The sequence below is a fragment of the Impatiens glandulifera genome, chromosome 3, assembly GCF_907164915.1.
Source record: "Impatiens glandulifera chromosome 3, dImpGla2.1, whole genome shotgun sequence".
Taxonomy (NCBI): Eukaryota; Viridiplantae; Streptophyta; class Magnoliopsida; order Ericales; family Balsaminaceae; genus Impatiens; species Impatiens glandulifera.
The window spans coordinates 3265510-3337598 of NC_061864.1; the positions used below are offsets into that span (position 1 = coordinate 3265510).

The 72089-nt window shown below is 30.1% G+C and overlaps 9 protein-coding genes across 9 annotated transcripts; 5 read left to right on the forward strand and 4 right to left on the reverse strand.

Annotated features, from left to right (window-relative positions):
- Positions 1 to 904: 904 nt before the first annotated feature.
- Positions 905 to 3102, forward strand: LOC124929689 (omega-amidase, chloroplastic). The gene is made up of 10 exons (XM_047470088.1): positions 905 to 1191; positions 1276 to 1392; positions 1569 to 1787; positions 1912 to 2005; positions 2077 to 2151; positions 2267 to 2345; positions 2431 to 2446; positions 2536 to 2616; positions 2705 to 2787; positions 2853 to 3102. Exons 1-10 carry the CDS (start codon positions 925 to 927, stop codon positions 2932 to 2934), a joined length of 1113 nt encoding a protein of 370 aa, XP_047326044.1. The 5' UTR covers positions 905 to 924; the 3' UTR covers positions 2935 to 3102.
- An 8994-nt stretch (positions 3103 to 12096) lies between these two features.
- Positions 12097 to 13461, forward strand: LOC124932109 (protein BIG GRAIN 1-like B). The gene has a single exon (XM_047472712.1). The coding sequence runs from the start codon at positions 12208 to 12210 to the stop codon at positions 13321 to 13323; it is 1116 nt and encodes a 371-aa protein (XP_047328668.1). The 5' UTR covers positions 12097 to 12207; the 3' UTR covers positions 13324 to 13461.
- A 3058-nt stretch (positions 13462 to 16519) lies between these two features.
- LOC124932208 (mechanosensitive ion channel protein 10-like) lies at positions 16520 to 19979 on the forward strand. Its single transcript, XM_047472826.1, has 5 exons — positions 16520 to 18276; positions 18349 to 18469; positions 18704 to 18997; positions 19074 to 19276; positions 19410 to 19979. The coding sequence occupies exons 1-5, from the start codon at positions 16859 to 16861 to the stop codon at positions 19675 to 19677; spliced, it is 2304 nt and encodes a 767-aa protein (XP_047328782.1). The 5' UTR covers positions 16520 to 16858; the 3' UTR covers positions 19678 to 19979.
- A 560-nt stretch (positions 19980 to 20539) lies between these two features.
- Positions 20540 to 22315, reverse strand: LOC124932230 (40S ribosomal protein S3-2-like). Its single transcript, XM_047472848.1, has 6 exons — positions 22174 to 22315; positions 21903 to 22050; positions 21362 to 21533; positions 21224 to 21278; positions 21010 to 21141; positions 20540 to 20895 (listed from the first exon to the last, which is right to left on the reverse strand). Exons 1-6 carry the CDS (start codon positions 22201 to 22203, stop codon positions 20725 to 20727), a joined length of 708 nt encoding a protein of 235 aa, XP_047328804.1. The 5' UTR covers positions 22204 to 22315; the 3' UTR covers positions 20540 to 20724.
- A 5052-nt stretch (positions 22316 to 27367) lies between these two features.
- LOC124931874 (lysine histidine transporter-like 8) lies at positions 27368 to 30600 on the forward strand. The gene is made up of 4 exons (XM_047472450.1): positions 27368 to 28007; positions 29083 to 29216; positions 29301 to 29728; positions 29805 to 30600. Exons 1-4 carry the CDS (start codon positions 27628 to 27630, stop codon positions 30420 to 30422), a joined length of 1560 nt encoding a protein of 519 aa, XP_047328406.1. The 5' UTR covers positions 27368 to 27627; the 3' UTR covers positions 30423 to 30600.
- Positions 30601 to 34257: 3657 nt separating this feature from the next.
- On the reverse strand, positions 34258 to 35480 carry LOC124931324 (dof zinc finger protein DOF3.4-like). Its single transcript, XM_047471763.1, has one exon. The coding sequence runs from the start codon at positions 35420 to 35422 to the stop codon at positions 34664 to 34666; it is 759 nt and encodes a 252-aa protein (XP_047327719.1). The 5' UTR covers positions 35423 to 35480; the 3' UTR covers positions 34258 to 34663.
- An 8958-nt stretch (positions 35481 to 44438) lies between these two features.
- LOC124928896 (ent-kaurene oxidase-like) lies at positions 44439 to 46716 on the reverse strand. The gene is made up of 8 exons (XM_047469143.1): positions 46563 to 46716; positions 46322 to 46482; positions 46012 to 46173; positions 45790 to 45930; positions 45450 to 45704; positions 45206 to 45367; positions 44910 to 45104; positions 44439 to 44823 (listed from the first exon to the last, which is right to left on the reverse strand). The coding sequence occupies exons 1-8, from the start codon at positions 46714 to 46716 to the stop codon at positions 44503 to 44505; spliced, it is 1551 nt and encodes a 516-aa protein (XP_047325099.1). The 3' UTR covers positions 44439 to 44502.
- An 8385-nt stretch (positions 46717 to 55101) lies between these two features.
- LOC124932519 (ent-kaurene oxidase-like) lies at positions 55102 to 58163 on the reverse strand. Its single transcript, XM_047473167.1, has 8 exons — positions 58010 to 58163; positions 57768 to 57928; positions 56561 to 56722; positions 56340 to 56480; positions 56019 to 56273; positions 55774 to 55935; positions 55497 to 55691; positions 55102 to 55416 (listed from the first exon to the last, which is right to left on the reverse strand). The coding sequence occupies exons 1-8, from the start codon at positions 58161 to 58163 to the stop codon at positions 55102 to 55104; spliced, it is 1545 nt and encodes a 514-aa protein (XP_047329123.1).
- An 8946-nt stretch (positions 58164 to 67109) lies between these two features.
- Positions 67110 to 70803, forward strand: LOC124928969. The gene is made up of 2 exons (XM_047469224.1): positions 67110 to 67542; positions 67667 to 70803. Exon 2 carries the CDS (start codon positions 67855 to 67857, stop codon positions 70507 to 70509), a length of 2655 nt encoding a protein of 884 aa, XP_047325180.1. The 5' UTR covers positions 67110 to 67542; positions 67667 to 67854; the 3' UTR covers positions 70510 to 70803.
- The last annotated feature ends 1286 nt before the right edge of the window (positions 70804 to 72089 follow it).

Consider the following 72089-nt stretch of genomic DNA (forward strand, 5'->3'; position numbering starts at 1 on the left):
CTTTCATCAACAAAACTGGAACGTCTTCAACATTCAGGTTAGACGCTACCTACCTTCGTCGTTTTAGGGTTTTGTCGTTTAGAGTCTAGAATGTAGGTTAGGTCATGGAATAATGGTTTTAGAGTTTGGCTGATTTGTTTTACAGTGAAATATACATCTGACGAAGGTGACGAAGGCGACAGTGCATCTGTCGCAGACGACGATGCATCTGCCTTTAGTTCTGATCTTGTCAAAATGCTTCTGAAACGTGGTCTTGGTGTATGCACGAGAAGTATATTCTGTCTGCGACAGATGCACCGTCGCCTGCGACAGATGCACCGTCGCCTGCGACAGATGCACCGTCGCCATCGACAGCCTGCAACAGCCTTCGACAGAAGCATTTTAAACCCAAAACTAAACCTAAACAATAAACCTAAACAATAAACCCTACCTAAACCTAAACCCATACTTAAACCTAAACAATACCCTAAACCATTCCTCCATTATAGCATGCATGAATATAAAACGGAGAACTAGGATAGAAACGGGGAAGATAAACTCACCTTCGTCGTTCTGGAGTTGAGATTCTCGTCGGGGGCTCTTGTTTGTCGTCGGGGCTCGTCGGGGTTCGAGGGAGGGTTCGAGGGAGAGGACGTCGTCGATGTTTCGGGGGCTTTTCGTCGTCGTCGTCTTCGGGGTTGATCGGTCGTCTTCGGGAAGTTGGAAACGAGAGAGGGAGTGAAAGGAGAAGTGGGGAAAGGAAACGACGGGGGAGAGGGAAAATCAAATTTTTTTTATTTTTTTATTTAAGGATAAAAATGTGGCAAAAGTTCAAAAATGAAAAAATTATAAAGTTCTTGTTAAAAGTGGTAATAATACTTCTTACGAGGGTTATTCCCATTATAAAAGTAAAAGGGTTAATTGATGAAACAGAAATGAATTGAAATGTTAATTGCTGCTGCTGCTTCGTCCTCTAGTCTTCTTCGTCCCCTTCACTACTGCGGGAATAGTACAAGATTTGGTCTCCTTTCTTGCATCCGCTCATCATCATCATCATCATCATCGTCTATATTCACCAATCCTTTCTTAAACTGCAATTCCAACCCTCTTCGTCCACTCTTTTCCCTCTCCGCTTCAATGTCTCCTTCTTACAAGCCGGAGCAAGCTAGGGCTCCACCCGCCCTCCAATTGCCCACTCCTCCTATCACCAAGGCAATCTCTTTACATCGACCTCTAACCCATGTCCGCGATCTGCTCTTTTCCCAGATAATCTAACCTTGGTTTTTTAGTTTTCAGTTCAAGATTGGATTGTGCCAACTACTGGTGACATCTGACAAAGAGAGAAACATTGCTCATGCTCGAGAAGCTATCCAGGAGGCTGCCGGAAAGGGTGCTCGGCTAGTTCTCTTGCCTGTCAGTTGCTTATTTCTTTTGAAAAATTACTTAATCTACTTTTGTTTGCCTTATATGATGAATTGATGATGATATATGCTCAACTTTGGAACCCACTATTTTTATATTAGTTTTGCTAGGCTCGAATAAACAGTTCAATGTAGACTTTCTAAAATGTCATTTGAGTCTTTATGCAGGAAATATGGAATAGTCCATATTCTAATGATAGCTTCCCAGTTTATGCGGAGGACATTGATGCTGGATCATCTCCTTCAACTGCAATGTTGTCTGAAGTCGCCAGCCAACTTAAGATCATAATCGTCGGTGGCTCTATACCAGAACGATGCGGAGATAGATTGTACAACACGTGCTGCGTCTTTGATGCTGATGGAAAGCTAATAGCTAAACACAGGAAGGTAATGCCTTATATTCTGTACACATGCTGCGTCTTTGATGCTTATAGAAATCTGTTGGAAAATTATATGATCTGCAAATGGATTGATCAATATTTCAAATTTGATAAGTTCTTGCACATGACAGATACACCTTTTTGATATTGACATACCTGGGAAGATTACCTTCATCGAATCCAAGACTCTTACAGCAGGGGAAACTCCTACTATTGTGGATACAGGTTTCTTCAAGTGGATTACATTGAAAACATTTGCTTTCACTATTAAACAACAAAATCATTTTGGTTTGCAGAGGTTGGACGCATTGGCATTGGAATCTGTTACGACATCAGGTTTCAGGAACTAGCCATGATATATGCAGCTAGAGGTTCCCTTGTTTTTCAATGCATTTTGCAAGTTTTTTAGTGCTTCTGCCCCTTTTAAGTATATCTTTGTGAAAACATTATCAAAAGAGACTGAGAACTAGTATTTCTTCACATTAGGAGCTCACTTGATTTGCTATCCGGGGGCATTTAACATGACAACTGGACCATTGCATTGGGAACTGTTGCAGAGAGCAAGGTCACAATTTTCTTTTGTAATTTGAACATTTGGAAACACTTTATTTATGTTTTTGCTGATATATGTGTTGATTTACAATGTGCAGGGCAGTAGATAATCAGGTTGGTTCCTGCTGTTGCTGTTGCTGTTCCTTAGTGTTGTAGTGGTTTTAAACTATATTGTTCAAATCTCACAATCTTTGGAATGACAGTTATATGTGGCAACTTGTTCTCCTGCACGTGATGCTAGTGCTGGATACGTGGCTTGGGGTCATTCCACTCTTGTTGGACCCGTAAGTTATATATGTCCACTCTTGTTGGGTTTATTTCACTCTTGAGTCTTGATGGACTAGTTGCCTTATTGTTGATAATCGTGATCAGTTTGGAGAAGTATTGGCTACTACTGAACATGAAGAGGCCATCATCATATCAGAGATTGACTATTCCCAAATTGATCTCAGAAGGTGATGTTTTTATTTTTCATTGAAGTATCAGCTCAAATGTTGATTATCTGTCTTTAATTTTTCAGGACAAATCTCCCACTGCTAAACCAACGTCGTGGAGATCTTTACCAGTTGGTGGATGTTGAAAGAACATCGGCTGCATCCTAATGAAGTTGAGTACTCAATGGTTAATTTATTTTCTTGCAATTGAATATCATGAAGGTTATGCTTGCCATCTTTTTAGTGGATTAAATAATGGTTGCAAATTGTTATTTCCTTGATCCTTTCCTGCATATTAAAATAAAATAGATAATATGGCCTTTGGTCTTGGAATGATCTTGATTTCTGAACATTTATACATTTACTTTTTGTGTGTGAAATCATATAAGGAAAATATTTGAAGCTACATTCTATGTTTAGAAGAAGAGATAGTATCGAGAAGTTAAAAGGGCTAGAAACCTATCGTGGTAGAAAGTCAAACAATAGGGCAAAACAAGTCAAACATGCAGTATTTAAAATAAGCAAAACCTTCATAGAGGAGAAGAAGAACCAAATGAAGGAGCCTAGAAATCTCATGGTGGGGAAGATGGTCGTGTGAGAGGAGTCTGCAAATGTCATAAATAAGTTAAGTGATTAAGACAAGGGGTTAGTTTGATCATGTTTATCCGGTTCATCTTATTCTCTAATTGCTCTCGTGCTCTCTTAAAGCGTAAAACGTATTCACATTGTTGATAAGTGTGTTTGATACGTTTATTTCACAAAAATGATTGAAGCAGTTTATTGGCAATAGTGGAATAAGCTTTAATCAAATGAGCACAAAAGCAGTTCTCTTGACTGTCTCTTAACATGCTTACAATACATAGGGAAGGACATCCATCCATAAACCCTAATTATCTTAAGCCATGAGTTAGTAGAGTTGAGGACTCGAGGCTCAATATATGCATGTAGTATGGTTGCTTCGTCTTGAGCCGCGATACCATCTCAAGCAACATTTGAAAGTCTTTCGTTGTTCAATCATTATCTCAACTTGGTCTCATAATGAGTTGGGCTGCTGCAGTACCAGTAACCCGATTTCATTAACCTTTAAAATTCATATTTTTTAGATTATGAAAGTTTTATATATTTTTTTGTATGAGTTTCGCTAATTTGTTATGATCTATCCTATTAATTAAAGAATAAAACAAGATTTTATTGTTAGTAAGGAGACTAGGAGGTATATTAATAATGATTTTATTGTTTAAAATTATTTTGTATCAATTAAATTATGACTTTGGCCAAAAATTTAAATTTAAATTTTAGTCTTTTATCTATTTATTTATTTAGAATGACCACTTCCAACTTAAGGCTGTGATCTTATTTGTTAAGAAATATTGTCACCATTTTGTTGTAAACATGTCAAAATTAAATTCCAATTTGTAATTTTTGTTGTGTGTTATATAAGATTTTTTTTTGTAGATTATGATAAAATTATTTTTGATTTTTAGATTGTTTATATCAATATATGTATATATATATATATATATATTGTATTATATATTCTAAATCATAATCATAATTATTTTCTAAGTTATTGACAAACATATATAAAAAATGAAATTTTGGAATATAATTCAGACTAAAAATGCATACCAAAACATGGTATAATTTAGATGAAAAATGTTGATTTTTTTTACCTTTTTATTTATGCATTATTTTATAATTTTATCAAATTTATTGTGTTAGTTAAAGTAGTATTAACTCCTTGAATAGAAGTATTATTAAGTGAAACAAGTTTTTATTAAATGAAGCTAATTTAAATGTTAGATGGACCACCTACAATTACAAGAAAGACCACAGTTAAGAATTCTATAGAGATACACTTTTTTTTTTAAATATACATACATATTGTTGACTTGCCTAACAAAACACAAAAAAGGTAAGAATAAAAAAAGATACACTTTTTTTTCAAATTACATTTTTTTTAATTCAGATTTTAAGTTTGATTGTGTTGATTTTAATTTGTTTGATTTTTTTTTTTTGAGTTTTATAAATTTTAATATGGTCAATTTCAAAATTTTCATTTAATTAAGGATTATATAATTTTAGAATTAATTTATGTCTAACCTTATTAGTTAGTAAAAATTGTATGTTTATATAATATTTTTTGATAGAATAATAATACAACATCTTACAAAAATAAATGTAAATGTTATTTAATAGTTATGTTTATAAATATTATTATTTTGTTATTAGTATATTATATGAATATAATGAATTCAGTAATAATAGCCTAAAAAGAGTAATAAATATATATATATATATATATATATATATATATATATATATATATATATATATATATATATATATTTAAACTATTTTTTTTAAAGTTATTTATATCTCATCAAATTACATTTTTTTTTATAATAAATATTAAAAAACATAATGCATAAATTATTTCTCAATTTCTTAACTTCTCACCAAACTCAAATTCAGTTTTAAATTGGAGAAAATATATTTTTGGGGTTTTATTAGGTTTTTTCTTAAGAATCATATTTGACAAAATAAATAAATAGAGTTTTTGAAGGTTAATATATCAAAATAATAATTTGATATTTTAATAAATAAGAAAAAAGGTAATTAGATTGATAAAATAATGGTTACGACTTAGTTTTAAGTAAAATTTATTAAAAATATCCAAAACCCCTCAATTTTAATGACAAAGACAATAGCAATATATTAAAAAAACATATTTAGATATTTAATATTTTTGAAGTTGTGTCAATGTAAAAATAAAAATTGTGTGGTATAATTTATTAAATAATAAAAATAAATACTAATTTAAAAAGAGTAATAGAAAATCATATGCATAAATATAAACTAAAAAAACATTTTAAAAAGCATTTATATCTTATCTAATTACATTTCTAACTACACTATTCATACTAAACCAATCATAAACATATCTAAAAATTAGACCAACTTCAGTTCCAGGACTCAAAGGTTCAATTATGTATGTATGTTGGGCTTAGAGGTTTTAAGCCTCTTAAAAATAAAATTACTGTTTGTGTTAAAAATAATAGTAATATATATATATATATATATATATATATATATATATTAATAAATAAAAAACCGTAAAAATTTCTTACAATTATGTGATAATTAATTATAATATGTATAGAGAGGAGGTGATGATTGTGGGAGATTGAGACGAAGATTGTGTTGATAAGTATGAAGTGGAGTGGGATCAGGGTGCGCACGTGTCAGGGATGGACAAGTGATTTAGATCACGTGGCACGAGGTCCCTACTTTGTCGGACAGCATGCATAGTTGTATGGTTCCACGTGGGCTTTTACCCAGCTGTTATCACCTTACGCTGTCTCCTCATTCGCATTAAAGACGCGTGTTTTTCACATGCGCCATTATTTATTTATTTTAATCCAAAATCAAACAAGCTCTTATGAGTTATGATACAGGAATTTGGGAAGAGAATAATAGATTACGAACTCTACGAATTGAGACGAAAAAGAAATAAATTATTTAATTTTTTTCAATGAACTCATTTCTCTCCCTCCAATTCAATTCTCTATTATTTTAATATAATATTTATTTGTGATTATTTAATAATGAAGAGAAAATGAGAAAGAATTTAGGAGAGAAAATAAGAAAAAATAATATCTCACCATATTAATGCCTACAAAAATGATAAAAGGTGAAAAAAAAAGAGAAAAAAAATTATTCCTTTAAAATTCCATAATTAATTTATCTTTAATAACTAATGCTTTGTTTGGGTTGTTAACTAGTAATTCCAGCACGTATGCAAACGTAAAGAACGTGCGCGTAATAATTTGCAAAGTAGAAGAGAAGAGCGTGCACACGTGGGCCCATCCCAACTACTTTTTTGGTCTCAAACCGTATGGCTTCCGTCTAAAACCCGTCATTTTTTACATGGGTTATTTTATAATAAATGAATGCACTTAAATACTTCTTATTTGATTTTTTAAACTTTTATAAAACATCTCATACTCATTTCGCTTCAATTTATTTTATGCATTCCATAATTCAGTTTATCAATACTTTAATCATTCCAAGTTATTTTTCTGATTTGTTCAGAATATTTATCCAATTTATTTATGCAAAAATGTTTAATTTTATTTATAATAATTTATTGATTATTACTATAGTAATTTATTTCAGAATCACAATCACAGTTTAATTTATAATTTGAATCAGACATAATCTTAATATTTTATTAATGGGGGCAGCGAACGACGTGTAGTGCTGATTAGATTTGATGACTCGGTATTTATTTATTTTTCTTTTTTATATTCATTAATAATTGTCTCTCTCTTCTCATTACATACATTTTTCCCTTTATCTTAAATATAACGCATTCAATAAAAAAACAATTTTTATTATTAAAAAACACTTAATAATTTATCTCTTTAATTTTTTACTATTATAAATATATTTTTTTCAAATTATTGTACATGTCCATTTTAAACCTATAAACCATCATTTTAATTATTTCTCCCCTATAAACTGTATTTTAATTATTTCTCTCTTTCAATAATTTATTTTCTTTTAATTATTAAAAAAATAAATTTTATTTTCAATAATAAAAATGTCTCAAATTAAAATAACTAATAATTAATTAGAAGAATAATAATATGATGGGCTAGTTGAATGTTGTTATAGTTGATTAACTTTATGTAGTTGACATTAAAAGAAAGAGATTTTTAAGGAGAGAAATGAGAGATAAACAACACTTAAAGTTTAAAAAAGAGAATCAATTAGTTCAGTAAAATAATTAATAATTAAAATTTTTTGTTTTTATTATTATTAATATATATATTATTAAATTAATAGAGGATATAATTAATTAATTGAATTAAAAAATATTTTTTTTATTCTCTTATATATAAATTTTAATTAACATAATTAATTATTATTTATTTTAATTTGAATCATTTTTTATTATTAAAAAATAAAATTTATTTTTTATAATAAAAATTAAATTTTATATTGAATGCATCATATTTAAGATAAAGAAACGCGTCATATTTAAAATAAAAAGAGAAAATTTAAGTAATGAGAAAAGAGAGAAAATTATTAATGAATATAAAAAAGAAAAATAAATAAATACCTAGTCATCAAGTCTAATCAGCACGTCGTTAGCTGCCCCATTCGCTACAAATCTTTAGATTCCCTATCATTTTATATATATATATATATATATATATATATATATATATATATATATATATATATATATTTGGTACTCACTATTTGTGTTGACATTCTTTAATAAAATTGATATATTTTTTAAATAAAAAAATGGCAACTTAATTCATTTATTCAGTTAAATACAAAAATTACACTATGGTCTAGCTACTATATTTTCTTTATAAGATTCAAAATAAAAAACAATTTGAATATGATCAAAAAGCAAATGCATATAGTAATAATTTATATAGTTAAAATAAGGAAGGGAAAGAAGAAGACAAGTGGGTCCATGAATCTAGTTAATGTCTTCTCTTGAAGGTTGGGAAGTGATGCGATGATCATGTGAAAACATGGATCAAGTCAAGGCCCATGACCATGAGAATTTAATTCGAAATTGAAGTGTATTAATCCACCCACCCACCCACCCACTTGCCCCCGAAGAACATTTTACATTATTATATTATTAAAGGGGGAAAACGAGATCTCTATGGCTAGGAATCGTATAAACTAGATGAAATGGATGGATCATGGAGAATGGAATGGAATGGAGGAGGAACCCATTATATATTGAATTAATGAAGAAGAAGAAGGAGAAGAAACAGTGATGATGATGATATCTTCACATGAACGTGCCACATTAAGGGAATGAAACCCATGTGACATTGCCAAATGGGTAAACCTTAATGGGGGGCATGCACCTGGCAAAACCCATGCACAGGTAGATATTTATACATTTACAATTGGACATAAATTTCTTTTTAGACCATCAAATATTTCAATCATCATCAGTAGTAACAGAATAAATATTTTCTTTTTAAATTAATCATTTATAAGGTATAATTAATGAAAAATAATAAGATTCATCCTCGCAATTATGCATACAATTCTTTTTAGACCATTTTTCCATCAAATTCAATCATGAATAACATATTAAATATATATATATGTATAATGAAAAATGATAAGAATCATTTATGAAAAGAAAACATGTAAAATAATAAATGCATTTTTTATATTAAAAATAAATAAATAAATCGTTTAAGCACAACGACAAAGAATAACATTAAAATAAAAAATAATAAAAACAATACTTAATGAGTTATCGAACTCGTAAATCCTCGAGAATGTCGATTAACTCCCCCGACAGACTCTCTTACTTTTATTGGACGAATCTCAGAAAACATAATAATAATAGTATTATGAATTATACGCAATGGACGACTACGATCATTGAAAGTTTGACGATTTCTCTCCAACCAAAGAATAATTGAGATGATAACCAAAATATGTAGATTTTTCATATTAATTGCATCAATCTAAACTTTCCAGCAACTACCTAAAAATTTGGGCATCATCCAATGAATCCTAGTAATACTCTACTAAAGACTTCAAATATTAGTCACCATTCGACAATACAAAATAAGTCATAAGTTATCGATTACATCTTTTCTTGACAGATACGACAACTAGACATAATACAAATTTTTTCATGCACATATCATCCGTTAAAAATAATAAAAGCACTTATTCAAGATAAATATAGACCGACTATGTGGCAATTAATTGATTCATCTGAGTGATTATAACAAATTAATTGGTTTTGTTGTTTATAATTACTTTAATTATATATATAATTTAAATGGTTCTTTCAATCAATCATGTGTGACAAATAGACAATTATATAAGAAAAAAACACAATGTTTCATTAATAATCTATTGAACTATTTTTAAAAATAATTCATAACTTTAATTATGAATGAGGTAGTAATTGAGTTCAAATACCAATTTAACTCTTAAAACTTTATGTATTTTAAAGAAATTTAACAATTCTGATTTAAGTATTAAACTCTTACGATTTTAAATTCAGGATTTTAAGATTTACGATTTTATAATTTATTTTGATTTTACATTAAAAAAAAATGAACTCATTTAATTAATTGATTTTGTAATTATAACTTATTTCAGTGTCATTTATTTATTAATACTATTATTTAATTAATTTATATATATATATATATATTAAAATAAACTCTTCCTCTTTCAAATAATTTTTTAATTTTACAAATTTAAAAACTTGATTTTAAGTAAATTCTAAATTTTAACACAATTTTTACTTATCCATTTTATAATCTAGCTAGGTCTCCTCGCCTAATTTTCAGGTAACTAATTAGCAATGTTTCTACAAACTCTGCACATGCATATGCTTTTATTTGAGTATACATTTCAGTACTTTTTTTGTACAACAATTAGGTGAGTGTCATTGGAACCAGGTGAGTTTGCCTATTAGGCTTTCATGTGCAATTAAAGTTGTTGAAAAGATCTTTTAACTTTAGGCTTGTCATTGAAATAGACATTTATATCTTAATAATATGAAGATTCTTAATTAATTAAGCCTAGCTAGTCTAGAGTCTAGACATCAAGTCATATCCTTGTTTGCATCAAGTTCTTTAATTTGCTATCACAATCAAGACCCATTGCCAATTGCCAACCATTTACAATCTTGTTTTTAATCGTGTACTTCTGCTAAATGAATTCACATGCAGATGTTTTAATCATTAAACTAGGTTCATAGATATAGCACTATTAAGTTAATAGTATCTTTAATCAGGTATTATATTTGAAAAATGAATAAATATTTACCTCTTACCCCCACCAAAGTAGAGTTGGCTTAAGAGACCAAAAAGTCATGGAGTTTAATTAAGTGAGTTGTCATGTTAGTTCTCCTTTAATTCAAAAAAATATATATATTTACCTATTAAACTATCCTCGCTATATTAGGGGAGATATAACACCGAAAAGGTTTGACCCATAGGTCACTATGTTTTAACAAGCATCTAGCTACTAAACTATTTTAGTTTTGTTAAGAATAATGTAAACTTATTATACTTATTTAATAAAACTCAAAATATATCTACTAAACTAAAAATAATAATAAAGGGTAACCAATCTTTAACGCTCTTACTGGAAGATACATAATGGCGTAATAGCGTAATAGAGAGGTATATAAGAGTTCAATTTGAATTTTATGGTCTAACCACCTTCCATTTGCAAATGGTTTGTTTCATCTAATCTTATAATATTACATACTAAGCATATATAATATATATTCTATGTACCAACAACACATATTCTCTATATTAGGTGAAATTATATATTGCATAAACACACAATTATTTATACAATAATTGATTAGTTTAAAATAATATATATATTAAAGATCAAAATCATTTTGAAAAAAAAAAAAAACAAACTTGTAATTGGCTCAAATAAGTCATCAAACTTAGGAGAAATACTCAAATAGCCTATAATAATAATAATAATAATAATAATAAATTTAATTTATCTCTAGATATTAGCCTCCATGGGCGTGGGTGGCCAACATATAATTATAATAATAATTATTATTATAATAATAAAATTAGAAAGAAAAATAAAAGCATCTCAAGATCATTTCCTTCAAAATAATGCAAGAATATAGTAATATATGTTTTTGTCTTCTACTTCTAATTATTATTATTATTATTATTATGAAATGAATAAATAATTAGAAAATGAAAAGATAGCTGGGTTCTAGTTATTTATGGTTTCAATGGAACCCATGCAATGCAAAGACAAAATTGGAAGAGAAATGAATGGCTTAGATTTAGGAGACATAGAGTTGCTATCGATCCCACCCCAAAAATAATAATAATATTAAAAATAAATCATGTGAAAATGCATGGAATCTACACAAAATTCAATATCCAAGTATAAGTAATTACTAATTACTAATTACTAATTACTGTTAGTTCATTTCATCTGTTCACATTGATTTCATCATCTCCCTAGATAGGTACCTATATTTCTCTTCACTCTATGATTTATATATATATATCAAATCTTATTGTAATTTAATGATTTAAGGTTATGTTTTCTACATATTAAATGAATTATTTTAATTATATATATATGGGTTGAAATTGATTTAGTGAAAAGGGCATTTTGGGCATAAACAATTACATTACCGCCACGTCACTCAATGCCAAGCTGGCATTCCTTAACTGCGGCATCGTGCTCAATCTTCTCTTATTATTTAAGCCATGGCTTATTGCTCTCATGATCTCATCATTCAGAATACTCACTCTCTCTCCTCCATTGCAACATTTATTCACAGTTCTTCTGTTTCAGCTTTCTTCATCATTTACTATTCAATTGAATAGTAAATTATTCTCATACCCAGAAAAAAAAAAAAAAATGTTTTCTTGGGAGAAATCAGTAAGGGGAGACAAATCTAAAAAACATCAGGCGAACCCACCATTGTCATCCACCCTTCCGTCCTTTTCTTCCACCCTTCTCGACGAAATTTACCACTCAATCGACGCCGGCACCGTTAAACGCGACGGGCTGAAGCTTCCCAGGGACAGATTAACGACGAGAGAACAGATCAATGACGGCACCGTGACCACCACGACGAAGATCAAGAAGCCCGTCAGCGTTAAAGATGAAGAGACTGACAATCGCCGGCGAGCATATCGGGTCGAAAAATGGATGGAGAATAAAGTACATCATGATAAGATCTCCACTCGCCGCCGACAATCACTGCCTGATTATGATCGTACGTTTTTCACCTCTTCATGGAGCTCGTCGGATTCTAGCTCCGGCGGAGAAACAGAGTCTCCGGCAATGTATAAACCAAGAAGTTCTTGTTTCACGGGAGCTCCAATATCGGTGAGGACATCTACAAATCCTACCCATTCGGAAAAAACACCCAAATACTCCAAACACACATCAAACAAATCCTACCCGTTCGATTCAAGGAATGAGGACATTGAAACAAAATCAAAGCTCAGTGCTTTGAAGATGTACAACAATTTAAAGAAGGTGAAGCAGCCAATCTCTCCTGGGATTCGGCTTACAAGTTTCTTGAATTCTCTCTTCAGCCATGGAAATGGAAAGAAGACAAAACAGAGGAACGAAGACGACGTCGTATATGTCGAGAGACGATCAAAACCAGCTGCAAAACAAACCTCGACGTCATCAATATCGGCATGTTCATCGTCTTCTTCATACTACCGGTCATGCCTAACAAATAAAACCGGATCCTCTGTTAAAGAAAAGAAACCCGTTAATAATAATAATAATAATAATAATAATAATATCCCCGGGGCGAAAAGAACGGTTAGATTTGACCCGGTTAGTGTGATCGTTGATGAGGACGATGCGGGTAGTGATGCAAGTTCGGATCTTTTCGAGCTTGATCATTTGGCATTCATGGGATCCTATGACAACATCAGAGATTATAACCAAGAACTTCCTGTTTACGAAACAACTCGGGTTGGATCCATATACGGGCGGCGGATTCATTCTTAAAATTTATTTGTTTTTGTATTTAATTTGTTGTCTGTTCTAAGCCAGATTCAGATGTCTTTGCTCATTCCCTTTCTCTTTCGCATTTATTCCCGTTTTTTTGTCCATATCATTAAATCATCCCCTAAAGTCCTTTCATATCTACATATCAAACCCAAACCTTTGAATTCTCAAACAAAATAACCTACAATATAACAATCAATTTGCACAACAATGAAAAAACTCATAATTCATTATTTTTACTTGATCACTTAACATAGATAAGAGGTCTTCGTTTAATTAAATTGTAAAAAATATAGTGAATTTGTCCCATAACAACTCATAACTCATTAGACAAACATTATCAAATGAATTGATATTACTAAAATACATAATTATCATTATTGTGTAATGGATATTGATGATATGTGGACCTTGAAGTGATGAGATGAGATGAGATAATGTGGGTCGATTAATAATCCAATAATGGTGAATACATATATATAATTAATTTGGAAGGTTTGTGCAATTGTGGGGTACAATTAAGAAGGTCATTAGTAGTTAGTACTAATGATTAATGTGTGATTAAGTAATGCTAATTAAGCATTAGTCTTTAAGCAATGAGCATATTGCAAGTATGCAACCAACAACCCTAAGATTAGCTAGCCACCGTACTACTAGTCTACTATACCTAACCCTAATGAGTAATATATATAACCTTTTAATTAATATTCTCTAGCTACCTAGTGATCAAAAGCTAGCTAGCTAGCTAGCGTTATTATAATATTATTATTTAGCAAGCTAGCTTCTAGGCATAATAATAATAATAATAATAATAATAATAATAATAATAATAGTTGGTTTGCTGGATCATGAAGATATAGATGAATTTAATTAATTAATTATAATTGGATTGTTCTTATAACCTTCCTTCCCCTTAACCATTACCCTACAATGGACGTTTCCTTACAACCATCGATCAAACATTATTATTATTATTATTCCAAGTGTTGCCAACTATCATATCCATTATCATATCCCATGTTTTATATATACTAGAAGTGAGCATTCGATGGCCCGGCATTACATGACACGATTATAAATGAATAATATTGTGTAAGGGTTTTGTTTGTGATCGCATGAAACAGCTAACACCACAATTACAAATGTGTTGGACCAACATGACACATTGAGATAGCTGGTTGATGTCCCCAACCTCTAATAAAAACAAGAAAATACATAATATATGTATATAAAGTTCTCATCAAACTCAAGTTATATATTCTTTTAAAATATGAAATTTGTATTAAGTGATGCAAAACAATTTAAATGGGAATTTCAGTTTTGTACCAAAAGAAATCTAAACTATTTTTTTTTAAATGAGAATAAAAAATAGTAATAATCATCATAAAAAAAATTATTTTCTTATAAATCTTTTAAAACTTGATTTCATTCATGGCCTTACCAAACGGCATAAAGCCCATCTAGTATAATTTTACTATAGCCTGGGCTAATTCTTATTATAGCTACAATTGGGCTTATTGAATTAAATGATTATTTGGATAATATTTACAATTCAATATTAATTTAACAAGTTAAACTTATATATATACTATTCTAAAGTTAACTATTTGAGGTGTTTATTATTATTTTGATTAAAAAATTATCTAAATATAGTGAATTTATAAATAGTTATCATTTAAATAAGAACTGTGTGTATAATTTATATGTGGGCCTTAATTTTTTGAATGAAGTGTATTTCATAGAGAATTATGATAGGCCTATAGACTTAAAGTATGTATGCTCAATTAAAAGATGTCATTTATTAACATGGGTTTGAAGAAAGTAATGAACATCTCATTTATTTTATATATTTATTTTTTTAATATTGAATGATAAATCAAATAAGTGATATTTGATATTTTTAAAATCATTTTTTAATCCTTTCATTTAGTATGTAAATGTGTCCTTTATTCTTTCAATTGCCTTTTGTGAGTAATATATTTTGACTACTATGAAACTTTTTATCCCGGGTGGATCATAACAGTATTGTTCGGATCTCGTGGATTAGATTATTCAAGATTATCTCAATTTGAAAAAACACTTTTTTTTTTTTTTTTTTGTGAAATGTGTGATTTAAAATTAATGAAGAAGTTTTGAAAATAAATCAAGTATACCATTCACAGCTAGAGATCTGAACAATTGTTTGTTGAGTTTGACTTATTGTTTGGGTAGAGGAAAAATAAGTGTGAATCCTAATTTTTAATACTTATATTCTATCTTACCTAAATTTGTGTTTTAGGTATGAGTTGTTTAAACAATATTATTGAACAAAAATGAAATTAATTTATAAAAGAAAAGAAAAGAAAAGAAAAAATCATGTATAATGATTTTTGTAACTAATAAACTTTATTTGTATAAAAAAAAATGAATACAAATGTAAACAAAATTGCCCTTTCCTGCAGTGCCCCTATACCCTAAATCTATTTAGATTTTTATTTTTCTTGTAAAGTTTTTATTGTTTTCTAATAAGAAATTGCAGTAAAAACAAAAAGAGTAAAATCTCAGTAAAATAAAGGCCAAATAGAAAACATTATGCTTATAATCTTATCTCAAGTACTTTTTTTTTACTCTAAAAGATAGGAACCCAGCAATTAAAATAAAAATAAAATACTTGAGAAGATTAGAAAGCATCTTATTCTCTCTTATGTTAACTATTTTTACATTCATTCATTATGTTGGAAATCTTTATAATTAGTTATATATTTATTTAACACACTTGATGTATTATAAATTAGAGTGCGTTGCAGTGATCATGCTAATTTTATAATTTTTTAAAATAATTTATATAAAATAAAAAATAATTAACTTCATTTACTATATGACAGAACATATAACTAACTTTACAGTGAAAGTTTAGATTTTAGAAGAAATCATAATATAATTACAAGTTAATCCCTCAAATATATATATATATATATATATACATTTTTAACGAAGGAGATCTAACATCACACTACACCCACTTAAACTGAATAAACAGTAAATCTTAGTTAAGCTTTTTCTAATTTATATTTGTCTGGTTAATTAATTGTTATTAATTTATAACCTACACGGCGGCACATGTTTTCCACGTGTATGATGATTTGCAGCAAATTTTATATTTTCCCTCTTCTTTTCTTTTCTTTTCTTTGTCAATCTCCTCTCTCTTCCACAAATACCAACGCATAAGTCCACTGATAATCTCTAAAGCTGGGCTGGTGGTGGTGTCGAGAAAAAGTAGGGTTTTGAATTTTGGGCTGTAGTAATGGGTATCTACTAAGTACCTTTTTAGACTTCTCTTTTCCATTTCCATTTCCATCCTTAACTTTTTTTTTTAAGTGTTTTCGGCTTGTTCCCCACTTGGGATTCTTCTTACGCCAACCACTACTACCCTAGAAATTGTCGGCTTTTTACTTTGAATCCCCTTGGATATTCCACATTACATATTTATACGATGAATATGCTTTCACTTGATTCTGTCAAATGTGTTTGATTAGAAGATACGATTTTTGGTACGATGGATTCCAATGCTAAGTCATCATCCCCTATGAACATACCAAGTCAAGATCACGGGAATGGAGTTTCAAATCCAGTTTTCGGTGAGGATGATTTCAAGGCTGTCAAGGGTGCTGAGGAGCAGCCACAGCCACCACCACCTATTACAAAATGCCCTTCACCGGAAATTGTCGGTGGTTTCAGTCCAAGTGCAAACAGACCCCCCAGAATCCCCACTACAGATTCTCTTACCAGAAGAAAGACATTCGTAAGGTCAGTTCTTTCGAAACCCAAGACTAGATTCGGTGAACAGCAACTTCCTGTTGATTCAAATCTCATGGATGAAATCGGCACAACCTTACAAGAAAATGCTCAAGAGAATGCATTCTCCCCAACCGTAAGTTTGTCCAACCGTGCTTCTCCTCTGAACAATTTAATGCCTTCTAGGAGTAACAGTCTGAGGGAAGCCATTAGATCACTTTCCTTGACTCCCAAAGCAGCGGGCCTGGTTGGAGAGGATGAAGCTGAGATAATCTACAAGAAAGTCGATAGCCAGCGTAAATTGAAGATCCAAAGAGTGAAAAAGAAAGTTTTAGTGGAATGGGTTGTCTTCTTGCTCATCACTGGTAGCCTGATTGCTAGTTTAACACTCCATAAACTGAAGAATTGTGTAGTTTGGGGTTTGGAAATCTGGAAATGGTGTTTGCTAGTTCTCGTGACGTTTTCTGGGATGTTAGTTACCAAATGGTTCATTAACATTATCGTCTTCTTAATTGAGAAAAACTTTCTGTTTAAAAGGAAAGTCTTATACTTTGTTCATGGTATGAAGCATAGTGTCCAGGTCTTTATATGGCTCAGTTTGATCCTCATTTGCTGGATTTCCTTTTTCAAATACGAAGTCCAAAGATCGGCGCAAACGTCTAAATTTCTAGATTTCATCACTTGGACGCTTGTGACCCTGCTCATCGGTTCTGTCTTGTGGATGTTGAAAACGTTTCTTCTCAAGATATTGGCATCGTCTTTCCATGTCAGAACCTTCTTCGACAGGATTCAAGAAGCACTGTTCAACCAATACATTCTCAGGACGCTTTCGGGGCCTCCGGTTATGGAGTTGGCTCGAATGGTGGGGAGATCGAACAGTGCCGATAGTCAATTGAACCTTCAACGTAAGAAGAAGAAAACCGAAGCTAAGGTGAAAGAGGTGGTTGATATGAACAAACTATATCAAATGAAACAGGAAAAGGTATCGGCCTGGACAATGAAGGTTCTTGTCGATGCCATTTCGAAATATGGGTTGTCCACGATTTCCTTTTCCAATGCCCTCGATGAAAATTATTTTGACGGAGAAGGAGAACAGGCGGATAATGAGATCACAAACGAGATGGAAGCGATTGCTGCTGCTTATCATATTTTCGTTAATGTAGCAAAGCCAGGCAGCAAGTGAGGAATTCTATTGTTCTGTTTTGGCATTTTAGGTTGGACCATTTGCTTATAATGTTTTTTTTTTTGTAGGGTTATTGATGATGAAGATCTGAGAAGATTCATGATTAAGGAAGAGGTTGAAGTTGTGTTTCCACTAATGGAAACATCTGACGCTGGACAAATTGATAAGAAATCTTTGACAGATTGGGTGGTAAGTTCTTCATCAAACAAGATCTAAATGATTTGATTGTTGAAGATTTGTTGAAATGATTGAAGACGAGATAAGGGTTTGTTTGGATTAATACCCTTCATCAAACAAGGCCTAAATGATCTAACTGATCATGTTAATAATCCTTAATCTCACAATGCCTTAAATGTTCTAAGAAGTTGCAGTTACTGATTTCAAAATTGATTTTTTTTCTTTCTTTTCTGGTTGTATGAGCAGGTGAAAGCATATCAAAGCCGAAAAGCTTTAGGACATGCTCTTTCAGACACTAAAACAGCCGTGAAACAACTAAACAAACTTCTAACCGCAATTCTTCTCATAATCATCTTCATCATATGGATTAACATGACGGAGATTGCCTCAACCAAAGCACTTGTATTCCTCTCGTCGCAGATTTTAGTGGCAGCCTTCATTTTCAAGAACATGTGCAAGACCATCTTCGAGGCTCTCATTTTTGTATTCGTTATGCATCCTTTTGACGTGGGGGATCGTTGTGTCATCGATGGAATCCAGGTAAATAATCTCCAAACGCTCGTAGCCTCGTCTTATATTGTGGGCGTCGTCTAAGTTGTCATATTTTTTTGGACAGATGACAGTTGAAGAGATGAATATCTTGAGCACGGTTTTCTTGAGATTTGATAATGAAATGATTTATTACCCAAATGCTGTTCTGGCTATGAAACCCATCAGTAATTTCTATAGAAGCCCGGATATGGGCGATTCGATGGAGTTCTCGATTGATTTCTTCACGCCATTGGAGAAAATCGGAGCGATGAAGGAGAAAATAAAGATGTAAGTGGAGACTCTGCGTTTTATTTGTTTGTTTAATGACGTTTGAAGATTCATTTCCTTCGGATTTGCAATTCAATTATAATTCTTATAACCAGGCATAAGCTTAGTGTTTTATATTGTGTTGTTTTGGCAGACATTTGGAGAAGAACTCCCACCATTGGCATCCTAACCACAACTTGGTGGTGAAAGAGATTGAGAATGTGAATAAGCTAAAGATGGCATTGTTTTTCAACCATACAATGAATTTTCAGTTGTATGGGGAGAAGACGAGACGAAAGACTGAATTGATACTTGAGATGAAGAAAATCTTTGAGGAATTGGAGATCAAATATCATCTTTTGCCGCAACAAGTTCATCTTCTTGGCTCAGCTCAAACTAGTAGTAATGTCGCTGCCACCTGATATTCTCGTAATTCTTGCCTCGGGAGACAATTGTTTTTTCTAATGAATTGAATTTAGCTAAGTTTGATTTATTTTTTCTTGCTTTAGATTATTTACCTAAGATTCTGTTCTACTAGTTCTTCTTCCCTTGTCTTTCATGCATGTAAGTTGTGAGATTTTCTTGGTCTAAATACCATGTCACCTGTTTAATATTATTGCCATGATTTGGCTGAAACTTGCCAATTGATGAATACTCTAGCTGATTATCATCCTGGTATGCTTTTATATATTTATATTAAAGTTTGTAAAACATTTATAATTCACCTAATAGACACAAGAAAACAATATATATGCTTTTACTATATATTTTCACCTAATATATATGCTTTTACTATATATTTTCACCTAATATATATGCTTTTACTATATATTTTCTCTATATGGTAAAAGAATTCTGTTTGAAAAACATAAGAGAAAAAAATTTGAATTATAATTCCAAACTAAAAATTAGTGGAATTCAGAATTTTAAAAATAGACTAGTTTGAATTAACTATAATTAAAAACACACTATTTTGAATTAACTCTAATTCTTAATTTTAAATGCTTTATCAAACTTATGAATTGAAATGATTGAGAAATGGATGTTGAACTTGTCTCAGTCTTGGTTATCTTCCTGTGTAACATTTTATTTGAAAGGAACATGAGATGCTTTTAAAAAATAGGCATATACTTCAAGATCAAAGATGTGGTTGTAAACTACAATTTAGGAAATACCTGAGAATATTTCTCTAGGATACTGTATGCCTATAGGGTGTATTGAATAATTTCTGTAACATGATAGCCAAACAAAAAACATTCTTTAACCAGAAAAATATGGGGGACATGAAAGATCATCATAACTATCGAAATCTAAAACAATAATTCTTTAGACAAACAAAACTGAACAGTCAACATAAATAGCAGAAATCACAAAAGAAATCCCTTAAAAAGGTTTTATAACTTCCTCATAAAGAAACCAAATAAATGGAAAAGGTATCACAAGAAAAAGACTATTGTTGTTGTAGAGACTTAGGCAACTGGTTCAACAACTGGTGGAGGTGCTACTACGGATGGAGTGAAACTGATTTCTTCATCCTTAGGATTGTGAATTACAACCTGATCAGGAAGTGGAGTAGTTGGCCCTTGCTTACCCTTAGGGTCCCATTCAAGCATGATTTTCACCTTAATACCAAGGACTCCCTATTGTACATACATACACAATATAAGTTTTAACACATAAAAATCAGAAAGTGTACCCTTTAATTTCTAATTTCCAAAAAACTATTCACAATTTTTCTTCATAAAAATACCCACCTGTCTAAGAAGAACATGCCTAACTGCAGAATCAATGTACTCTTTGACAGGTTGACCAGATGAAATCATATAACCATCCTTGAATTTCATCGATTTAGCACGCTGGGCACGGAGCTTTCCACTCACAATCACCTACATTGATTGTATGAATGAAGAGAATTCAGAAATAGTTTATTGTGCTTTTGATAGAAAAAGGGAAGAGTTAGTAACTAACCTCGCAACCCTTTGCCCCACTCTCCATAACAAATCTCAGCACACCATAACAAGCCCTAAACAAAGATTTCAAATATAAAAATGAGTTTAAAAGTTCTTTTATTAGCATATATATGTATACAAGACAAAAATTACACACCTGCGAACAGCGAGCCCTCCGAGAAGCTTGTAACGAAGAGACTCTGCTTGAGCAATAGCACAAAGACCCCTGTTGTTCACCTTCTCAGCATAAAGCTCAACACTTCCCTCTGGGAACTTGAATCGCTTTTGCACAACTGATGTCAACTCCCTAATTCTTCTTCCCTTCTCACCTGTGAGAACAGCATAGTTAAAACCAACAGCAAAATCCTTAAGCTTTATAGTGGCAACTTTCTAGACAATTCCTTTAACAAAATCGTTGAATTCGATTCAATTCCTAAAGAATCATATATACTAATGTTAAACAGAAGGATATAAACTGATCATATAATAATACATTCAAAGTCAAACATATAAGGTAGAAAAAAGTGACGAAATTTAGGTGGAAGTCTAGCAAAACGCATATCTAGAACAAAGCATGTTTATCAAATCAACAGAATTCAGATAAACAAATAATCGTATCAACAATAAATCCAGGGGGTGATCTCAGATCTCAATGATTTGTATTCATCTCAATCTTATAAAATGCCGTACTTACGCACCAAGAACATTCTGAGTACGGGTGGCCCTGATGATAATTTCTGTACGCATCGGCGTGACTCTAACCTCAACACCAGAGTAACCATCCTCGGCCAACTCTCTGGTCAGAACCTCATTGAGCTCAGCAAAGAAAACTCCATCAGCGACAAACTATCAAAAAATAAGAATAGAGCATGGCCATTGTTAGATCAATGAAATCAACACGTCAAAATAGATCATCATAAAATAAAAAAATAATTTCGCAAAATTGAGTACAATAACAAAAGAACGAACCTTTCGCTTCTTGCTCATCTGGGACGCCATGCTTGCGAGATTTGATAGCTAAAGCTTAGTGCTTTTTCGCCGTAGTTCTCAAGAGACTTAGAAACCCTAATTTTTCTGCTAAAGAGATGTTGAGAATCAAGGCGTTTTATTTTATATGTGCAGCTTTGATAATCTGATCCTAGGGTCATGTAAGCCCATTTAATAAAATATCCTTCAATAAATGTGTTATCGAAGCCCAACTATTAGTTATTAAAAAAGCCCAACTATCGAAAAATATAATACACTTATTTCATGAAAAATGTAATGATTTTTTTTTTTATTTTTTTTTTAAAATTATTGCATTAAAGGCGAATATCTAAAATAGTTGAAGAACATATAACTATATTAACGTCATATTTTAGAGATATTTATTCACGAACAGATTCTTATTGGCTATATGAGAATACATCGTTACTGTTACAAAAAACAGTTACAATTAAGAAAATAATATTTTTGTGCTAACAATACTGTTACCACTTCTTCCTATTACGAGAAAGCAACTGAATATCATCAATAAATTTAGAATCGCCCACGAGGAATTCCACAGTCTGAAAAAGAGAAAAAATTGATCATGGATTTTAGCGATTCAAATTGCCATCCACCTCTTCTTTGAGTTAGATTTTATTAACCCAAGAATAATCCCGTTATTTAAAAAATTAAGGATGGATTATAATTTTTAAAACAGGAAGAGAAAATAAATAAATAAATGTTACTCAATAGGTTATTGAGATAGTAAGATTTCGAGAAGAACGATTAACTCCCCGACGGTCTCTACCGACTTTCCAGAATGAATATCAGAAACATCATAATAATAACATTATAAATGATACGAATCGGACGATTACTATCGGTGAAAGTTCGACGATTTACTTTTAACCGGATAGTCCGTCAAAATATAATTGGGATGGTAACTCAATTATGTACCCTATTATATTAAAAAAAATATTAATGAATGGAGAAATTTGATAAATAAATTAAAAGAGAGTGAAATTATATTTTTTAATTTTAGTTATTCAAATAACCCAATCCAATCCGACAAGGCCAATTAATTGTTCTCAAGAAATTATTGGTGGAAACTAATCAACTGGACTTAAAAGAGGAAACAAAGAAGATAAAAATTTAGCTAAGATTCTCTCTAAATTCCCATAACTCTATTTCTAATAGCTACTTCTCTTCTTAAACTGAATTCTCTTTTATTTATTACTTTGTTTCAACGATATTTAAAATATTAAATCTAACTGTATTTGAAGCTAACTAGTAAAAAAATGAATCATGTTATCACCAGTCACACAATTATTTATCTAATTCCCATTGCATTATATTTATGTGAGGAATTTAAGTTTGAGTATGTGTAATATATTTTTTAGAAAATGAATTACCCTCTTTTCCCGTTATATTTTAAGAATTTTTTACTATCATTATCGTTAGGTTTAATTTCGAAAAATTCTCGTGGGACAACGTTGGTATCATATTCTCTACAAAGTACAATTTGTCCATGATAAAATTATATAAAATGTTACTTTTTTATAATATATTAAAAATTCATATTATTATAAAAAATAAACTGAATTTTTTTATAAAATATTATAAATAAATAATTATATAAGTTATGTTATATATATATATATATATATATATATATATATATATATATATATATATATATATATATATATATATATATATATATATATATATATATATATATATATATATATATATAATTGTGTTTATTGGTATTTGGGATAGAATCAGGATAAAATCAAAACATAAAACACAAATATTATCCTTATTCAATCCCAGATTAAATCGGGAAAAACCATTAAAACCAGACAATTCAAATAAAAAATGGTGTTACGTAAGAATTATAACTGTTATAATTATCCTTAATAATTACAATTAAGAAGATGGGATGTCTACATAAATAAAAAGATGTAAATTGTGAATAAATAAAATTAAATTTGATAGGTAAATTCAAACAATTAAACATATCTAACTAACACCTGAATATTATTATACACATGAATTTGTAAAGAATAAGATGAATTAAACCAGACATAAATATCACTTTAGATAAAGAAAGTAATATAAATTAACTCTTGGAACTCTAATCATCCGGTTGTTTTAGATTTTTATAAAGCTTTTTTTCTTAAAAAAAAATGGTTATTTAACATCATTATGATAATATTAATAACTATCTATAATCACATTATACGAGAAAAATGTAGTTGACAATTATGTGCCTTTGTACCTACTTTTATAATGTATTTATTAACAAATGTAGTTATTTTGCCTCACAATAGATTGTTAATACTTCATAATAGCATTGGAATGACACTATAAAATGAAATGCTAAGGAGAGCATTTTTTTATTTGCTAAATAACAAGGAACCTTATTTTTCATGGACTGATGTATGACACTATATATATATATATATTTTAATAATGTGATACATTCACTTATTAGAGGATCATGAATGGATATATGCTAACTCTCAAAAAGTTAAAAATATATAACTTTTTTATTTTTTTTAATTTAATTTACTATTTATTTTTTTAATTCATTAGAAATGTGTAAAATCTAAGTTTATTCGAATTCACTTATTTTATTCATTTTTTTTTTGTTAACATTTTAAGTTCATTTCAATTTTATTTTATTTTGAATTAAAGAGAACTAGCATGATTAATAGAGATGTAAATGAACAGAGTTACTCGTGAGTTATTCGGATTTGGCTCGATAAAAAGCTTGTTCAAACTCGTTTAAAAAGCTCGAAAATTTAAACATTCGGCTCGTTAGCTCGCAAACATGTTTGTTTATAAGTCGAAATATGAAGGACTCAATTTGGGTGCGATGGGTACATTCCATTTTCATGAAAACGAAGAAAAGTATTTGGACGTGCAGAATTAAAGAGGATATGTCATGGTCACTAAAAAAGATTCTTAAATTAAACTAGAGTGCGGGATCAATATTTCAAGAGGTACGTTTGGTGATGGTAGAGGTACGTTTTTTTAATAAACATGATATGTGGTTTGAAGGAACACCAATCCTTAAGAAGCATGAATTCAGTAGTGTTAAATGTAAAAGAGAACATTAAGGAGCAATTGTTAGACAAGTTAAGGATGGTGAATGTAATGATCTCCTGAGGCTTATTCCAAAAAGGTGGTTATTAACAATAATTCATTTCGGGATTGGCATGGCAATGTATACGGAGTAGGGGTAGTTGGTTGATCGGGCTAATTGTGTATGCTCACCTAAAATCATACTCTGTCATCAAATTGTCCTTTGGCTCACATTTTGGGAAAGACTCAATGACTCATTACTAGGGACATAATTAGTAGGTTTATGAACATTTCGGGAAAGACTCAATGACTCATTACTAGGGACATAATTAGTAGGTTTATGACTATTCCAAGTACGAGTTGTGTCATTTGTTCTTGTTGTGAGGAATAGATTGTCCGTATCCTTGGTGAATGTCATATTTTACTATTGTGCTTTGGAGGAGGTTTGCTCATAATTTTGTTGTAACAGAATGCGTGAGATGGCGTAAGTAATAAAGAAATAAACGATTTTTAACGTGGTTCACCAATATAAAACTTGACTACGTCCACCACACCAGAAAGAGAGAGTATTATTATGAGATCAGAATACATATTACAACAAGATATTACAGAATTATGACACGAGTTTATAAAATACTATGTCCTTCGAAACCTTAACAGATACAAAACTGTGATTGAAACGATGCTCTCAAGGCAAAGATTTCAACTTTCTAAAGTGTCCGACTACACATTTAAATAAGTTTCAAATATGTCAACATTAATATTAATCCCTAAAATATTATCAAAATACTTTTCTAGTTATATTACCATAACAAAAGATCACATTTTTTTTTGTGTTACTCTTATTTCCTTAAATCAAGATTACACACCAAAAATATATATTTTCATTTTGTTCAATATTCTCTTTCCTTGTATCATTAATTTAAGACACCTCAACAAATTTCATATTTTGAGCGACATAGTCTTTGATGATTTCGTTTTTATCCACACATGGACGCGTATTCTATAACGTCGGATAATTGAGATCTGTGTCAACCATGAAATATCATGTTTGAAGAAGTCACAAATGTTTCTTTGTTCAAGGGAAGATGATATAATTAATGTTTGCTTGTTGGTTGTTTATTCATGCTTATTGGTTTGTAGTATTTTAGTTTGTTGGATTGGTTTTGATTTGTTTCAATATTAGGACAAAATGTTGTTTTTGTCTTAATTAAAAAAATTCAGGGATCATTTTTTCCTTTTTGAGTTTTAAATAAATGACTATAAATTATTTTTAAAAAAATTATTCATTTACATGTAACTTGTAAAACATTATTAAATATATATTTTTATTTATAATGAGATTCAGATTAAAATTATTTAATTTGAAATATATATTTAACTATACATATCAGAATATATTGTTAATTATAATTAAATTGAAAACAAAAAAAAATTGCATATATTATTATTAGATAATGAGGGTGAAAAATTTGTGAGCTCGACTACAAAAGGTTTGAGCTCGGTTTGAGCTCAAATATATGTTAAATGAGTCTCAAAAGCTCGTTTCTTGGACGACTCGCGAACAGCTCGTGAGCCCGACAAAAATGAGTTAGATGTCGGCTCGAGCTTGCATAATATTAAACGAATCAAGCCTGAGCTTGGTACTGATCGGCTCGTTTACATCCCTAATAGTACCCATAACCACGACCTCTCGCTCCCATTCAAAGTGCTTCATATGGAAATTAAATTCGTGATTTTTAATCTTTTTAGATCAACTCACTTTTTTTGAGCTCACTCCAACTCAAATATTTGGATTCGTCCCTAAACATGATCACGGTCTTAAATCAAATTATTTGAACTTGTTTATGTTAGGTATTAATTTGAAGAATCGAACTTCTAATTTGTTATTCACTACCCATTTATTTGACTTTATTTTAATTTTAATGAATGTTATAAAAAAAGACAAATAATCAAGAGGCTAAATAGTAAATTCCCAAAACGTGAACCCCACTAATTGCATTCCCGTGCAAACATCGATATCACTACACTTCCTTTTTCCTTTCACTTTCCCGCTAATAACGAACGCAGCATCAATGTAAAAAGCCTATAAAATGAAGCTCACTTCATCTTCACCGTCGACATCTCATCGAGATCCGGGAATTAGTCTCCTCTGACCGTCGTCGTTGGACAGGATTCCTTGTTTCCACACTTTCACTCATCTTACTCATGCTCTGACAAAAAAACAAAGAACAGACAGTGAGAAAAAAAGTGAGATTTTCAAAGATACATTAGCACTCTTTTCCCCCACCCCCATTCTTCTGATCATAATACAAACAAACCCGAACGACTTCGGAGTGCTTGCTTTTAGTTTTAACGATAGTGATGGACGAGAGGCCGGAGACAGAGCTGATATCGATACCGGCAACGCCGAGGGTATCTACACCGGAAACTCAGACACCTTCTGGCCAGAGATCGCCCAGAAACGCCGCGGCTGGGAAGGAAACGAGGTCATGGACGCCTACATCTTTCATCTCGCCGCGATTCCTCAGCCCGATTGGAACGCCGATGAAGAGGGTTTTAGTAAACATGAAAGGGTATCTCGAGGAAGTTGGTCACCTCACTAAATTGAACCCACAAGACGCGTGGCTTCCGATTACTGAGTCTCGGAATGGAAACGCTCACTATGCCGCGTTTCACAATCTCAACGCCGGCGTCGGATTTCAGGCATTGCTCCTGCCTGTTGCTTTCTCTTTCCTTGGCTGGTCAGTCACCTCCATTTCTCTTCTCTGTTTTTATCTATATTAACTGCTTATATATGTGAGATTGCAACCATCATTCAGGGATTTAAGATGAAATATAGGGTTCATTAATATTCTCTATTCATGTCAATGATCTTGTATAATAGCAAGATTTGAGATGCTTCATTCACATAATTTGGATAATGAATTATAGAATCTTATTAGCATCTTTACACAAAGGAAAGAATCAAGCTTTTTATCAGTTTCATTTTCATATCCCAGATGGAGTTATCATAGGATCATTCTTAGATCCTTTCCAGTTTTGCAATCCCCATTCATCAAATTTAGTGTTACCCAAAATTTCCTTGTTGATCTAGGCCTGCCTTGTTTGATTGGGATTATTTGAGATTATTTTCAAATAATTCACTATCCAATCAATAATTATTCATCAAAATAAAATGTTTATTAACATGATATTTTATAACTTTTAGTAAATTATTCAAAAATAACTTTTAATTCTAAAGACCTGACAAATCAGGTCATACTTTTTAATTTATTATGAGAATCATTGTCATATACTTTTGCTTTACCCACGATAAGTGTGCTAGAGAACATTCATATTTTGGATGGGGCCTCTGTTTTTCATAATTATGTTTAGTCATTAGAGTTGCTTACAGTCATCAAGCTTGCTTGCTTTAGAAATCATATCCAATTCAAGTGTGGCGTGGGACCTTTGACTTTAATGATACATTATCCCACTTCGATCCCATTCTTTGCTGTTTTGTTTTTTAACTGTCGTGTAGAATTGGAATCAAATTTATTACCACCCCTACTACTTTTGCTATGAAAGTAAAATTTCCTGTTGAAGGTCAAACTGCTTTGATTTTCGTGTTATTCTTATATCTGGGTTGAGTAAAAAATGTTGTTTTTTTCATTGTTTTGCATTTCTTGTTGCCTTCTGGGCATCTTTTGATCAAATTGACAATTCTCAAACAAACAAAAATTTGAGGGTTTCTTAAAGATAGAAGCTTTCTTTATAATTTGGTTGATCATAGCAATGGTGAAAAGAATGTAATTTTTTGCTTATAAAATCGGGCAGGAGTTGGGGAATACTTTCATTAATGATAGCTTATCTGTGGCAACTTTACACGTTATGGATTCTGGTTCAATTACATGAAGCTGTTCCTGGGAAAAGATACAACAGATATGTAGAGCTTGCACAAGCCGCATTTGGTTAGAGAAATTATTACTATGTCTCAAAATTTTCTCATCAAGTATTCATTTTTCATATAATTTGTGAATTTGTGATGATATCAGGAGAAAGATTGGGTGTCTGGCTTGCTCTGTTCCCTACTGTTTACTTATCAGCTGGAACCGCGACAGCTTTGATTCTCATCGGTGGGGAAACAATGAAACTCTTTTTTCAAATAGTTTGCGGACCACTCTGTTCATCAAATCCTCTGACGACAGTCGAGTGGTACTTAGTGTTCACGTCTCTTTGTATAGTCTTGTCCCAACTCCCGAATCTCAATTCCATAGCCGGGTTGTCTCTTGTCGGAGCTATAACGGCCATTACTTACTCCACTATGGTTTGGATTCTATCTGTCAGCCATCCGAGGCCACCTTCAATCTCTTACGAACCCGCTTCATTGCATTCTTCTGCTGCCACTGTCTTCTCTGTTATGAACGCCTTAGGTATAGTCGCGTTTGCTTTCAGAGGACATAATCTTGTGATGGAGATTCAGGTACCCTTTTCTCTTTTTCATGGAAGAGCTGTCTTTTCGGAATCTGTAACATTTTGTTTTTTGATTTTGTATGTAGGCGACGATGCCGTCGACATTCAAGCATCCAGCTCACGTACCTATGTGGAAAGGAGCAAAAGTAGCTTATTTCTTCATCGCGTTGTGCTTGTTTCCTGTTGCAATAGGAGGGTTCTGGGCTTATGGTAACCAAATGCCTTCGGGTGGGATTCTGAACGCTCTGTTTGCGTTCCATAGTCACGACATTTCAAGAGGGCTTCTTGCGATGACGTTTCTGTTAGTGGTGTTCAATTGCCTGAGCAGCTTTCAGATATACTCAATGCCTGTTTTCGACAGCTTTGAAGCGAGCTACACAAGCCGAACAAACAGGCCTTGTTCGATCTGGGTGAGGTCCGGGTTCAGAGTGTTCTATGGATTCATATCGTTCTTCATTGGGGTGGCATTACCTTTCTTGTCTAGCTTAGCGGGTTTGCTTGGAGGGTTGACGCTTCCGGTTACGTTTGCTTATCCTTGCTTCATGTGGGTTCTTTTAAAGAAACCAATAAAGTATAGCTTTAATTGGTATCTGAATTGGATTCTGGGTTGGCTAGGGGTTGCTTTTAGTTTGGCCTTTTCAATTGGAGGAATATGGAGTATGGTTAATGAAGGGATCAAACTCAAATTCTTCAAGCCAAACTAACTTAAACCTTATTCTCTATGAAACAAGAGTCTTGTCTTGTCTTGTTGTGTGTATTATTATTTATTAGCAGCAATTTCAATATTTGTTGTGCTATATATGAGTGAGTACTTGTATGCATCTTTTTTTCCTTATGTATTATTATTGCATGCATATGAATTATATTCATGGGTTTTGTTTCTCCACTTTTGTAGTATTTTTTGTTTTTGTTTTTCATATGAATTATATATATGATTATATTATATTACCATCTTTCTCCCTTTTCTTCTTTTGTAAGCAAAGTGTATTTTTTTGAGTATATTTCCCCCCACATCTATCTATATTTGAGAATCTTCACTCATCTTATCTGAAGTATTATGGTTTTCTTCCTTTATATTCTTTATGTTATTTGTGTTAATAAACATTTTATTTATTCTTGTAATATTTCAAGAAGTGTGAAGATTCTTTGTAATATTGAGAACATGGGTATCACAATTTTCGATTATAACGTGGCAGGAAATATATTTATCATTCCATAGAAATTTTTTTGTAATGAGAATTTTTGCAAGATACTTTGTATACCATATTCTCTAAAACAATTTTGTTTGGGTATGATAAAATTATATAAAATGATGTTTTTAGATAATATATAATATTGTTATTATAAAAATGAAATTAAAATTCTTATGAAATATAAAAATAAATAAATATATTGATAATGTTATATATTTAACTATGTTTATTAGTGTTTAGGGCGAAATCAGAATCGGAGCAGAAACACAAATATCATCACATCTCATCCATGGTCAAACCAAGGAAAAACCGTTTCAAACGTGACAATTTAGATCGAAAAGCTTGATGAATTATAATTTTTCTCTTTAATTAAGACATAGTTATAAGTCTCTACCAAGTTTTAATTGAATCCATAATAAAAGGATATTTCTTAATTGTCTAATGTGGAGATTACATCTTCTAGTGTTTTTATAGTAAATAAACATATATTTTTAGAGTTTAGTATGATTGAGATTAAAATAATATATATTAAATATAGTCATAATTCAATGAATAATAAATATTATTTTTGTTTTTACATAAATAATTTTCATACTTATTATAAAAATTTAAATAAGTGACAAAATTTTATATTTTAATAGATTAGTTGGATTATGTTTAATCTTTATTATGGCATAGAATAACTAATGTACATTGCTAAATAAATAATAAATGTATTCAAATGTCGTAATTAATTCCAAAAGTTAGAATGTATTTTCTTTATAACAAAAATGGGTTTATAATTGGTAATGTATGAGAATGTTTTTTAACACCTACCTTGAACTTGATTGAGATTAACTTTTTGTTTTTATTTTGTAATTGTGCTTAGAAAACTTTGAATCTCCCTTATATTAAGGGGAATTTGTTTGTTTGTTTGTGGTTGAAAGTCTTTGTTAGTAAAAAAAAACAAAATCATTAGGTTGGGAAAGGGAAACAGAAAAGGTCAAAGGTTATGATTAGCTAGGTTTGAGGGTTTGAAATAAGTGCAGATGATGAAACATTCCACGACCGTGAAACCACATTATTATCATGTGTTTGCTGGTCTGTTTGAGCGTGGCCTGCATTTCACTGAACCCACCATCATCGTTCTTCATTGCATCTCCCACGCTGCTATTTTTATTAAACATTAAATTCAATTATTTTTCGGAGCACGACTAATCCCGCAGACTTTAAGGAAACTAAAATTCATGTCTTTTTTGGATAAGTTAGAAGAGGGATTCTTTGTTTTTTTTTTTGGTTTAATATAGTAGTTATCATTTAACATGTTTATTACAAACATATATATTTAATTTGGTTAACAAGAACAAGTGTTTAAATGTATTCAAAAGAAATGAGTATGTTTAATAAAGTATTAAGAACTCCTATTTATAATATAAGGGAATGATAAATAATATATGAGGGGATATAGAGAGAAAATGATGTATATCACCTCATTCTCATTGACGGAAAAAAGTGTGAAGATTAAAAAAAAAAATTAAAATCTTTTTAATTTTTCAAACAATTAGATTGTGTCACTATCATTTTTTTTTCTTATTCGTTTTCTAAATTTATCTCTCTATTGTCATTTTTCTAATTAATATATGAGTAATGATAGGAAAAATTTGGGAGAGAAAATAGGGAAAGGATGATGTGTCACCATATCACTGTTTGAGAAAATAATAAAAGTGAGAATAAAGATGAAAACTCTTGTAGTTAATCTATTACTAAAAATGTTTTTCAAAACAATTGAAAATAAATATATATATATATATATATATGTATATGTATATATATATATATATATATATATATATTGAAAGATTACTTCCCAGCAAATAATACACTCTATATATGTAAGAAAGTATTGTTTTGTAGAGAACAATTAATAGAATTAACGTTGACAACTAATTAAACATCTTAATCAACCAATCTTGCAAAGTATATGAATTGATAGGAAATATCCATGATAAATTAAAAACATACTTGCTCAACAATAAGTCAAAAGTTAAACTAAAACAATTTTATGTATAATTCCGAATCTGATTGGATGAGCCGTAAAATTCATAAATGTTATGCAATTTTAAATAATTTGGTAACCAAATTTCAAAACTTCATCCGAGATTAATTGAGTATTCTTTAATTCACTAAAAAAACAAATGAATTCAACTAATACAACTCATATCTTATTATAGTATTATAGGCTGTATTATCAAATTAAAGTTTTTAATTGGGATTAATTGAGATTTTGGACATCTTCTTCTAATTTTACAGTTTGATTTGGAGCTACTTATTTTTAAAATTATTCAAAACGAGATTTTATTCTAACGGTTTCAAAAATCGTTAACTTAAATTTGATAGTTAAATAGGTTACATGGATATTTTATTTATTTATTTATAAATAGACATGTATATAATAAGTTAACTACATTTGAAACTATTAAAATAATTTTTTATTTATTTTAAAACTTTAACAATAAAAAGATTAAATATTTAAAAAAATATATGTTAAAAATCTCAAATAATTAGGAATCCCAATTTCACAATTATATCATTGTAAAATCTAACTGCTTTTGTTATATTCTTATTACTTTAACTATTAAATTATTTAATTATAATTATAATTATAATTATAATTATAATTGTAATTATAATTATAATTATTAATTAAAATATTATTTTAATTTTAATTTATTGAATTTAAATTTAAATTTGAAATAAACTATATTTTTATTAATTATTCTTAAAAAAATCTCAAATGACTATTTTTTTAATCAAACAATTTTTTTTTATAAACAAAATATTAAAATATCCAAAATCAAAGAAGTTAGTACGACCAAGATTGAACTACGACCACGATGTCAGAACCTGTGAAAGTCATAGTTTTCCGATTCAGCCCCTGAATTCTCCATCTTCTTTAATTATGTCCCTAAACTTTCTACTCTCTTCACTTTTGACCCTAAACATCCAATCTATTAAATTCCAACAAAATCAAATTCATTTTCTTCTCCCCTAAAATTCCAAATATTTTAACTTAAACCATAATCTCTCTATTTTCTTGAACTTTACACCAAAGTTTTATAATTTGCAAAAAATATAAAAGATAATAAAGTATAATATCCCGTGATTGTTTCCTTATCCAAAGAGATGCACACACTATTAAAGCAATCTTTTCGGGGAACGCTAACAGAAGAAACAAAATTTATAATCCCAATTAATTCCCTCTTGTCCTCTTTACAAACCAAAATGTCAAAAAAATTCAATTTTAAATTCTATATATTATATAATAAATATAAAGAAGAAATTTCAGACCATTAAATGCATAATAAGCTCCAAAATATCTTGAGCTCTTTCATTAATTGATGAAATGCATTATATATAGTTCACAACATGATTAAACATTCACAAGTTTTTCTTCTCTGTATTACCACAACAATATGCTCATTTTATCTAAAACATGAAAATAATTAAACACCCATTACAAAACAGGAAGAGCATGTATTAAGGATACACAAAACACACAAACACAAACAAATATGTAATTAAATACATGATGCAAAATAATAGTTTTTTTCTCTAATATTCCAACATAAACAAAGATTTAAATTAATTAAACTGTCTGATTTATATTGGAATAGAAGTATTCACTTACTTACCCTTTATCAAGTCTCAAACACAAGCACCGAACCATTAAAGAAAACCCCCTTCTTCTTTTTTTTATGCTGGACCCAGATTGTTTACTTGACTGCCTTCCCCGGCGTGGAAATGGCCAGCTCCGGCCACCCAAAGTATTCTGATTCCGTTAACCCTCGTTCTCCTCCTCCTCCTCCAACACCCATTTGCCATGTTACCCCGGGATCACCTCCGCCGTTGCCGACGACACCCATCTCCTCCATCGGCCAAACTCCGATGCTCAGACCAAACTCCGTTTCCCTCAATCCAGACCCGGAATCAAGCCCATACCCACCTAAACCGAATAACCCTCCACTTCCTCCTTGAGGAGGCGGCGCAAGCAACGACGTGAATGTCCCCGGATGAATAGCTGAAACAGGGTCGTATTGATGATAGGTTTCGTTCAGGTTCATTTCGGTGTAAAACGACGACGTTGCGGTTGCGTCGATTGATTTCGGCGGTGGCAAGAGGGGAATAGAGTCGCGGATAGTAACGGCGGCGGCGGCCGAAGATGAAGAAGATGAAGCGGCGGCGGCAACGGAAGAGGAATTACGAGAACGTTTGATGGGGTTTCGGCGGGTGCCGCCGCCAACAGGGACGTTGCGAAGGGTGCCGCCGCGGGTCCAGTATCGGCGGCAAGATTTGCAGAAATGACGAGGCTGAGAGAGATTGTAGTTGTTGTAGTAGCAGAATTTAGTGTTGGTCGAATCGCAACGAGGGCAGGGGACGTTCTCCGGTTCAGGCGGATGCACGTTGCCTCCTCCTCCTCCTCCTCCGGTTTGAACCCTCCCGTGTTGCCTCTGATCGACCGTTTCCAATGGCATTTTTAGTAAGTAACAGAGATTTTGATTATCATTCAACGGAAGGAACACGATAGCTAGCTAGCTCTCTAATATAATGGTGAAAAGAGAATAAGAGTTCAATCTAATATAGATAGGTCAAGAGAGAAGGCCTCGTTTGATTTATTTAAATTGTATATTAGATTGAATTATTAATAATAATAAAAGTTACATAGTGTAGATGTCTAGTGATAGTTTTAAATTTTAAAGTGTATATAAATGAATAAAAGTTTAAAATAAAAAAAAAACTAAGATATGGTTTATAAGTGATAAAAGATTATGGGATTTTTTAATGACATTCTATTTTTAACTATTTAGACAATCAAAAGATACATAATTTTTATAATTTAATTATAAATATTTTTAATTTAATTAAAAAAAAGTGATGATCAAACAATCTCGAATAACAGTTTTACAGAGACTTCTTCTTTGTCCGTCTAGTCTCGGTAAAAGGCGGTGCTTTGTCTCCTATTCAGCAAGCAATGGCTCAAGCCGTGAGCCGTTTCTCTATTGCCTTTTGTCAGTTTCTATTCTTGTCGTTTTTCCATTTTTTTTTGTATTTAATAATTATGTTAATATTATTATTATTATTATTATTATTATTGTAAGTTAAAGTATAAGTTGAAATCAAACTAAACCTTATCTGTTTGTTTATGGATGCAGAGTCTAGCTGGCTCTAGTTCCCATATGGTTCGAATAATCCTAGTTTAGAAAAAAAAAAAAAACATTTCATTAGCCATGAATGATATTGATGTATCACAACTACTCATTCTAGGTCAGGCTCAACTTTTTTATTATTATTTTTTTTTATACTGCAGCTTATATATAAAAACCTATCAAATATATATCTTGAGCACCGACGAATCGACGATTAGGACTTGCTTGATAAGTGGTTATTTGAAAATAATTAAACAATGTTTAAATATTAATGTTAGGCAGAATTTTTTTTCGAAATAGTTGGGGAGAGAAAGACTTGTAGCAAATTGGTTGAGAAATAAAATATTTTTTTTTTCTCGTACTTGTACTTTTTTTTCAACAAATGAGTGATCAATTCATCTTAATCACTGTTAATAGTTATTTAGAAAATTTGGTGGTAAAACAGTTTAATAGTATGTATGAAATATTTCATCATTTATTCCTCTTCAAATAATTTAACCTCAAACAAAACCTTAATAATTGTAGACAAGGCATTTTTGGATCTAGCTAGACTCATAGAGTTTGTTTGTTTGATATTGTTATTAGAGTTTTTTTTTGGAATTTAAAAACTTTGTTTGATTAAAAAATAGTTTATTTGAATATTTAATTTGTTGAATTATTATAAGTTATTTTATTTAAGATTTTAAATATTAAAAAAATAAAATTATTTAATTTGATAAAAAAAATAAGCAATTTAATAGTTAAAATAAGATGATGTGATGGATAGAATTTCTTAAAAGATGGTCTTATCTTGTAACTATTATTAGGCGTTGTTTGGAATCAAGTATTACAATAATCACATTTATAATGTTTCTTCTTCTATTTATTAGTGCAATCAGCTCCAAACAAGGCCGAATTTGAATGGTCAAAGCTTGGTTCAATTAACAAACTAGCACTACAGAGCTATTTGATATTTTACTAATATTTAACAATGTTATAATATATATTTTAATTATTAAATTATTTCATTTATTAATTAAAGTATTAAAATAATTATTTTTTATAAAATTTTAAAAAATATTATAATTTAAAATCTAATTTACTTTTTTTTATCAAACGATATTTGTAATGAAAATACACAAAAACATTCAATAAAAAAATATATATTTATAATACAAATCATTTAAATACACAATGAAATAAGTATAAATGACAGAAAAGAAAAAAAATACAAACATGTATACCAAAACTATTTATTTATTTTTATTATTTTTTTATTATCTTTTCGTATTATTCAGAAGAAAAATATAATTAAAAACATTTTAATTAATAATTTAACTAATTTTTTTCAACCAAATAATATTAATGTCACCCAATTTATTTTTCCTATTATTTCTCTAATTTAAAATTGAATAGTTAAATAGAAACATATTTATATTAAATATTTTTTTTTTAAGAAATGATAAATGAGAATTTTCTCCTACTTTTTTAGTCAATGAAGTGATATATTGTCATTCATTTTATTTCCTTTCTAATTTCTCTCCAATATATATATATATATAATATATATATATATATATATATATATATATATAATATTAATTATTAAATAATATTATAAGTATAAAAAATATATAAGTTTAATGTTATCTAATTTTTTAAAGATAAATTAAAAATATTTGTATAAGTTATTAATTAAATATTTAAGATTAAACATTAATTTAGCTTATTAAAAAGAAAGATAAATGAAAAATATTAGTAGAAAGGGGTAAATTATTAGCCCTTATTTTCCATTATCCATACATATGTGACAGGCCCCCACACCAACCTTGCTTGCACCCGCGCATGGAGTTGCAGGTAGAGACCAGACACTATGATGTAGGTAGGACAGACTAGGAAGCAACAAATTCAATAGGTCTTGTATGATTTTTTCTTTTTCTTTTTCTTTCTAAATTATGGTTTAAAATTCTTGTTACATGATTTATTCTTTTTTATTTTTTCTACAAAATAAAATAAAGAATTTATTATTATTATGAAAAAGTAGTAGATTATTCTTATTCCATAGATAGATAGAGAGATGATAGTGAATCCAGGACCTCGGCATTAATATATATGATGAATGGAGAAGGAATGAATTCAGGTCCGTCGGTCGGTCCCTCCCTCCCTGAGGACCACCTCCGTACTATGCCGCATTTCTCGCTCGCCGTGATCTCTGCTGAACCCACGATAATCGCTCTCTCTTTCTCTCTTTCTCTCTTTCTCTCGACATTTCTGTGAGCAGTAACCGTAGAGTGTAAGTGTAGACTGGGTACAGATCCAACAGTCCTATATGTCCTTCACTCCTTGCCAAAAAAATACATAGTTAAAAATACATATTAAACATTTTATTTAATATTTTTTTTATTAATTATATATATATATATATTAAAGTATTGATTAATATTTATAAAATTGATGAGAGTTATAAATTATAAGAATGAATTAAGACCTAAGAATTATATAGGATATTATTGCTTGGTTAAAAATATAAAATATGTATAAATTATATAATTAGTGTAAAAGATTATTTTATTTTTATATTTATATAAATTATTTTTAATTATTATTTTAATATTTATTTTAAATATAATTTTAATTATTAATTATATTAAAATTAATAAAAATAATATTTAATTATATCATATAAATTTATTTTTAAAATAAATAATTTTATTATATAATTTATATTATTTTATATATAATTTCTTATAATTTAACTTATATAGTTATATAAATAAAACTTATATACATTAATTAATATTTAATAATTATAATTTTTTTTTTATTATTATAAATATTTTTATATTTAAAAATAATAATAATACTTGTATAAAAAATATTAATAGTAATTTTATAACATTATAATGGTATAATTGTTTATTTATTAATATTATTATTTAAATTAGAAAATTAAATACAGTCAAATATAAATTAATATTTAGTTATAGTCTATTATTATTATATTTTAAATATAATTTTTTTAAAAATTGAATAATTTTATAAAATTAAAGAATAAAATAAAAATATATAATTTTATATCTTCTTATATCAGGTAAATAGTAAGTATTATCTTATACCCTTTATACCTTTTTTTAAAGTATAAATTATACTTAAATAATACTGTTTATATAAATATTAATTCATTAAATAATTCTTATAATTTACCATAGGTATATTTATACTATATGTACATTTGTATACCCATAATAAATGTAGTATATAGTTTGGAGATATAGTATACACTCTCAACGCAATGAATTTGAAAATTTTATTCTCTAAGCTACATCTTTTGGCTAAGGAATTTGTCCTGTTTGTCACTCACAATTAGGGATGGCAATGGGGCGGTTCGGGGCGGGGAATGCATTTACCATCCCCGCACCGTTTCTATTTCGGGGATTTTTTTAATACCATCCCCGCCCCGTTCGGCTTTATTCGGTTTCGGGGATCCCCGCGGGACACCGTTTTAATAAAATATTTTTAAGAAAAATAAAAAAAAATAAAAGAAAATTATAAAAAAAATTATATAAACAAATTTTTAATATAATATATTGAAATTTTATATTATTATAAAGAAATAAACTTACAACTATTATAAAATATAGTGAAAAAATAAATATATTGGAAATTTAATATATTTAATTATGTTTTATAGTGTTCGGGGTATAGTCGGGGTGAGATCGGGGCGGTTCGGGGAGGGGGACACAAATACCATCCCCGCCCCATCTCCGTTCGGTTTCGGGGAAAAACCGTCCCAAACGGGGCAATTCAGTTCGGTTTTCGCGGGGCGGTTTTAAATTGTCATCCTTACTCACAATCCTCAGATGACAATCATCCTCCGGTGTTCACCTATTTTTCTCTATCAACGATCTGACCAAATTAATTGTTATTGTCAGGTAAGAACAAGATCGTTGATCTCGCTTCAAGTATGAATCTAGACTATTTATTTTATTCGAGATGTATTCGATGCGTAGGTTTTAGCCTCCTCTACAAATGAAATAGAGATTATGATTGATAGTTCAATTCAGAATTACTTTGTTTATATATTAAGGGTATATATGATGAGTTGATATTAATGTTATTTTTATTAAAAGAATATGTGTATGAGGAAGTATTAAAATCTTAAAACACATACTCAGTTCGTATTTTCTATTCCATTATTAGAAGAAGAAAAGTAATTAATTTGATTGCTCATAATTTTTCCTTATTCTCTAAACGGTGAATAATGAATTAGGTTCACTTCTCCCCTATAATTATTACATATATTTTTATATATATAATTAAAATAATAATTATTTTAATTTATTTATTAAAAGAAATTAGTTTAATTATTTAAATAATATAAAGTAATTATTTAAAATAAAATATAATTAATAATAATATATTTCATTTTTATATAATTAATTTTAATATTACATATTAATACTAAAATTATAATAAATAAATTAAAATGAAAATATAAAAACTTTAAAATAATAGTTTTATATAAAAACATATTTAAAAATATATAAAAATAAAATATGAAATATTTTAATAAAAACTGTTATAAAAATACTTATGTCTTATCAGATTAAATGTGTTTTCATCCTCTATCTAATATTTTAATTTTTTATCTAATATTGTTTATGTTTGATTAGTATGTTTTTAATTTTACTTCTAAAATTAAATTACATTTGTAATAGGTAGAGAAATATTATAATGTAGTGTACACAGGGAGGACGGACTCAGATTTCGAATTGGGGTGTTAAAAATTTAGGGTTAACTTAAAATAATAACGAGAAAAATTTGAAAAAAACAAATATGTAAAAGTAAAATTTTACTATTTTTTAATAATTAGATAAAAAACAATAAATTATATTAATTTTAAAAAAAATTATGATTAATGTCATATTTTTACAGTAATTTTTTTTTTTTGATTGGCTTTAACCACCGAGCCTCTCCATATATTCGTTCCTGGGTTTACAAGTATTGCAATGATATAACTCCTTTTGTTTTAAACATTTAAAAGAAAAATGAATTAGTTTAACCAATTGATATTAGCTTTATATCTTTATTATTTTATTAGAAATATTAATATACTTTGAATATTTTTTTATATTTTTAAAAATTATATTATAAACAATAAAAAAAATATTTTTTATATTTTTAAAAATTATATTATAAACAATAAAAAAAATATATTTTTTCAATTAAATAGAATTGAACTATTATCCCTATTTAGCTAACAAACTGAATCAAACTAACCATTCAGAGTAGTCAATTTACTTTATTAAGGTAACAAAACTATTTTATTATTATTATTCAACATTATAATTATTATAAAAAAAAAATATTTTAAACCTTTTTTAATTTATAAATGAAAGTTATGATGATAAAATAGTGGTTTAAATCTATATACATTTACTTGATATGTATGAACTATATTTAAATACAAAAATATTTAATTTATTTATTATGGAATAATAATTTGTTTTAAATTTTTAATACAAAAATAGAGTGTAGACTGCGTCAGCGTGCAGATTCAACAGTCTTATACGTCCTTCACTCCTTGCAAAAAAAAATAAAAACATATTTAAAAGTTATTTTAAATTAAACAACTAAACATCTTATTTAATACTTTTAAATTAATCACATCGAGCTTTTTGAAATGTTAATTTTTTCATTTTTACAAAAATAAAGAAATGAATATCATGATATTTAATTTTAAATTAAGATTAAATTAAATGAAAAATAATTTGATATATATATATATTTTTTACTTTTTTTATTATATCTTTGACCATTTATTTGACCATTTATTTGTTATGGAATAATAATATTGTTTTAAATTATAATAAAATAAACTTGAAGAAGCTTATCTATATATCTATCTATATCTATTAATTTTTAAAATATATATATATATATATATATTAATTTTCAAAGTGTCAAGATTGAAAGCTGTGGTTAATTTGAATATTTGTGAGAATAAATTGATATTTTGGTCGGATTGTGAGTTAACCCGCCCATAAACTTAAAACGATGAAAAATAAAATTGTTATAGGTATGTTTCAAACTTGAAACCTAATAAAAACAAGTACAATCTTTTAACCAAATAAACTAATAAAACTTTATATATTAAATTCAACATCAAATTTGATGAATACGAAACGTTTTAACAATATAAGTTCAACTTTTTAAATAATTAACCTATACATATATATAATGATGTTTAATTTTCAAAGTGTCCGGATTGCCGGGTCGAGAGCCGTATTTAATTTAAATATATATGTGAGAGTAAAATAGATATTTGGATCGGATTGTGGGTTGACCCACACATAAATTTAAAACGATTAAAAATAAAATTAAAATTGCTATATGTATGTTTCGAATTTGTAACCTAACCAAACAAGTACCACCATTTAACCAACTAAGCTAATAAGACTTTATATTTTAAATTAAACACCAAATTTGATGAACGCGAAATGTTTTAACAATATATGTTCAACTTTTTAACTAACTAATATATATATAAGTTCAACTTTTTAACTAACTAATTAATATATATATATATATATATATATAAGTGTCTGGATTGTTGGGTCGAGAGCTATGGTTAATTTGAATATATATGTGAGAGTAAATAAATATTTGGATCGGATTGTGGGTCGACCCATAAATTTAAAACGGTTAAAAAAAAAATGTTATAGGTATGTTTCGAACTTGTAACCTAACAAAACAAATATAATTTTTTTAACGAATAAGCTAATAAACTTTATATTTTAAATTAAACACCAAATTTGTTCAACTTTTTAACTAACTAATATATATATATATATAAATAATGATGTTTAATTTTTAAAGTGTCCGGATTGCCAGTTCGAGAGTTGTGGTTAATTTGAATATATATGTGAGAGTAAATGGATATTTGGGTCGGATTGTGGGTTGACCCGTCCATAAATTTAAAACAGTTAAAAATAAAATTAAAAATGATATATATATGTTTTGAACTTGCAATCTAACAAAAATAAATAAAACACTTTAACCAACTAAGCTACTAACATTTTATATCTTAAATTCAACACCAAATTTGTTAAACACGATACATTTTAACAATATAAGTTCAAATTTGATGAACGCAGGACGTTTTAACAATATAAGTTCAACTTTTTAATTAACTAATTTATATATACAATTGATGCTTAATTTGATGTTTAAAAAATGTATTTATTTACAATAAATTTTATATTTAAAATTTAAATTTAATAAAAATAAAATAATAGTATTTGATATTTTAATCAACAATTTAATGATTAAAATATATTAATGTGATAAAAAAATGTTTTCAATTAATTTTATTTTTAGAAAAACAAAAGCCCAAATGCTTTTAAGACCTTCCCATTCTTATTCAATATAATTCGACATGAAACTCTTATATTATATTATTTAGTTGTGATTTTAAGTATAGTTTATATACAATGCACTTAGGAAATGACCAAAATACTACTTCTTTTTTTTTTCAATTGTCATAAAGTTTAAACTAGCTTTATAAATATGAGCCTTCAACAAGATTTAGGGCATTTAATAAAATAATGTATTAAAATTTGTTATGTATAGTGATCTAAATTTATTATTTTTATACATTTTTAATTTAAAATAATTTTATCTAATTTAATAATATTTTTCCATGTCAAGTACATATAAAATTATTTTAACAATTAAAAATAATAATCATAATATTTATAAAAGAGAACGCCTTGAAATGATTAGTGTAACATTCATATTAAGAAAAAGAGATAAATATTGGTTTCACCCTATTAGGGGTTGGGGTATTGAACTGCTCTAAACATATTAATTTTTTTTCTTCTATTTTAATAAATATTTCACAAAGATAATTGTTTTCATTTAATAGATATAAATTATTATTTTGTTTATAAATGATTGAATTCTTATAGATAATAAATTAAAAAATATATATATTTTGAACCTATTGACTATTGAGTTACCTTGGGCATAATAAGTATATTAATTATAATTATATTTTGGATGGACTGCCCTAATTATGAGTTTGTTGGGCTTACCATATATCCTTATATAATAGAACATTTAAAAAAATAATAAATGGTTAGCTAGTGATTAGTGTGATTTTTCTTTTTCTTTTTGTTAAACAACACCGTTAACTTGTATGCAAACCATGCAACTAGACTACTCAAATGAAATTAAATTTCAAAGACAAAGTAATTTGATTTTCTAAAGTTGATAAATGTGCTTACAACATATTAAACTTATTTAAGAAGATAAATCCAAGAGAATCTGTTGTGCATATAACCGCATACTGTTTTATGCTCTTATTTATTATGAAAGATTTGGCACACCACAAGGCATGACACACGACTCATCGGGTTAAGCCGTAATCACTTACGAGGTTCGAGGAATACACGAACCGGATTAAGTTTGCGACTGGTGAGGCCTAGGATGTCGACATCTGCTGCTTCACCTTCGGTTAGGCTCCACTTAAACTCCTGTATAAGCCTAGCAATAGACACACAAGATATCAGGGATGCTTGAAGCGCGCCTGCACATACCCTTTTCCCGCCTCCAAACGCCATTGTTTTGTGCAAATCCATCTTTAACTCCCCCTGATTCTTCCCTTCAAGAAACCTCTCCGGATTCCACTCTTCAGGCTTCTCCCATTGTTTCTCATCCATGTTGCACGCGTAAAGGTTTATCGCAATCTACATCATATACATGAGTTGTTGTTTCATAATTAGAGTGCAACTAGGAAATTCAATTATTTGAGCTAAAAGAAACAGAGTCCCACCTCGCTTCCAGCAGGCACAAAGTATCCTCCGAGTTGTGTGTCTTCGTCGGCATGTCGTAGTGGAATAATCGGGACAGGATTGTGCCTTCTTAAAGTTTCATGGAAAACAGAATTCAAGTATGGTAGCTTACACAACGATTCCTCTGTTATATTTTCCGACCCACAAACACTTTCAATTTCATTGTACAATTGATCCTGTCCATTAGTCCAACTCCTTTTACTTTTCCATTTTCTTATGATAAGTTAATTCAAAACAAGAAGAAAATCAGAGTAAAATATGAAACCAACCAACCAACCTGCTTGTTCTTGTCCTTGGATAGTTCATACATAGCCCATTCTGTGGCAACCAGAGTAGTATCTGATGCCTCAATGATCACCTCCCAAAGCAACATAATGATCTGTTTCTCCGACAGATTCTTTCCTTCACGCAGTAGATAAGCGAGGTAACTGTTTGTTTCCTGTCATCAATCTCAATTCATCAGTTACCAATCAAAAACCCATGCACGAATGTATGATTAATTAACCATTGTTAGTTGTTACCTCCCCTGCATTAATCAGTTCAGTTTGCTGTCTAATGAGGGCTCTCATTACAGCTTGCCTCCTGAAATCCATTCTTTGGATTCTCTTTTCGAAACCGGGATTGGGAACCCATTTCAGATACGGGAAAAAATCACGCCAGTCTACATCTATTGCACCAGCCATTGGATCGTCCACCAAAACATCGAATATCTCATTTCTCGATATAGTTTTCCCAAGTTCCTCGACGTAGATTGATTCCACGTCATTCCCCAATGTCTGCAAGGAATGTAAGAAATTCCATTGAATTAGTTTTTCAATTGCTACTGTTTCCAAATGTACGTCAAGAAGTAATAATAATTACCTCAATCATTGACAATCTGAAAAGCTCGGACTCAAAGATTTCTCGAAACTCCACAGCTTCTAGAGGCTTGCTTTCCAAATGAGCATGGAAAAGGCTTACAATGTTCTTCACCATCGTGTCTCTGAGAACCCGATGTTGTTTCTAAAAACAGATAGAGGGGCCATAAGCAAACATTTTAGAAGAAGAAAGTAATATGATTTGGTGGAGACTGTTCAAATTAACCTGAGCATTGGGGCCTAAAACATTGGTGAGTAAATGCTTCTTGGTCGTCTTGTGGAATTCATTGTAATCACTCATTGCCACCATGCATTTATCAGAAGTAAGGATATCTAAAGCTCTGCTTAGCTTTCTAGTTGATATCGATGAATACCTCGTCACCAAAGCCTGCATGGTGGAAACTTCTTAATATACCTTAAATCTAAAATGGTCTATAAAACTTAATAATTTGAATTACAACCCTCATTTCAATTCTAATTCCATGGTTACCAAACACACCCGAACCATCATCCGAGTTGAGAAAGAAGGGTATTACCTCCTTGGCAACTTCACCGGAGTTGAGGACGACAAGTGAACTAGAACCAGTTTTAATGGAATAGATTGGACCATAAGTTTCAGCCCACATTGCGAAAGTCATGTGTGGCTTCTTCTCCTTTAGCTGAAGCAGATTCCCAATCAACGGCAGACCAGGAACAACTGATGATCATATCATATTCATCCAAATATAAATGTAGTTCAATTCATACCCATAAAATAAAGACTCATGAATTAATTACCGGGAACAGGTGGGAGGCCACCGCCGGGACGTGTTTTCCGATGATGATCATTGAGAAACCCTTTAACTAACCACAAAGAAAGTCCACCCAGAGCGACCGCCGGACCTCCGACAGCGATTGCGGTCCCCACCGGCACTGTTTGAAGAAGATCCATGATCGATCACACGTACCAGGGGAGAGAACTATAAGATAGAAATGGGATAGAAATGAAGACTCTCTTGGACTTGATGGGGGGAGTAAATTATATAGTAATTTAGTTAAAAATATAAAATAATTTAATGAATTGGATTCTCATAAATGTCATCTTTATCTTTATTGTGGAGATTATAAAATTACTACCAATTTTATAAACTAATTTATTTTAATACATAAGTAATGTATTAATCCTTGTATCTTTTAAAATTAATCATATTATTATTACTCAACTGTTTTTTTAATTAGGATATTTTTTTGTAATCAATCTTATACAATTTGATGTAGATTCTATGAATAATTTTAATAGAATTTTAATATTTTTTGGTCAATACTTTCATAAATATCTGATTAAAAAATGCATTCCCAACTATTTTAATGTTTAATTATTGATATTTTAAAAATGTATATATTATTTTATTATATTTTTTTCTACTTTATAAAAATATATATTATTTTATTATAATTATTTAATTTATTTATATTTTATATGAAAAGTGGAACTGAAATAAATAAAATTTGGTTAGGTGATTTCTTTTTGGCAAATTTTAAATTATATTATAAAATAAATTTTAATAATATTTTTTTACCAAATAAATTTTATCCTTTTATTTTTGCAGAAGTAAACAAATTAAAGTGATAGATAATTTAAAATAACAACATATATTAATTTATTATTAATATTAATTTTTTTAGCAATTTTAAATATATGTATTATTTAGTGAAAATAAAAAAAAAAAATTCTCTAAGGTTCACACATACTCTATAGATTCATTTCTAATTTATTCCTTAAAACTAATTACACAATAAATATACCTTCAAATCTCAATTTTCCTTTAAATAAAGATTTCAGGAGTATTAATGATCAATATCTATTCATCAAAATTATGACATTAACCCTCATATTATATTATAGATAGTTTCAATCTTACTATTTTTATTTCTATTAAACTTATAAATATCAATTTTTTCCTTAAAATAAGAAATAAAATCAATCTTTAAAATGTTAATTTATGAGTTAAAAAAACTCACTCAAAAGACTTAAGGGATGCTTGATTCGAATAAGAAAGACAAATATGTGAGATGTGAATTGTATAATCGATATAAATTGTAATATTTGGTTATGAGTATTAATCATTTTCAATCTTATTAATAATATTTGGTGCATGATATTTTTAATGTTTTAGATATTTTTATTATATTTTTTTTAATTAAAATATAAATTATTATTATTTTTATATCATAATAGTTTAAAATAATTAAAATATTAAAGTATATAATAATTTAATAAAATATAAATATTTAATATCTTATTATACTAATTATATATATATATATTTTAAAATATTTATAAAAAAAATAATTGAATGATTTTTTTTTTTAATTATAAATAAAATCAAACTTAAATACTGAAATATAAGAAAAAGTTTTTAAAATATTATATATTAATAATTAATTAAATTAAATATAACATTTTACTTTAATAACATATATTATACCATGCTGTAACTTTTTTAATAACACTTTTTTTATTAAAATATTTTATATTTAAATATTTTTTTATATAAAACTGTTATTTTATTTTTAAGTTTTTATATTTTAATTAATTTATTAGAATTTTATTATTAATTCATAATATTTAAAATTAATTATATTATTATTAGTTATTGTTATTAAAATTTCATTTTGAATAATTTCTTTTTATTATTTAAATAATTAAAATAATTTTTTTAAATAAATAAAATAAATTATTATTATTTTAATTATAAAAGAATGTCTATTATATATATAATTATAAAAATATATATAATATTATAATTATAATTATAATTATAATTATAATTATGAGAGGGTGGATATCCCTAATCTATTTGAGAGATCCTAGATTCGAGTGTGGCGACAAGTTTATGGGCTGTGTGCTTAACCCTTAACCCTATTGTGATCACATTTTATTCTTCTTCTAGCCTAGCAACAACAAAGGGTGGATATCCCTAGCCTCCTTAAAGGTCATGGGTTCGAGTTCGTCAGACGACAAATTATGCGTCTAGTTAAATGGTTAAGTGTGTTTGTGGCTTACCTCATTGTCACTATATATTTTTTTTATAATTATGAGAAAACATGTGAGAGTGAACATCATGGAAGAGAGAATCTATCAAATGAGAATGAAATTCATTTCTCCCAATTTAGAGAGGAATAAATAATTTCTGAGTATCTGAAAATTAAATCGGAATAAAACTCATCAATCAAACAACTCAATTTATTCAATTTCTCATTCCTTAAGTACAAAATCACATGCTAAGCAATCTTAGAATTCTTTTGCACTTTGATTTTATTGAAAATTTTTTAAAGTCAATTGTCATATCTTGTTTATTTGTAAAGATAATGTAGGGAATTTCCCTCATAATCAATCAAAGAACTTAAGAAATATAACAGCAAGAAACCAATAAAACAACACAAGATTTGATATCGGAGTTCGACCCAAAAAAGATGGTCTATGTCTCCGTCGAGCTCTGTTACGAACTCGATTCCACTATCACAATTAAACGTTTCAGTTACACCTCGTTCTCATATATATCAATCACACCTTTGAAATCTCTAACCACCTTGTGTGAATTACTCATGTATATATATAAACAACTTGTTCTAACTAACTTAACAAACTTAAGTCTTTGACACTTTAGTTAATTGGGCCTGACCCATCAACTCAATTTCAACAATCTCCACCTTGGGTTGAAGGGTCCTTCTCTTGTTCTAGTGAAATCGAATATGTTCATCACTTCATTGCTCGAAGCCTTCATTGCACTAAATATCTTGAACTCTAAGCAAATCCAAACAATGCCTGAATTTACTTAGAGGTAGTACCTTGGTTCCAACATCAGCCGGGTTATCTTCTGTTCCAACCTTGTTGATTGAAACCACCCCTTGTGTTATCTTCTCTCGAATGAAATAGTGCTTGATATCCACGTGTTTTGTTCTGTCATGGAACACGGGATTCTTGCACAAGTGTAGTGCACTTTGGCTATCTGTGAACACCGTCGCAGGTCTTTCGAATACCTTCAATTCTTGCAGCAGACCCTAAATCCACATTGCTTCCTTTACAGCTTCAGTTGCTGCGATATATTCGGTTTCTGTTGTTGATAAGGCCACTACTGATTGCAACTGACTCTTCCAACTGATACAGTTACCGTTCACCAAAAAATAGAAAGCCGAAGTTGATTTCCTTGAGTCTTTATCTCCTGCATAGTCTGAGTCCACGTAACCAATTACACTAACCTCTGCTCCACTTCTTTTCTTGTAACATATACCCACATTAGTAGTCGAGGCTATGTATCTTAGTAACCACTTCATTGCGAGCCAATGTTCACGGCCTGGACTCGCCATAAACCTGCTCAAGACACTAATCGCATGTGCCAAGTCTGACCTGGTACAAACCATTGAGTACATCACAGACCCAACTGCACTTGAATACGGAATCTTTTCCATGTAAGTCTGATCTGACCTGGTTTTTGCCGAGTTCACAGACGACATCATATACTGATTCGTGATCGGCAACTTTGCTGGCTTGGCTCCTCGAATTTCGAACTTGTCAATCACCTTCTCGAGATACCCTTGCTGGCTGAGAGTCATTACACCATTCTTCCTGTCTCTCTTAATCCTTATCCCAAGAATCTTAGCAGCTTTGCCTAAGTCCTTCATATCGAACTCGGAACTTAGAACAATTTTCAACTTCTTCACACTTGAAGCTTCTTTGCTGATTAGTAGCATATCATCTACATATAGCAGAAGATAATCAGCTTCAAGTATATTCTTCCCTCTAAAGTATAAACAAGTATCATAGCTACTCCTCATAAAGCCTTGTTGAGTAATAAACGCATCAAACTGTAAATACCACTGCCTTGGTGATTGTTTGAGTCCATACAACGACTTCCTAAGCAAACACACCATGTTCTTCTCTTGCTGAACTTTGAACCCTTCTGGCTGCTCCATGTAGATGGTTTCCTCTAAATTTCCATGAAGAAACGTAGTCTTAACATCCATCTGTTCTAACTTAAGATCGAACTGAGTTACCAGCGAGAGCATTATCCGAATGGTTTTGTACTTAACAACTGGTGAGAAGATCTCATTATAGTCCACTCCTTCCTTTTGAGAGAACCCTTTAGCAACTAATCTTGCTTTGTACTTGACCCCCTCCTGAATCGAAATACCTTCCTTGATCTTATAGATCCACCTGCACTTGATTACAGATTGTTTGACAGGCCTTGGAACAATTTCCCAAGTTGAATTCTTATAAAGTGAATTCATTTCTTCCTTCATAGCTTCCATCCACTTGGATCTATCACTAGAACTCAAAGCTTCTTTGAAATCTTCCGGCTCAGTTTTGTCTAACTCAACTGCTGTCATAAACGCATATGCCAACATATCGGTATAAGCTGAGAACCCATACCTCTGGATGGGTTTTGGTTGCCTCCTTTCCCTGTCCCTTGCGAGTTGATAACTAGCTTCCGACTGAGCTGTAATTTCCTCGTCTTGTGCCACAACAGGTTTAACATCTGTACCAGTAAATTTCTCCTGATTATCAACAACCATTTCAGTGTTTTGATCTGAAATCAATGGCTCCACCTGACCATGATCCCCTGCATTACTCTCCACTTGACCAGTCCCCTGCTCGCTTTTACCCAAGTCACCTTGATTAGATTGATTCTGAGAGAGACACACAAACTCCTCTTCATTGAATACTACGTCCCTACTGTTTATGGTTTTAAAACCACCAGACTGTTTTAACCACATCCTATAACCTTTCACTCCTTGAGGATACCCAAGAAACACACATTTCACACTTCTTGGCTCTAACTTGCCTTCTTTTTGATGAGCGAAGGCTGTACATCCAAATGGTCTAAGATGAGACAAATCTGGAGGCTTACCTGTTCACATTTCTTCAGGAGTTTTGAACTCAATTGCTGTCGACGGACATCGATTCACCAAATATGCTGCTGTCATTACAGCTTCTCCCCAGAAGGACTTGGACAAACCTGCCCCGAAAAGCATGCATCGAGACTTATCTAACAAAGTCCGATTCATTCGCTCAGCAATTCCGTTTTGCTGGGGTATGGATCGAACTGTTCTATGTCTTTGAACCCCTAGCTCACGACAATGACTATCAAACACTTCGTTGCAAAACTCTAACCCATTATCTGTTCTTAGAATCTTTAATTTTCTACCTGTCAGATTCTCAACCAAAGTCTGTCATGTTTTGAACTTCTCAAAAGCATCACTTTTGTGTTTCAATAGATAAACCCATACTTTACGAGAATAATCATCTACGATTGACAAGAAATACGAGTTACCTCCATGCGTCGATGTTTTCTCAGGACTCCATAAGTCTGAATGGACATACTCCAACACGCCCTTGGACTTATGAACTCCGGTCTTAAATTTCTGCCGATGCTGCTTGCCCAGCATGCAATGCTCGCAAAAGTTTAGACCCTTGACTCTATCTGAGCCTAATATATTCTTGTCGCTGAGAATCTGCAAACCCTTCTCACTGATGTGACCGAGCCTCCGATGCCATATCGTGGCCTTCCTGTCTTCATCTGAAACTATAAGTGCAGACTGTCTCGACACAGTTTCACCAATCAGCTGATACAAACATTCTTGCTTGATACCTTGCATCATTAACATGTTTTCCTTCATTATCTTCATCTTCCCCGACACTATCTGATTTGTGTATCCCAAGTCATCAAGAATCCCGAGAGAGACGAGGTTTCGTGACAGCTGAGGCACGAACCTGACTTGTTTCAGAACCCTTACAACACCATCGAACATTTTTATGCTGATATCTCCAATACCTTCTACTTGACATGCATTACTATTTCCCATCAGCACCTTGCAACCACTCAGTTTCTGGAAATTAGAGATCCAATCTTTTCTGTACGTCATGTGGAAAGTACAACCGGAATCAAGAACCCAGTCCCTCCTAGTATCTTCCATTGACGCCATTAAGACCTCTCCACTATCATAGCCATCACCATAATTCGCTGATTCTTTAGTCTCCACTTGCTTTTTCTTGTTATCTTTTAGCCAGCTATAGCAGTGGTTTCGAAGATGACCAACCTTTCCACAATGATAGCATTTTCTTGTTTCCGTAGATTCTGATTGTGATGTTTTGCTTTTCTTGTCTTTCGATTTGTTATTGGTGCGAGGTTGCCCTTTGAAGAAGTTTTTCCCTTTGGCCATATAATTCTCACCATTCGAACTCGCTTTCTTTTCTGTTCTTAATTCCAGCTCTCTCGACTTCAATGCCGAAATCACCTCTTCAAGAGTGATACTTGTTCGTCCATATTTGATTGCATTACGGACTTCTTTGTAGGATTCGGGAAGAGAGTTGAGGATTATTATTGCCTGGTTTTCATTGCTCATTGCTTCGTTCTCGCTTGAGTTTGCCAACTCGATATTGAGTTTCAAGAACTCATCAAGATTTTGAGTAAGAGTCTTTTCTTGCATCATCTTGTAACTGAACAACCTTTCCTTCAAGTAAATCTTGTTGATCAAAGATTTGGATTGGAACAGCTCGTCTAGGCGCCTCCACATCGATGCCGGAGTCTTCTCATTGTCTATCAACCGGATTACAGAATCTGAGAGATGAAAATGATTGTACCAATCGTTGTCTCTATCATCTCGATCTTTTGATCTTTATTCATCTCTAGTGGCCATGAGACTGGTTCTTCTAGAGTTCGCAGAAGATGCTGCTGTGCCAAGAGAGCCCTGATTTTCCGCTGCCAAATGCGAAAATCTCCATTGCCATCGAATTTGTCAATGTCAGTCTTCATGCTTGAGATGGACTGCCACTAGAATTCCCAAGGTACTGTTTTCTGTGTTGATCTCTTTCTTGTATAATATTGAACCTTGTCCACTTTGTCTCTTTCTGCGCCTGAGCCGGAATCTTCCTTATCCGTATCACTAGCCAGCATTAAAGACCTTTCCAAGATTCCTCAAGATTCTTCAAGATTGATTCTAATCTTGCCCAAACCGAGCTCTGATACCACTGTAGGGAATTTCCCTCATAATCAATCAAAGAACTTAAGAAATATAACAGCAAGAAACCAATAAAACAACACAAGATTTGATATCGGAGTTCGACCCAAAAAAGATGGTCTACGTCTCCGTCGAGCTCTATTACGAACTCGATTCCACTATCACAATTAAACGTTTCAGTTACACCTCGTTCTCATATATATATCAATTACACCTTTGAAATCTCTAACCACCTTGTGTGAATTACTCATGTATATATATAAACAACTTGTTCTAACTAACTTAACAAACTTAACAAACTTAAGTCTTTGACACTTTAGTTAATTGGGCTTGACCCATCAACTCAATTTCAACAGATAACAAAAAAAAATTAATCCTCGAATTAAAGTATATAATGTTAAGTCAACTTACACCTGACTAAAATTGAGTTAGAGTTCGAAATTGAGATAAATAAAATGAAAATCAAATACTAGTTTATGCCATTATAGCGTTCATTGTCATATCGATACTCAATTTTAACATCTTCTCACTAAATTCAACCTTAATAATAAATTATACTCGTAATAATTTTTATTTTTATTTTATCAAATCTACTTATTCTATAATATATGCTAATATCTTTACACTCAAATTCACATGACAACAATTACCATGTCAACAATCATTAATAAAAAACCAACCAAAAATAAAATTAAATTAAAAAGCAATATCAAAAGAACAATAGACATTATGAACAACATACAATAAAAATAAATAAATAAAAGAATCACGAAAGAATTATAAACGGATTTCACTATTTTATTTATTTTTGAAAATGATCGATTTAATAAAAATTTGTTTAATCACAACGATAAAAGCATTACATGAAAAAAATTATGTATAAATTTATTATATTAGAATAATTAATTAACTCGAAGATCTTTAAGAAAACAATAAAATCTCCACATGAATCCAGGAATTTTTCGAATCTAAATATTTCACTATCTTAAGATTAACATAATATTAGATAAAAGTATAAGACTAACCATAATATTTACTCAATAGTAGTAATAATATGTACCATTATACCACCATTCTATAATATATAATACTTATTTTTTAAATATTCTACAATTCTACTGAGTCCCAATCTTTTGTAAACTTTATTTTTGGACTAGGGATACATGTATGCATGCTAGAAACTTATTTTAAAAAAAGAAGATACATATGTTTCCAATCAAGACTATTTATTAAATTAATTTGCATGAGAGCATAGATAGTTCTTATTTATTAGGACATGAAGCACATAGTATAAGACAGAGACGAAATTAAATTATTAGTTCCGAGGTTTAAGGAATGCTCGCATCGGATGAAGTTTGCGACTAGTGACACCTAGGATGTCGACATCTGCCGCTTCCCCTTCGCTCAAACTCCACTCAAACTCTTGTACAAGCCTACCAATAGACACGCAAGAAATGAGAGACGATTGAAGCGCGCCCGAGCATACCCTTTTCCCACTTCCAAACGCCATTGTCTTTAGCAAATCCATCGTAAAGTTACAATTCCCTTCGAGAAACCTCTCTGGCATCCACTCTTCCGGCTTCACCCATTGTTTCTCATCCATGTTGCAGCCATAAAGGTTGATCGCAATCTACATGGTACATTTGTTCATAATTAGATTGCAAAGTAGTTCCAACTAGAAACACAAAAAGAAAAAAATGGACACCCCACCTCGCTTCCTGCAGACACAAAGTATCCTCCGAGTTGCGTATCTTCGTGGGCATATCGAATAGGAATAACCGGGACAGGAGTGTGCCTTCTTAAAGTTTCTTGAAAAACAGAATACAAGTATGGTAGCTTACATAACTTATCCTCTGTTATATTCTCCGACCCACAAACACTTTGAATTTCCTCGTACAGACGATTCTGCCAATAAAACAAGTTCTTATGATAAGTTATTTTAAAACAAGAAGAAAAACAGAGTAAAATATGAAACCAACCAACCAACCTGCTTGTTCTTGTCTTTGGCTAGTTCATACATAGCCCATTCTGTAGCAACCAGAGTAGTATCTGATGCAGCAATGATCACCTCCCAAAGCAACATGACTATTTCTTTCTCCGATAGATTCTTTACTTCATGAAGTAGATATCCGAGGTAACTGTTTGTTTCCTGTTATTAAACTCAATTCGTTAGTTATCAATGGAAAACCAATGCATGAATATGTATGATAAATTAACCTTTGTTAGTATTACCTTCCCTGCAGGAATCAGTTCAGTTTGTTGTCTAACGAGTGCTCTCATTAATGCTTGCCTCCTGAAATCCATTTGTTGGATTCTCTTTTCGAAACTGCGGTTGGGCACCCATTTCATATATGGGAAGAAATCACGCCAATCTACATCTATTGCACCAGCCATTGGATCGTTCACCAAAACATCGAATATGTCCTTTCTCGATAGAGTTGTTCCAAGTTCCTCAACGTAGATTGATTCCACATCATTCCCCAATGTCTGCAATGAATTAGTTTTTCAAGTTCTAATGTTTGGGACCAAATGTAAGCAAGAAGTAATACTTACCTCAATCATTGACAATCCGAAAAGCTCGGACTCAAAGATTTCTCGAAACTCCACAGCTTCTAGAGGCTTGCTTTCCAAATGAGCATGGAAAAGGCTTACAATGTTCTTCACCAACCTGTCTCTGAGAACCCGATGTCGTTTCTAAAAACAGATAGAGGGGCCATAAGCAAACATCTTAGAAGAAGAAAGTAATATGATTTGGTGGAGACTGTTGATCAAACCTGAGCATTGGGGCCTAAAACATTGGTCAGTAAATGCTTCTTGGCCGTCTTGTGGAAATCATTGTAATCACTCATTGTCACCATGCATTTATCAGAAGTGAGGATATCTAAAGCGTTGCTTAGCTTTCTAGTTGATATCGATGAAAATCTCGTCACCATAGCCTGTAAGTAATAGATCATCCAGAAACAAAGTAATATTCCTCATTAATTCATGTTTCAAAGTCTTGAAAAAAAAAATGCATTCAAGAACAACAAGCAAAAACAAATAACAAGTTTTATGATATTAACTTTGATTTGGTATGGGATTATTAAAAGTTGGTTATTGATGGAAAATACTTACAGATTATTAATATTTAATTAACAAATAGTTTTTTAAAATAACAAATAATAGTTATTCAAATAACTCTTAAAGAATAATAACTTATAGTTTTTTTGTTTTGATCCCACCTCAACTCTACTAAAATACATTCTCAGTTAAATTTGTAATTGTTGTTCATGTACTTGAAGTTCTATACACTTAAACTATGGTAGTGTTGATATGATAATTTATTTATTTTTATCAAAATAAAGTTATAAACTGTCATTTCAAATTCAATAGAAAAATGTTATTAATAATTTTTTATTTTTCCAAATTTTTATTATTAATTAATTATTTTAATTTTTGTTTTTTAGTTAAGTGAGAATTTAACCTGACATCCCACAATTAAGGAAAATAGTTATAATTTATTTTTCAGTTTTTAATTTGAATTGTCAAAGTCAGTCAGAATATTTTTTGTTCAGCAGTTCCAATTATACTCCAAATACTAATAAATATAATTAATATATAAAATCACCAATGTATTTATCTATCATATTTTATAAAAAAAATTAAGTTTATATTTTATAATAATAATTTTTTTTAATATATTATAATATTAAAATATTGGTTTATATATTTAATCAGAAAGTGTATTTTTATATATTATAAGGGTACCTGTATACGGATTCCTTGAACCTGAGTGTGGTGGGAATGTAATAAAAGAAAATTTTGAAAGATGAAAGGTATGAATAATAAACACATTCTCCGTTCCTGATCCGCTCATTGCTATTTCTACCGATCGTCATGATTTCGAACTCTATTTTCTTGTGTTTAAGTAAGAATCCTTTGAACTAACTTAATGTAGAATGAAACATGCATTTCAAACAATAAGTGAATAATAATAATTACCTCCTTTGCAACTTGATCAGAGTTTAGGACGACAAGTGTACTAGAGCCAGTTTTGATAGAATAGATTGGACCATAAGTTTCAGCCCACATTGAGAAAGTCATATGTGGTTTCTTCTCCTTTAGCTGAAGCAGATTCCCAATCAACGGCAGACCAGGAACAACTGATGATCATATCATATTCATCCAAATATAAATGTAGTTCAATTCATACCCATAAAATAAAAAACTCATGAATTAATTACCGGGAACAGGTGGAAGGCCACCGCTGGGAGATGTTTTCCGATTATGATCGTTGAAAAATCCTTTAACTAACCACAAAGAAATTCCACCCAGAGCGACGGCCGGACCTCCAACAGCGATGGCTGTCGCCACCGGCACTGTTTGAATAAACTCCATGACCGATCAGGGTTCGAGAGAGAAATTTAGATATGTGATTGAAGGTCTTAAATTTGGATGGGTGGATATTTATATAAGAATTGAGACAAAATTTCATTATAAGATTACTATTAATTATCCATACATATTTGTTTTTATCATGTCACGTAGGACAATTGATTTAAGCATTTTCATGGGAATACTATAATTATTAGTTTTTATAATTATAAAATTATACACTGATTTCATTGGGAAAGATATTCCTCCGACTCACTTAAAAATTGATATTTTATTAGAATCATTAAAAAATGATTTTTTTATATTAAAATAATGAATTTTTAATATTAAAATTAATGAAATCGGTCAAAAGCTATTAAAATGTAAGAAGTGATGAAAATAATTTGATTTTTTATTAACATTTATTGTATGTAACTATAGCTTGTAGTTCAAGAGTAAATAATTTTAAAAGAAATTTTAAATAAAATAATAATTTACACTATAATCTTAACAAGCATTTAGCCTGTGCATTTGCACGAGTAATAATATAAAAAATCGTGAAAAAAATTACGGATAACATTTTTATTTTTAATTTTAACCGTCTTAATTTTATGGGTGGGTCAACCCACAATCCGACTCAAGTATCCATTTACTTAACAGCATTATATATTAGTTAGTTAAAAAGTTGAACTTATATTAATATTAAAACGTCCCGCATTTATCAAATTTGGTGTTGAATTTAAAATATAAAGTCTTAGTAGCCTAGTTGGTTAAAGAGTTGTACTTGTTTTATTAGATTGCAAGTTCGAAACATACCTCTAACATTTTTAATTTTATTTTTAACCGTTTTAAATTTAAAGGCGGGTCAACCCACAATTCGACCCAAGTATCTAAATTAACCACAGCTCTCGGGGCAATCCGGACACTTTAAATATATATATATATATATATATATATATATATATATATATATATATATATATATATATATATATATATATATATATATATATATATATATATATATATATATATATATGAATTATTTGAATCCTGACACATAAGGAAAAAAAATTATTAAAAATCAAGTATAAAGTCATTTCAAATTTTAGTTTTGGTAATTTCTTAATAAAATATTGATTATGATAAAGTACAGTTGAAAGAGTTTAAGGAGTCATTGACAATCTCATTAACTAGGAGTCATTATTTAATTCAATTTGTCTATATATATTTTAAAAGATAAGATCATCTTTAATTTTGGTCCATATATTTGTGAAGATATTAAATAAATGATAAAAAAAAATACAATAGACAAAGAGTGAATAGTGAGCCTTTATTAAATTTGTAGATGATGCTAAAATTTTATCATGATATAGATAGTTTTTTATATTTTTTTTTATGTTGTGTCAAATTTTAGATTATTGCTTTAAAATTACATAGTATTTGATTTTGATGCTTTTACAAATAAATGAGTAACTTTCCTCAAATTTCTAATGAACATTGGTAGTTAAATATATCTTGTATTTAAATATTTTTTTAATGTTTTATTTTTCAGTTTTTTAATTTATTTTTATTTAATACTAATTTATTAATATATTTTTAATTAATATAAACATTTTTTAATGTTAAAAAGTGACATTATACATTAAAATAATAAATATTTATTAATTATTTAAATATAAAAATATATTTTATATTATATTAGTTTTTTTTAATATCAATTTAATTTTTTTTCTTAATTTATGATAGCTATAAATTCATTTTATTTTTTAAATAGCTTATAAAATTTTAATATTTAAATTTAAAGTAGTATTTTAATTATTTAAAAGAACATGTTTTTCTTGTTTTTTTTAAACTTTACTTGCCACTCAATCTATTTTAGAATCTTTAAAATTTGAGAGATCAATTCAATGGTTTACTTTATTACCATATTTATATTATATGTAGCCTATTTTGGCTTACAAAATTTCTCTTCCACACTGTTATCAAAATCTAGAGTTTGACGTAAATTATACATTTAAAAAAAATATATATTCAAATATAAAATTAATTAAAGAATAACAATAAGTAAATAAAACTAAAAAATATATATTTATAAAATTAATTACATTAATTTATTTATTTGAATAAATAATAATTTTTTTTTATTTATAAATATAAATTTGATTTGATTTTTTTTTATGTAAAATAATATAAAACCGTAAAATTAAAATTATTTATAAACTCGTAAAATCTTATCATAAATTTAAAATTGTAAGAGTTTATATTACTTAAAATCAAGCTAGTTAACTTTAAATGAAATTGTAAAATCGTAAAATTTTAATAATTAACTCGAAATGTTAATAACCTTAATCTTCTCGGTCCAATATTTGAAAACATTTGGGCTCCAACAATTGGAATCTTAAATTCTGCTTAAAGTTCATCTTTCTCTTTCTCGTACTATCGAATTAAAATAATTAGATTGATTGAATATTTGAAAAACAAAAGTATTGTCGGGAAATTAATCATTCATGTATTTACGAACTCGATTATTAATTAAATACTGTTTTATTTTTTATTATATTTTTTTCTTTTAATGTCATTCTTGGTTGTCGTAAAAAATGAAAAAAAAAGTGATGGATTAGTTTGATAAAAATCAGATGAGCCTAAAAAAAATTTAACCTATTATGTTGACCATCGATTTTAATTTTTATTAAAAATGTCTTAAATGAAATAAAATAAATATAATTAACTGTAATCTTGTAATCTGACTAGCTTCTCGTAACAAAAATAGAAGAGGTGATTTTAGAAAAATGATAGAATAAGAACTTGTAGCTTGAAAGCCTTCAAGTTTACAGAAGAAATATTTTGCATTGATCACCAATATATGCAATACATCTGGGTTGATTTTAGTCGCCAACAAACAAGGGAAAAGGCGAATCTAGAATTTATTTTTATTCTGAACTAAAAATATGATAGGTAATTAAACATATTAATCAAACCAATTAATAAATATCCTTTCTAAACTAAAATAAATATTAGAAATATAATAAAAAAATAAAAATATCAATTTAAAAAGTAAATTTATATATTTAAAACTATATAGTTAAAGAAAAAATAGGTTAAGAAAACATAAAAAGTTAAATAAATTAAATTTAAATAAACAAAATTACTATATAAATAAAAAACAATAAAAATCTAATTTAATAGATTTCTGCATAATTTTTTTTGTGTGAGAATATAAGAAAAAGAAAATAAAACAAAAATACAAAATCGTGACAAAAACATATTATTAAATGAATAAATACTAATGTCTATAAATTATTTTGAAAGAATAAATATTTATTTATTTATTTAAATATCGAACCAAATCAATATAAATATATAACTATTTTAACTTGTTTTTAAATATTAATTTATATTTTAAATAATTGAAGTGAATGATTATTGAATTGTGTTAATTTTTTTAATTAAAAAAAATAAACTTAAATGGATGTGCATGATTAAAAAATAAATTATATAGATATAAATTATATTAATTTTTAAAATATAATAAGGAAACTAAAACTGTATTAATTTTTATAAAATATTTAAAATAAAATATTAATAATAATTATTTTATTAAAATTATATTCGAAATTAGAATAATATAATAAATTATATAAATATAAATTATATTAATTTTTAAAATATAATAAAGAAATTAAAACTGTATTAATTTTTATAAAATATTTAAAATAAAATATTAATAATAATTATTTTATTAAAATTATATTCAAAATTAGAATAATATAATAAATTATATAGATATTAATTTTTAAAATATAATAAAGAAATTAAAATTGTATTAATTTTTATAAATTGAAGGTAAAGAATTACTCAGTTTAACTCAAAAACCAAATGAACAAAGTCTATTTACTTAATATATCTATACATATAAAACATATTTAAATTTTTTACCCTGAGCTACAACCCACAACAGCCCGCTACATAGCTCGGGAAATTGGACTAAATGACCCTAAAGATAGGGTCATTTGCATCCGTGGTCACTAATAATTAAATTTGATTTGGTGACCACTTTATTTTTTTTGACAAAATTACCCTTTTCGCGTAACGCGAAGGGACTTCGCGAAACGAGAAGTGAATTAGGTTAATATAAATACTTAAAATTTTCATTTCCTTCATTTTGTTTCTCTCTCTTCTCTTTCTTCTCTCTCTTCTCTCTTTTCTTTCTTTGTTCTTGTTCGTCGGCGGCGGCGACGGCGAAAACTTCGGCGACGGCGACTACGACTATTCCCTATTAATCTAAAAAGATAAGAAAACCTTAACCTGAATCGATGTTTATAATATAGATTTATATTATTATTTCCATATTTTCATTTCAAACCCTAACCCTAACCCAAATCGATTTATGTTCATGTTTCCAGTATCTCCATCTGAAAACCCTAAATAAATTTATGTTTATATTGTCTATTATCTTCATTTCAAACGATTTATATTGTTCTTAATCAAACTCTAACTCTAAATCAATTAAATCTGTTCATATTGGTTCATATTGGTTCATATTTGTTCATATTGGTTCATACTGGTTCATAATGATTCATATTGGTTCATTTTTTTGTTCTTATGTCGATGATGATATTTGCAGATCATATGGGTTCTGTTTCGCAAAGTGCTTCTCGTTACGCGAAGGGCTTCTCGTTACGCGAAGTGTTTCTCGTTACGCGAAGTGCTTCTCGTTACGCGAAGGGCTTCTCGTTACGCGAAGGGCTTCTCGTTACGCGAAGGGCTTCTCGTTTCGTCATATGGGTCTGGATTCAGTGAAGAAGTACTTACAGCAAGACGGAAACCGGCTAAGTGTCGACGTTATAGATGAAGGATTTTCTCAATAGTCAATACAATTGAGTTGTTTTTATTTAGGTGTTCTATAATTATATGTTAAAGGGTTTATTTATAGAATTGCATTTTGAAAGGGGGGGGGGGAGACATAGAGAAATTGAGATTGGACTTGGATAAACTTCCCTTCATATTAAGGGACTTTAATCCAATTTGCATTATTAAACCTAATCCTAATGGACATTAAAATAAGCTTCATTTCCTCAAATTCTCTAATTAAAATGAAGCTTCATTTTTCTTTTCTCTGTTTTATTTTTTTAATCAGATATATATAAAGTTTTTCTAATTATTAATGTAATATTGTACTTTCATCCTGTTACCTAAAGAAATCAAATGATAAACATATTTTTGTTATTTATAATTTGGGATAGAAATTTAAGACAAAACTCACCAAAATGTAATGTTTTTATCATTCATACTCACCAAGAAGTTTCAAAATAGACTAGAGAGTTATCATATATAAAGCTATAAAAAAACAAAAAATGGAGGATTAGTCTAGTTATTATTTGAACAAATAAGATATATCTTTTCTTTGGATATTGGTGGTAGTCTATTATGGAAATGAAGAATTGTTCTCATTCACCTAATCATTCACTTAATATTTTCTTTGTCCTCGTCAATTTGTTCTAGTTGTTCATATTGCGCACCATCACGCCCATTATTATGATTGTCTGATTTTCTTTGTCCTCGTCGACGACATTCATGTTCATACAATCCCTCCACTTCATCCTCCGGTTCATCACGATCCTTTGGCTTCTCATAAGATCGCTGACGAGATTTCTCCCTATCACCCTCTCTATCTCTTCCCTTTTCACGGGATTTTTCCCTACACATGATGGGGTGACCTAGAATCATTCATATCAAATGCACAAACTGAAATTCAGATTAAAAAAACACTAACTGTGTTTGGGAGAGGTACAATTCCAATTCTTTTGTTTGTTTAACAATTTAAAACTAAGAATTCAAATGAAAGCACCAAGGGTGTATGTAGTATTACCGGTCTGCATGACGATCAGCCTTTTAGTATTCGTAGTGCTTATGTAGTATGTCCTTCGCGAAACGAGAAGCCCTTCGCGTAACGAGAAGCCCTTCGCGTAACGAGAAGCCCTTCGCGTAACGAGAAGCACTTCGCGTAACGAGAAGCACTTCGCGTAACGAGAAGCCTTCGCGTAACGAGAAGCACTTTGCGAAACAGAACCCATATGATCTGCAAATATCATCATCGACATAAGAACAAAAAAATGAACCAATATGAATCACTATGAACCAGTATGAACCAGTATGAACCAATATGAACAAATATGAACCAATATAAACCAATATGAACAGATTTAATTGATTTAGAGTTAGAGTTTGATTAAGAACAATATAAATCGTTTGAAATGAAGATAATAGACAATATAAACATAAATTTATTTAGGGTTTTCAGATGGAGATACTAGAAACATGAACATAAATCGATTTGGGTTAGGGTTAGGGTTTGAAATGAAAATTTGGAAATAAGAATATAAATCTGTATTATAAACATCGATTCAGGTTAAGGTTTTCTTATCTTTTTAGATTAATAGAGAATAGTCGTAGTCGCCGTCGCCGAAGTTTTCGCCGCCGCCGCCGCCGAACAAGAACAAAGAAAGAAGAGAGAGAGAAGAGAGAGAAACAAAATGAAGGAAATAAAAATTTTAAGTATTTATATTAACCTAATTCACTTCGCGTTTCGCGAAGTCCCTTCGCGTTACGCGAAAAGGGTAATTTTGTCAAAAAAAAATAAAGTGGTCACCAGATCAAATTTAATTATTAGTGACCACGGATGCAAATAACTCTATCTTTAGGGTCATTTAGTCCAATTTCCCCATAGCTCCGCCCTTGAACAAGAGAATGACATATTTATAGAGATCATGATAATCGCTATGTGATTAAGTCTCATATTCTAATCCTAATTGCATAAAATTAAATTGATTATAATTGTATAGTTTTACATTTTACATGAGAAGTATATATACTATTCAAATTTATCAGTTATTGCAATTGTTACTGCTGAAAAAGAGATTCATAATCATGGACGTTCATTTAAGTTTATTTATTTTTAATTCAAAAAGTTAACACAATTCAATAATCATTCATTTCAAATATTTAAGATGTTTATTAATTATTAAGTCATCTCTTAACATTTTTAATTGCTAATATATATCTTGTTTAATTACTAATTTGTTGGTATTTCAGTATTTCCCCTCTAATTTTGTGATTTTAAATTAAACATTGAAGATATTAATAATATAATTACTTTTGAATGGAAGACAGTGCAAGAACCTTTCCACATGAAAACAAGGTTGCTTGTTTTGGATTTGGGTACACAACACTACATAATTTAAAATAATAATAATTTAATTATGTTTACGGAAGTCCACCCACCCACTTGATCTTGATGATATCTTCTCCCAATCTGAAGACAAAAACAAAAATAAGATTTGAAGTTGTGTTATTTTAAGTGCAATGATATCACTAATTTTCAGACGTGTGTTACGTGTAAGTGAGACTTCAAATTAATTAATTAATTAATTAGAGCTCTCTGCTGTCAGAACCATTTGTTTATTTTAAACCACAAATAATATTAATTAATTTATTGACTATGTACCAGTACTTTAACTACTAATTGACTATTATTTATTTATGTGACAATTATTTATGTTTGTTTACTGAACTAAGAAAAATATATGCTCAATATTACACTATTTTTTTTTTCTTGGAAGAAACTAACTTCAATGGTAAATAAAAGTCCACATGAGAGTAAATAAATTATATAAAAGAAACTAACTTCAATGGAATACATTGATTATGTGAAATTGGATTCTAGAGAGATCTAAATGCTCCCCATGCATATTTTTTACCCATTTATAATGTTTTCATAAGAAAGAGGTAAGATCTTGTTGTTTAATATATTTTAGAATAACTATTGAGTAAAGAAAGTCATCATGATTTTATAATAATATCATAACTTTTATTTTAATTTAGTGTGTTATTATTATTATTATTGAGATTCAAAACTAAAATATGAGTTATCTTAGTGGTTATTATCATTCTGTTATCACATTCACAACATTGAAATGAAATATCTTAATGACTTTTCTTTGATTCATTTTCACTTCTTTGTACATTGGAATGAAATTACACTATTATTATATAAGAAAAATACTAATTGCTAGCTCAAATGAAAGTTGGGCATTTTTACTAATTAATTATATATGTGTGGTTAGTAATATATTTATTTAATGAGAGCATATCTATCTAATATAAACTAAAATTATTGATTTGAAAATATTGTAATGGACAGAAAAATAGAACATCTAATAACCTATGTTAGTTATTTTAAAAAATAAAATAAAAATACTTTAATTGATAAAATAAATGATATCATTAGAAACATTGAAATATATATATATATATATATATATATATATATATATATATATATATATATAATTTTATATCCCAACATTGTAGTCATCTCCATTGCACAAGAATCGACTTAATAAACGCAAAATATTACGATTCGATGCCTACCCAAACACGATTTGAAAAGGGACAACTGTGGTTCCCACCTCATAGAGAGCAAATTAACCGTTGGAGTTCTAGGTCCCACAATGTGGTCCATATCACTGTACTCTATTTTTGTGGCAACCAAATATTACTTAGCACCATATTTCAATTACCATTTACTTTTTAACTTCTTTTTAAATATATATATATATATATATTTTTTTATTAAAAAAATATATTTAATACAATACTCACATTTATATATTATATTTCAATTTAAGATGTTGAGAATCTAACTTGAAATCTTTAGGTAAAATTCTCAATTAAACTTTTTTTACATATTAAATTTTAAATTGTAACAAATTGTGTTTCATTGTCATTATAAGCTATGATATTAACCTCTTGCAATAAACTTTAAAAAAAAAATTACAAAATAAAATTTGATTTAAATATATGATTGAATATTTTATTATTGGTTAAAGAAAATAGTTAATGAATTTTGGTAGAAATGGAGAGAGAGGGTTGGGGAAGGTAAAGAGCATTAAATGTAGAGAGAGAGAGAGGGGGAACACGTTTTGACCATGGTTGATGTTAATGAGGAATTAATGGCGTGGGTTTTCTCCATTTCAATTGCGTTGTTGCTGTATCAATCTATGCTTTTTCAAACTGCATCATTCATTGCTCATTTTAGTGAGAGAAAGATTTTGGGTTTTGGTTTTGGTTGGTGGGATCACTTCAATACTACTACTACTACGGGCAAGGAGCGGCCACCCAACACGAGATTCTTCAACCTTTCTGAATCCAAATCCGACCAATCTTTCACCTTTCAATTTACTACTGCTTTCATCTTCGATCCCACATTTCCTTTTTGCCTTCTGCCAATTCTGTTTATGTGATCGGAACTGTGTTTGCTTAGACCGGTTGCAGGAGGAGGAGAAGGAGGGCATTTGCATCTAGGAAAACTAGGGCTTTGGGCTTTGATACCCATTAAAAGGTGTGTGAGATCCTCCTATTCGTGACTCTCTATCTGCTTTTGGACCATCTCTGGAGCTGAACTTTTTCAGGGTTTTGAAATGGACCGATAACTGTTTTCTTCTCTCTTTTTTTGAATGTTTCAGGTATAAAAGTTAAAGGTTGTCTTCATTTCTTCGAATCCCGCTTTATTTTGTTGTCCTGATCGACATTCAGTAATGCCGTCGATGCTTTTCCCCTTCCTGTTTTGAAATTGCATTGGGGTTTTTCCTTTTCCCTTGTACCTGTCAGATTTAGCATCGAAAAGAGGCAATTAACAGTTGCTAAAATCTTCATGCATCTTCCACTATGGAAGCCCATCTCGAATTGTGCGGCCCTGATGACGGACAAGAAGAGCAAGAGGAGAGACAGTACTTCTGGCGTAGCTGAAGAAAGTACACGGAAGCTCTCATCTTTAAGGCAATTGCAGGAAAGTAAGCTGAGAGAGGCTTTAGAGGAGGCATCTGAAGATGGATCTTTATTGAAGTCCCAATCCATAGATTCAGAATCGTCCTATCAAGAGTCTAAAATTGGCAGGTCTAGAACCCTTGCTAGGCTCCAGGCTCAGAGGGAATTCCTCAGGTCCACTGCCCTTGCAGCTGAGAGAAAATTCTGCAATGCAGACTCCATTCCCGGACTTAGTGAGGCCTTCTCCAAGTTCCTCACAATGTACCCGAAATTCCAATCACTGGACAAGATTGATCAATTGAGGTCAGATGAATACAGCCATCTTTCTGATTCTCTTGCAAAGGTTTGTCTTGACTATTGTGGTTTTGGCTTATTCTCTTACCTGCAAACCATTCAGAATTGGGATTCATGTGCTTTTAGCTTAAAGGAAATAACTGCTAATTTAGGCAATCAAGCTCTCTTTGGGGGAGCTGAGAAAGGTACTGCAGAACATGATATCAAGACAAGGATTATGGATTACTTGAACATTCCTGAAAATGAATATGGCCTTGTTTTTACTGTTAGTCGAGGATCTGCATTCAAGTTACTTTCCGAATCCTATCCATTTGAGACTAATAAGAGATTGTTAACCATGTTCGATCACGACAGTCAGTCTGTGAATTGGATGGCTCAGTGTGCCAAAGAGAAAGGCGCAAAAGTCTCAAGTGCCTGGTTTAAGTGGCCAACCTTAAAACCATCTTCAAGAGAGCTGAAGAAGATGTTGGCACAGAAGAAGAAGAGAAAAAAGGATTCTGCAGTGGGGCTTTTTGTGTTTCCTGTACAGTCTAGGGTTACAGGTTCTAAGTATTCCTACCAATGGATGTCCCTGGCTCAGCAGAACAATTGGCACGTATTGCTTGATGCTGGATCGTTAGGTCCAAAAGATATGGATTCTCTCGGTTTGTCGCTGTTCAGGCCAGATTTCATAATCACCTCCTTCTACAGGGTGTTTGGAGCCGATCCTACTGGATTTGGGTGTCTTTTGATTAAGAAATCTGCAATGGGAGCCCTAAGAAACCAGTCAGGCCGCACTGGTTCAGGGATGGTTAGGATTGTACCCGAATTTCCTCAGTATTTAGATGATTCTCTAGATGGTCTAGACGGGCTGTTGGGGCTTGAAGACAACAACTTTATTATAACTGGGGATGAACAACCCGGGCCTGAAAATCCAGGAGGATCCGAGCTGCCTGCATTTTCGGGCATGTTCACTTCCTCCCAAGTTAAAGATGTGTTTGAGTTGGAAACCGATCAGGATAACAGCTCAGACCGCGATGGAGCAAGCACCATATTCGAGGAAGCTGGAAGTATTTCTGTTGGAGAAATCATAAGAAGTCCCATTTTCAGTGAAGACGAGTTATCTGATCATAATTCGTGCTGGATTGACCTCGGACAGAGTCCTTTCGGTTCAGATGTTAATGGCCAACCGAACAAACAAAATCCGAGTTCGCCCGTATTGAATTCCACCCTCTCTGGCAAAAGAAGGCCCAGTGTTGGACAAAACGACAACATCCCTGTTCTATCCTTCGATGCAGCCCTTTTATCAGTTTCCCATGATCATTATCGTGTTAGATGCATACCCGAAGAAGAACAGGTCACCGAAAATATCCCATCATCTTCTAGAGTCAGTCTTCATACATCGAGAGAGATTGAGGAGGAGTACGAATCGGAAGAGTCGAATTCTGTCTCAAATGGACTTAAAACGAAGAATCAAGTTGAATCTCGGCAAGACAGTGCTATAATAAGGAGAGAAACAGAAGGTGAATTTAGGCTGTTAGGAAGGAGGCAAAAGAATATACAAGCTGAAGGAGAAAGCCATAGGGTCTCGTTTGATGTTGATAGCCATCATAAAGAAAGTTCTACTTCCAGTCGCCATCTGCAAACTGGGGAAGCGTCTGCAGCCAACCCCAACGACGAATGCTCAACTGGGGAAGACGAGTATGGAGATGAAAGGGAATGGGGAAAAAGTGAGCCTGAAATCATATGCCGACATATCGATCATATAAATATGCTTGGCCTAAACAAAACTACTTTCAGGCTCAGGTACTTGATAAATTGGCTGGTAACATCTTTACTACAACTTCACTTCCCCGATCCAAACAAAGTTATTGGAAAGCCACTTGTACAAATTTACGGCCCCAAGATTAAATATGAAAGAGGCGGTTCGGTAGCTTTTAATTTGAGACAGATAACTGGAGGACTAGTTAATCCAGAAACTGTTCAGAAGTTGGCTGAGAAAAATGGGATATCTCTTGGAATAGGGATTCTCAGCCATGTAAGGATGGTAGACAGGCCGAAACAGCAAACTCTCGAATTGGGTTTGGAAGATCTTGATAACAGTCATCATCAGAATGGTAAAGATTCCTTTTTCAGGGTTGAGGTTGTTACTGCATCATTGGGTTTTCTGACCAATTTCGAAGATGTTTATCAACTGTGGGCTTTCATAGCTAAGTTTTTGGACCCGTCTGTTCTTGATGAAGATCAACTACCCCAATCTCTAGCCTAAGGGTGTTTGTTACGGACACAAAATCATTTTTTGAACCGAAAAAGGGAACTGAGGTATTATGACTAGAATTGTTATTGCTTCTTCTTTCAAGTGCCATTCCATATATTTTTTTTCCTTCAATAATAGTAATGCTCTCCCAAGTCTTTGAACTTGTTCTTTTACTTAAAATTTTTAAAAAAAGGAGAAGACTTCTTTGAGATGAGGAAATCAGGGAAGGATAATGTTTATTTTGCTAATATGATATATACAGTTAAGGAGGATTACAAATGTCAATTTATCTTGTTGTTGTTGTTGTTGTTGTTGGGAAATATTTGATTTAGTAAGAAGTAGGTAAGTGGGGTTAATTTAAGTCCAAGGTAGCTGAACCAAATGATTTGTCTGCATATTGAGACAGGTTTTGTTGCTGGATGAATTGGGAGATTGAAAGAGTGGTCCTATATATGAATAAGATACACATATATGGGCCAGCCAACCAGATTGCTGAATTTGTTGACTCTGTGTTATTGTATTCTTGTAGGGATCATTGGTTTCCTTTTTCAACCTAGATTTTCCAATCAATCAATGCTCTTTCACCCTCTTGATTATATCTAGAAAACTAGTGATTGTTGTTAGTATTGATAGATAGTTGTACTTGGACCTAGTTCATTGAGAAAACTAAGGCTAGTCATAAGATTAGATTTCAGAACCTGTTTATTTTTTGAATGGTAACCTATAATCTTATTTATATGCATAATAATGTTTTCTTAGAAATCCATTCTGAGTCAGTCTGTCAACTGAAGAGTTGTAGGTAAACCTTAAATGAATTGAAGTGTTATTCAAGATACAAAAATTCAAACCTCCCCAAATAATAGACTCCAAAATAATTAAATATTATTGACAATTGTCTCAGATGTATGATGTATGATGTATGTAGAGTTGCTCCTTTCAGCAGTAGAGAATGAGGGTTCAAAATATTATATATATATATATATATATATATATATATATATATATATATATATATATATATATATATATATATATATATATATATATATATATATATATAATAATAATAATTAATAATTGTAAAATGTCATTATAAAAAGATAAAAAAAAATAGATGGGGTTAAATATACTAGCATTAATCTCGTGTAACTGTGTAAATTTAAATAAAATATTATTTATTTATAAATATTAATATTATTTAAATTTAATTAATTTAAAATTAAATTTAATGTGTTAAAATTAAGTTTAATTTAACTAAAAAATAAAAAATTAATTTATGAATTTAAAAATGTAATATAAAAAAAAAATTCTTAATAAAAATTAAGTCAATTATAATTTAAAGTTGTTTTATACATTTTTCTATTATCTAAAGTAATGTTAACGTGTTTATACTTTAATATTTATCCTCGTTTCGGCAAATTAATTAGCAAATTTCAATCGATATTTCATCTTGTGATCACACACATTTTTTACACTTTTTATTCTCTGTCAAACTATCTTCCTCCAATCAACCATATTTTTGTAATTCACACTTTTTCATATGTTTTTTTTTATCGCTTGACAAATCACTCACCAATCTTATCGAGATCTCT

Bases quoted from the DNA above. Each gene is read 5' to 3' on its own strand.
- LOC124929689 (XM_047470088.1), top strand. From the start codon at position 925: ATGTTAATTGCTGCTGCTGCTTCGTCCTCTAGTCTTCTTCGTCCCCTT. The intron at 1,393-1,568 runs GTCAGTTGCTTA...GTCTTTATGCAG, and splicing joins CTCGGCTAGTTCTCTTGCCT to GAAATATGGAATAGTCCATA. The intron at 2,617-2,704 runs GTAAGTTATATA...AATCGTGATCAG, and splicing joins ATTCCACTCTTGTTGGACCC to TTTGGAGAAGTATTGGCTAC.
- LOC124932109 (XM_047472712.1), top strand. From the start codon at position 12,208: ATGTTTTCTTGGGAGAAATCAGTAAGGGGAGACAAATCTAAAAAACAT.
- LOC124932208 (XM_047472826.1), top strand. From the start codon at position 16,859: ATGGATTCCAATGCTAAGTCATCATCCCCTATGAACATACCAAGTCAA. The intron at 18,277-18,348 runs GTGAGGAATTCT...TTTTTTTTGTAG, and splicing joins GTAGCAAAGCCAGGCAGCAA to GGTTATTGATGATGAAGATC. The intron at 19,277-19,409 runs GTAAGTGGAGAC...TTGTTTTGGCAG, and splicing joins ATGAAGGAGAAAATAAAGAT to ACATTTGGAGAAGAACTCCC.
- LOC124932230 (XM_047472848.1), bottom strand. From the start codon at position 22,203: ATGGCGTCCCAGATGAGCAAGAAGCGAAAG. The intron at 21,534-21,902 runs GTGCGTAAGTAC...CTGTTCTCACAG, and splicing joins CCGTACTCAGAATGTTCTTG to GTGAGAAGGGAAGAAGAATT. The intron at 20,896-21,009 runs GTGGGTATTTTT...TATGTACAATAG, and splicing joins GGCATGTTCTTCTTAGACAG to GGAGTCCTTGGTATTAAGGT.
- LOC124931874 (XM_047472450.1), top strand. From the start codon at position 27,628: ATGGACGAGAGGCCGGAGACAGAGCTGATATCGATACCGGCAACGCCG. The intron at 28,008-29,082 runs GTCAGTCACCTC...AAAATCGGGCAG, and splicing joins GCTTTCTCTTTCCTTGGCTG to GAGTTGGGGAATACTTTCAT. The intron at 29,217-29,300 runs GTTAGAGAAATT...TGATGATATCAG, and splicing joins GCTTGCACAAGCCGCATTTG to GAGAAAGATTGGGTGTCTGG.
- LOC124931324 (XM_047471763.1), bottom strand. From the start codon at position 35,422: ATGCCATTGGAAACGGTCGATCAGAGGCAACACGGGAGGGTTCAAACC.
- LOC124928896 (XM_047469143.1), bottom strand. From the start codon at position 46,716: ATGGATCTTCTTCAAACAGTGCCGGTGGGGACCGCAATCGCTGTCGGA. The intron at 46,174-46,321 runs GTAATACCCTTC...TCCACCATGCAG, and splicing joins CCGGTGAAGTTGCCAAGGAG to GCTTTGGTGACGAGGTATTC. The intron at 45,705-45,789 runs GTAATTATTATT...CATTCCTTGCAG, and splicing joins TCAGATTGTCAATGATTGAG to ACATTGGGGAATGACGTGGA.
- LOC124932519 (XM_047473167.1), bottom strand. From the start codon at position 58,163: ATGGAGTTTATTCAAACAGTGCCGGTGGCGACAGCCATCGCTGTTGGA. The intron at 57,929-58,009 runs GTAATTAATTCA...TATGATCATCAG, and splicing joins TGGCCTTCCACCTGTTCCCG to TTGTTCCTGGTCTGCCGTTG. The intron at 55,417-55,496 runs GTGGGGTGTCCA...TGTACCATGTAG, and splicing joins TTGTGTCTGCAGGAAGCGAG to ATTGCGATCAACCTTTATGG.
- LOC124928969 (XM_047469224.1), top strand. From the start codon at position 67,855: ATGCATCTTCCACTATGGAAGCCCATCTCGAATTGTGCGGCCCTGATG.